At 43.4% G+C, this 65,063-nt stretch overlaps 1 protein-coding gene, 1 long non-coding RNA gene and 1 pseudogene across 3 annotated transcripts; 1 reads left to right on the top strand and 2 right to left on the bottom strand.

Moving 5' to 3' along the window:
* Nucleotides 1-7,662: 7,662 nt before the first annotated feature.
* Nucleotides 7,663-16,792, bottom strand: LOC115130447 (mitogen-activated protein kinase kinase kinase 8-like). 2 transcript variants are annotated; one of them, XM_029661611.2, is made up of 8 exons: nt 15,786-16,792; nt 15,018-15,463; nt 14,619-14,792; nt 13,786-14,047; nt 13,051-13,157; nt 9,914-10,066; nt 8,429-8,675; nt 7,663-8,200 (listed from the first exon to the last, which is right to left on the bottom strand). In XM_029661611.2, exons 2-8 carry the CDS (start codon nt 15,369-15,371, stop codon nt 8,070-8,072), a joined length of 1,428 nt encoding a protein of 475 aa, XP_029517471.1. In that variant the 5' UTR covers nt 15,372-15,463; nt 15,786-16,792; the 3' UTR covers nt 7,663-8,069. The 2 variants fall into 2 exon arrangements, with proteins under 2 accessions (XP_029517471.1, XP_029517470.1); XM_029661610.2 differs by having other exon boundaries at nt 7,664-8,200; nt 15,018-15,401.
* Nucleotides 16,793-16,797: 5 nt separating this feature from the next.
* Nucleotides 16,798-33,718, top strand: LOC115130448 (poly(A) RNA polymerase, mitochondrial-like; annotated as a pseudogene).
* Nucleotides 33,719-49,590: 15,872 nt separating this feature from the next.
* On the bottom strand, nt 49,591-64,242 carry LOC115131122 (uncharacterized). The gene is made up of 3 exons (XR_003863892.2): nt 63,994-64,242; nt 49,935-50,158; nt 49,591-49,782 (listed from the first exon to the last, which is right to left on the bottom strand). It is a non-coding gene; the product is annotated as an uncharacterized LOC115131122 (long non-coding RNA).
* Nucleotides 64,243-65,063: the final 821 nt, after the last annotated feature.

The following is a 65,063-nucleotide window of genomic DNA, read 5'->3' as shown; positions in this document are numbered from 1 at the left end:
TTCCAGGACTCTGGGGAGGTCAGTGATGCAACAGATGGTGAGATACAGACCGATTCCGAGCTCCGACCAGTGTGAGGAAGAATACAGATCTCCAGGCCTAGGAGATGGCTCCGTTTCTTTTAACCAGCTGAGACTATCTTCAATGTTTAGACAGACGGTTCCTTTCATGAAGATTATGATGAAAATCCTAACAGGAAGAGTTATAATTGGACATAGGCCTAGAACAGTCATTGATGAGTATCGAATGTAAATACAGGTATTGGTTTGGTTTATTCTTGTATAACATTTATGTTTCCATATAGTGTTTGATATATCAGTGTGTATTATTTAGTCATTAACGGTGGATGATAAAATAATCTATATGTTTAAAGAATGATTAAATAATTCTACCCTGAAACCTAACTATTAGGGATTATAGTTTATGTAGCATGTATAAGGAATAATTAAAGTATTAAACGTAAGTCCAACTAGGCTCAGAAGAGACCTGTGAGGGAGAGAAATGTGTGTGTGCCTAAGAAAATACTGGGAACAATTAAACTGTTTGACCCGACCTGGCTAGAACTCTGAGAAACTTATGATAGGACAGGGAGTACTTCTCAAGGTTTCCCTAATCTCGGGGGAATGGAACTGTCGGCTGGGTAGTGATACACAGTGGTGAGAACTCGGGAGAAGGATACAAATCACCTACTGTTTGTGTGTATGTGCGTAGGATACCTACTGTTTGTGTGGAAGTAAGTAAGGAGCAAGATATAAAATGGATGTCTTTGTATAATGGACTTCAGAGTACTCGTGAATAAACATTTTGACTATTTTAAACTGGGACTCTTGTCTGTTTCATTCAACCAGAATCTTACAAACTCTGGGTTGCAGACTGAGTAGACTGATTGAAGTTTATGAACATTGATAACGAATCTCTCATAACATCTCCCCACAGCACAAGAGCAAAAAGGTGTGCGGGTGATGGGAATTATGGAACTCCCAGCTTGACTCACAATAGTACTGGTATCCACTAGAGACAAGGGTTTCCTAATAGAGCAGGTAGCTATAAAATGTCCTGCCCCGCCACAGTACAGACAACAGTTACTATTCATGCTTCGTGAGCATTCCCCAACTGATAACCTATCTCTTCCCAACTGCATAGGCTCAGGAGTATCCAACTCACCCGTCGTAGATTCGAGAGGGCTTGGGTGGCTTCAAATCCTCTCGGAAGAGCTGCCTTCGGAAACTTCCGGATTCCCTTGGAGGTGAACGCTCCATAGCGGGTGGACGAGTGTGCATGAGACCAGACCTCTCACTCTTGCGTTCCCTTAAGCATCTATCAATTTTAATGGTGCCAAGGGAGTCGAGATCTATCGTCAATTCCCGAGCAGCTACAGTACCTCATCCTTTACCTCCTCAGATAATCCGTGCAGAAAAGAGACTCCGGATTCCAGGCACTCTCGGCAGCCAGTTTACTACTGGCCCTTTTTCACGGAAACCGAAGACTCAAATACCTTTCTCACTTCTGCCATGAATTCCTCCAGATGACCACATATGGCAGATTGTTGCTCCCAAACTGCCGTAGCCCAGGAGAGCGCCCTTCCCGATATTAGCATAATAATATACACTATCTTCGATCTGTCTGAAGGAAACGCTGTTGCGCAAAAATAAGCAATCACTGAGAAAGAAAACCCCGGCAGGTACCAGGATTCCCCGAACATCGCTCCAGAGGTGGTAAGCGGGGATCTCGGGGAGCCAGGATAAGCTATACAAACTCACCACAGATAGGGGGAAAATTACTGGGTGATTGGGGTTTTTCTGAGGTGGCAGGTAGATAACTCCCGGATTGGCTCCATAATAGCCATTATCTCATGGTCGTGGCATTCCGTCAAGGACCTGAGCCCTTCCAAAAAGGCCCTGTACCAAGTCATCATGTCTCATAATGGTGGCTCCCTGCAGGGAGACAGCGTGGCGGAGTTGGTCCAAGTCTGCTGGGTCTGTCATGGCCAGTTTGTACTATCAAGTCACAAGGTGAGACCCGGATGCAGACACAGGAGGCAGAGTCTTACAATGTTTAATAATCCAAAGGGGTAGGCAAGAGAATGGAGACAATCACAGGAACAGGTGAAAGAGGTCAGGGCGTGACACATAGATGACAAATTGCAAGAACAGATCACTCTTTAGTCAGATGTGTAATTTATCCTATTATTAATCACAAAAATAATGTTTCACCAAATATTGTGTCACAAAATGTTTGGCAGAAGTTTGTAAATGTTTGCCACTCTTGGTGAATCTGGGACAAACAATAACATTTAGAAGCCGTTTCTGGTGAACACATGAATTCCAAAACCGGTAACCGCTGATGACCAATCAGGGGAATTAGAAATCTGTTGGAAAATAGAAACCAACCTATCTAGCTTGCTACAGTATCTACCAAAGTTGTCCGGTGAGTGTCTAACATATTCATTAAACTTCCTAATAAACTTTAACATTTTATTAGCTAAATGATGCCTATTAGCATTGTCACGTTTTATGCGATAGAGTGAAACTGACTGACTGGCTAGGGCTTGGCTAGCTAACATTAGCTAATATATGTTTTGCACAATTCATGTGTTAGGTAGCTTGGCTTGGCACCTAAAACACTCACAAACCTTTACAGATGCACAATTGAGAGCATCCTGTCGGGCTGTATCACCGTCTGGTACTGCAACTGCACCGCCCGCAACCGCAGGGCTCTCCAGAGGGTGGTGCGTTCTGACCAACACATACACGGGGGCAAGCTACCTGCCCTCCAGGACACCGACAGCACCCGATGTCACAGGAAGGCCAAAAAGATCATCAAGGATAACAACCCCCCCCCAAGCCACTGATTGTTCACCCCGCTATCATCCAGAAGGCGAGGTCAGTACAGGTTGTGATAGAACAATTACATACGTATCTGATTTGTTTGATATTAATAGTAAACGATTATTTACTTAACAAACAGAAAGATATTTATGTCCAGCTCATGCTGTGTTTTATGGTCTCCACTTTAGTTCCCTGCAGTTAATCTGGGCATGTGGTCACTAGAGATTGCTTGAGCTGACAAATGAGTTTGACTGCATTACACAGACAAGATGTGGTGGGTGTAACCGAGATAGAGATAGCCAGGAGGAGTTTAGAACAATTCCTCATTGTCTCTAATTCATCCTTGCATCTGGGAAACGACTTTAGATTGTGTGTATTATTAGATATTACTCGTTAGATATTATTGCACTGTTGGAGCTAGAAACATAAGCATTTTGCTACACCAGCAATAACATCTGCTAAACACTTGTGTGTGACAAATAAAATGTGATTTGATTTTAGCTAACTAAGGTTTTGCCGAAACACATTTTTAGGTGAATACGTTACTGGACAATTCTGCTGAAAATGGTGATGCATGATTCATCAGTCCAGAAAATGTGTTTCCACTGCTCCAGAGTCCAATGGCGGTGAGCTTTACACCACTCCAGCCGATGCTTGGCATTGCACATGGTGATCTTAGGCTTGTGTGCAGCTGCTCGGCCATGACAAACCCATTTCTTGAAGTTCCCGACAAACAGTTCTTGTGCTGACATTGCTTCCAGAGGCAGTTTGAAACTCGGTAGTAAGTGTTGCAACCGAGGACAGACGATTTTTGCACGCTTTGCGCTTCAGCACTCGGCAGTCCCGTTCTGTGAGCTTGTGTGGCCTAGCAATTTGGGTCTGAGCCGTTGTTGCTCCTAGATGTTTCCATTTCACAATAACAAATACAACACAGTTGACCGGGACAGCTCAAGCTGGACAGAAATGTGATGAACTGACATGTTGGAAAGGTTGCATCCTATGACGGTGCCACATTGAAAGTCTCTGAGCTCTTCGGTATGGGCCATTCCACTGCCAATGTTTGTCTATAGAGACTGCATGGCGGTGTGCTCAATTTTATACCCATCAGTAATGGTGTGGCTGAAATAGCCGAATCCACTAATTTGAAGGGGTCCACATACTTTTGTATATATAGTGTATCACTCTCTCTAGAACATTAATTCCACCTCAAGTGAAACCCTATGTGGGCTTGGTGTGAGCTATTTGTTATTTTATCTGATCCAGGCATGCACTTCCCTTTCACACTCACAATGTGGCTTCATCCCAAATGGCAACCTATTCTTTAGTGCACTACTTTTGACCAGGGCCTATAATGCTATGGTTAAAAGTAGTGCACTATATAGGGAAGAGCGTGCCATTTGGAATGTTACCTATATGTGGGAGAGGGTGAAATTCAAAGGGACTTGCCTGAGATCTATTAGTAAATAAACTGATGATGCTACAGCAGGTATGCAGCTAAGTGTTATCTGCATCTATTCTTACAGACATATTTGGTCATCAAATGTCATAGTGTTAGTCATAGCTGAGGTCAGGGAATATCTGGTTCTGAATACCCTCGGTCCTGAAATCTATTTGTAAATAAATTAATGAGCCTACCCCTCTCCTCTCTCTCTTCTCCTCTCCTCCTCTTCTGATGATTCTGCTGCAGGCCCTATGTATATTCTGGATCTCAGCCATACATGGTTATCAGTGTTAGTAATAACTGAGATCTGGGAATACCTGGTTGTCAACCACCCCCAACCTATCCCCAGTCCTGCCCACCCACTGTTACTATGATACCAATGAGACTACGCTATGGAAGCAACATGCTTCCTGATCATAAGCAAATGGAGCTCTGATGCTATCTAAGAAGTGTTCATACACAAAACTACCTATGATGACAGAGACAGATACTGTCGTTATGTAACAGAAGCATTTGAACATGCTGAATGGATGCCCCCCTATGTAGTGGTTGAAGGCAGAGTTGTAATTGAAATATTATGCAAACTTTATCATAGCAATTTGCAATTGTTTAACGTTTTCAAGAGTACGAACTGGTACAGTATCTACATGAGTTCGTGTGTATGAGCTGACTGACTGCTCTGTGATGATTTTTGGACAGATTATTATTCATCCAAAACATGATCACAGAGAAAAAGAGGTACAAATGAAAACTTCCCCCCTCCTCCCACTCCCCCTATACTCACTCATAGAAAGAGATACACCAACTGTTTTATCTAGCTCTTCATATGGTCAAGAATACATTATGTCATAAAGTCATATGAACGTGATTAAAACACGTGTTGGCTTTTCATTTAATTCAGGTTAATGATATATTTTATTCAACTAACATGACAGAAATAAGTAGTGTATGAGACAAAGTCTGAAGAAAATTAACAAAATGCTATATTGAAATGAATGTGTGTACAAAACAGCACTGGTCATCTCATTGGATATACTTACACTGGACAAAAATTTGAACGCAGCATGTATAAGGTATTGGTTTCATGAGCTGAAATGAAAGATTCCGTAATTTTTCGTTGGCACAATAACTTTATTTCTCTCAAATTTTGTGCACAAATTTGTTTACATTACTGTTAGCGAGCATTTCTCCTTTGCCAAGATAATCTATCCAATCGGACAGGTGTGTCATATCAAGAAGCTAATTAATCAGCATGATCATTACACAGGTGCACCTTGTGCTGGGGACAATAAAAGGCCACTCTAAAATGTGCAGTTTTGTGACACAACACAATTCCACAGATGTCTCAAGTTTTGAGGGAGCACGCAGTTGGCATGCTGACTGCAGGAATGTCCACCAGAGCTGTTGCCCAATAATTTTTCTATTATAAGCCGCCTCCAACATTAATTTAGAGAATTTGGCAGTACGTCCAACCGGCCTCACAACTGCAGACCACGTGTACGGCGTTGTGTGGACGAATTGTTGGCAACTTGAATGCAGAGATACCGTGACGAGATCCTGAGTCTCATTGTCGTGCCATTCATCTGCAGCAATCACCTCATGTTTCAGCATGATAACGCACGGCCCCATGTCGCAAGGATCTGTACACAATTCTGCTGAAAATGTCCAACTCCTTCCATGGCCTGCATATTCACCAGATATGTCACCCATTCAGCATGTTTGGGATGCTTTGGATCGACGTGTCCAACAGCGTATTCCAGTTCCCACCAACATCCAGCAACTTCGCACAGCCATTGAAGGGGTAGGACAACATTCCAAGGGCCACAATCGACAGTCTGATCAACTCTATGCGAAGGAGATGTGTCGCGCTTTATGAGGAAAATGATGGTTCACACCAGATACGGCTTGGTTTTCTGATCCACGCCCCCCTACCTTTTTTAAGGTATCTGTGACCAACAGATGCATATCTGTATTCCCAGTCATGTGAAATCATAGATTAGGGTCGAATGAATTTATTTCAATTGACTTATTTCCTTATTGTAAACTCAGTCAAATCTTTGAAATTGTTGCAAGTGGCAAAGAAAACTGCATACCCAACAGGTAAAGAACAATGATCACACAAATAAAGTAACAAGTCATGTACATGGTGTAACTTGCATAGCAATTCTCAAAATCACTTCTCATATTCCTTAGGAACAAACACAAATAGGTTCATTTTTAGAACTTCACCTTTAAAACAATATAATTGTACAATTTGTACAAACCACACATACACAGTCAGAAATCATAGTTTTCATATTGACACAAAATAATAGAATGACGTCTCAATCATAAGACCCATTCAGATGCATTCCTTTAAGAAACAAACTTGTATAAGATGCTTATACAGTATATCATGTATCTACAGAACATCCCACAAAATGTCACTGATTCCACTGTTAGCCAGTGAAACACAGTGTTACTGAGTAACACATCTCTTACATCCAATGAACCGCTGCATTGCTGAGAGATGGCAAATTAAGGCAGCTACAGAAACCACTCTTCAGACATTGGTCAATTTCATTACACGAGTCCAGCGCCATTGAAGTGCAGGCTATTTACTGTCTCTATCCAATTTTCTGTTTTTCAATTTTTTCAATTTTCTCCTTTCCCCCTTCTGATGACCAGGTGGCGAATCGCATCTCTGCATGTCTGGCAGACATATCAGTGTGGATGACGGATCACCACCTCAAGCTGAACCTCGGCAAGACGGAGCTGCTCTTCCTCCCGGGGAAGGACTGCCCATTCCATGATCTCGCCATCACGGTTGACAACTCCATTGTGTCCTCCTCCCAGAGCGCTAAGAACCTTGGCGTGATCCTGGACAACACCCTGTCGTTCTCAACTAACATCAAGGCGGTGGCCCGTTCTTGTAGGTTCATGCTCTACAACATCCGCAGAGTACGACCCTGCCTCACACAGGAAGCAGCGCAGGTCCTAATCCAGGCACTTGTCATCTCCCGTCTGGATTACTGCAACTCGCTGTTGGCTGGGCTCCCTGCCTGTGCCATTATACCCCTACAACTCATCCAGAACGCCGCAGCCCGTCTGGTGTTCAACCTTCCCAAGTTCTCTCACGTCACCCCGCTCCTCCGCTCTCTCCACTGGCTTCCAGTTGAAGCTCGCATCCGCTACAAGACCATGGTGCTTGCCTACGGAGCTGTGAGGGGAACGGCACCTCAGTACCTCCAGGCTCTGATCAGGCCCTACACCCAAACAAGGGCACTGCGTTCATCCACCTCTGGCCTGCTCGCCTCCCTACCACTGAGGAAGTACAGTTCCTGCGCAGCCCAGTCAAAACTGTTCGCTGCTCTGGCCCCCAATGGTGGAACAAACTCCTCACGACGCCAGGACAGCGGAGTCAATCACCACCTTCCGGAGACACCTGAAACCCCACCTCTTTCAGGAATACCTAGGATAGGATAAAGTAATCCTTCTCACCCCCCTTAAAATATTTAGATGCACTATTGTAAAGTGGCTGTTCCACTGGATGTCTTAAGGTGAACGCACCAATTTGTAAGTCGCTCTGGATAAGAGCGTCTGCTAAATGACTTAAATGTAAATGTTCTGTCCTTTTGGTATCTCTTTCCAAAAGCATCAGTCACACCTTCACCATTGAGTCTTCATGAGTCCCGAACTCAACTTCTTGAGAGTCTCTGACCTAACAGTTCACCAGTACCAGGCTAGGTGAAAGGTAACAGTTATCTCTGATATCTTTACCTCTGAAGGAAATACAAATTTCCTTCAGAGGTTAGGCTCAGGGTTAGCCATACTCTGTGGCAGGGGGACCTCTCACTAGATTATAGTATCCAGCCATTGCCCCCAAGTCGATGTACAGGGATCCCTTTCTCCTCAGGTGGGCAGAGTCCTCAGGCTCAGAGTACAATGAGGATTCTGTGAAGATAAAGAGAATAGTTGTTGTATTAATAGGTGCCCTCATATGCAAATTTGTGAGTGTGTACTGTCATTTGAATATCAGAGAAACATGCACTTTAAAACATATCAGATGTACAGTTTATTAGCATATCCCTAAAAGTCCCTACCCTGTGAGGAACAGTATATAAAACAGTTTATTTTAGGGAACAACAATGATAGAGAACAGTAAAATATAGAAGTCCCTACCCTGTGTGGTGTCAGGCTGCTGGCTATGCTGCCTCAGTAGAGGGTGGGAGGCCTCCACCAGGGCTGAGTCCAGGCTCCAGCAGCGTGGCTGTTCCTCTCTGGGAGGGTTGATGGCCTCGTCCCTCAGGAGCTTGGCTGCAGAGCTGCGCTTGGCAGGGTTCCTCTCCAGGGCGGTCTCTAGGAAGGACCGCATGACACCACTGCAGTCCTCCGCTATGTCCTCCAGGGGAGGGGCCTGCTTGTGGATCTGAGGGGAGAGAGGATATGGTCAGAGGTCTGAAGTAATACCTCCAGGTAAGGTGAGTTTAGATGGATGGGCGTTTGCACTTTTGGGACTATTCCATTGCACCAGGCAAGTTCAATCAAGCACAGCTAAAGTATTTGAAGAAAAAACAACTGATCGAATCTACTCCTTGATGCTTTCTTCCAATCTTGTTAAATACATTTTCTGGTAGGGTGAAACTAAAAGTTATCCTGCATTGAATCTGCACCTCTATGCTATCTGACGGCTCCATCTATTGAGTGTAATATCTTGTAAAATAAGTTTGGTGTACAAGAAAGGGCATCCCTATGACAGTGGAGAATGAGGAAGTAAGTCCTTCCTTAAAGCAGAGATGAATAACGCTTCAGAAAGAGAAACAGGACATATTCAAATCAGGAACATGATCATGGAAAAACACTGTTAAAAGTAAAAACGGAACTACTGTACTGAGACCGAGGGAGTAAACTACTAACGTGTCATAGACCGAGGCAACTTATTCCCAACATAGTGCACTACTTTGACCAGGGCCCATAAGGCTTTGGTCAAAGGTAGTGCACTATAATAGGGAATAGGGTGCCATTTAGGATGAAGACAAAGTCACGTTAAGGGACCTGCCTCTCGTGACATTTGAGAAAAAAAATAATGTTGCAAGAATCTAGGTCTATGCCGTGGAAATCTGTACAGTGTCATGGAAAAATGTGACTTTTGGGTGGGTGCAGCAAAACAGGTGTTAATGAAATTCTACTAGGTATAGTCCACTTTGCCTCTGACCTACCTCTATCATAAACAGTTTGTTTGATCTTCAGTGAATGTTAAGTCAAACTGCATTTGTCTGTTTCAAGGAATAACTGGACACAAACAGGCGAGGGGTTTACCCTCCTTCGGCCCTGTCAGTGAAGCAAGAGGAAGGCCTGTAAGTTCACCATTCACTCGTCTATACACTTCATCCATCCACTTTTCGTTAATACTTGGTGGAGTTGTCACTGATTATGTCCCATGCAAAAACAGCTTCAGCTACACAGCTCCATATGTGTTCTGTCAATTTTTTTATGCATCTATTGGAAGTGTATTGGAAGTGTACAGAAGTCATTTGTGAACTGTCAGGATATGCTTACTATGTAGAGGTAGGATGGGTAGGGAGGGAGGGAGATAGGTAGGGTGGTACTTACTATGTAGAGGTAGGATGGGTAGGGAGGGAGGGAGATGGGTAGGGTGGTACTTACTATGTAGAGGTAGGATGGGTAGGCGGTGCGTGGGTATCTCCTGACCCAGGGTGGGTTGCCAGTCTGCATATGGATGATGGTGGCGCCCAGGCTGTAGATATCTGTCTTGGTGTTGTGTCCTCGACAAAGAACCACCTCCGGGCTCATATACATCTGGGGAAGAAAACACAAGACAACTGTTACTCACAGGGTCAACGGCATAATCCCAATTGTAGAAGAAGAAAATAAGTGTTTGGAAAGTACACAATATTTTTCTTTATCAAATGTCATTTTTTGTTATGTCGTCATGAAGCCAGTGATAATAATAACAATCACAACATGAAAAAAGCAAAGAGAAGAGTTTTCTCTGATAATGCACAGTGTCTATGACTATGTAATAATACAGGAACCCTAAGAGCAGCTGGGCTTATGTTAGGCTCTGTACTGTATAGCTAATATGGTACTTGTGGTATGGTCTGTCAACTGGAATTTCCAGCAGCCTCAGCAGCTCCACTCCTTTGGCTAGCTGTCTGTTTGGTAGCCCTTTCCCTCCCTGTTATTAATGCTGTGCTGGGTGTCTAGCTCTCTGCTCTGGGACTTTCCCACTCTGTCACCAAGGGTATAGGTTACCACAGAGGGTAGTGGAGTGAATTGGGAAAATATAGATGAGGCAATCACTATGATCTTTCTTAAGACCCTCCCTCTCCTGATCCTCCTGTTCCTAACTACATTTGAATCTGAAAATGCTACTGTTCAAAGGCATTCAACCTTAAACACTGTACATTTTGTAGCCTATGCAGCCTTTTGTAGCCTATGTAAAACTCTGTAGCCTATACATTACACACAAAAACCAATAGTCCACCGTACAAGATCTCTGTCACGTCCTGACCTTAGTTCCTTTTTTTATGTCTCTATTTTAGGTTGGTCAGGGCGTGAGTTGGGGTGGGCATTCTATGTTTGTATTTCTATGTTTTTGGCCTGGTATGGTTCCCAATCAGAGGCAGCTGTCAACCGTTGTCTCTGATTGAGAACCATACTTAGGTAGCCTGTTTTTCCACTATGATTTGTGGGTAGTTCGTTTCTGTGTTTCACCATACAGAGCTGTTTCGGTTTTCATTTATTTTCTCTTGCTTTCTGTGTTTAATTATATTTCAGTAAAATATATTATGGACACTTACCACGCTGCACATTGGTCCGATCTCTCATACTCATCAGAGGAAGAAGAAAACCGTTTCAGAACTACCCACCAAAAAAGGACCAAGCAGCGTGGTAACCAGGAGCAGAGGGTTCTGGACTCCTGGACTTGGGAGGAGATACTGGACGGCAAGGGACCCTGGGCACAGGCTGGGGAATGTCGCCGCCCCAAGGAAGGACTGGAGGCAGCGAAAGCTGAGCGGTATGAGGTAAGGCAGCGCAACAGGCACGAGAGGCAGCCCCAAACATTTTTTGAGGGGGGAGGCACACGGGGAGTGTGGCAGAGTCAGGTAGGAGACCTGAGCCAACTCCCCGTGCTTACCTTACCGGAAGAAGCGCAGTACTGGTCAGGCACTGTGTTATGCGGTCAAGCGCTCGGTGTCGCCAGTACGTGCTCATAGCCCGGTGCGCTATAGGCCAGCCCCCCGCAAGTGCCATGCGAGAGTGGGCATTCGGCCAGGGAGTATTGTGCCGGCCCAGCGTGTTTGGTCTCCGGTACGCCGTTTCGGCCCAGGGTATCCTGCGCCAGCGCTGTGCGCTGTGTCTCCGGGGCCCGCTGGGTGAATGTGGCCATTGAGCCTAAGGGTGAGGTGCGAGTGGTATGCACCAGATCTCCAGTGCTCACCCACAGCCCGGATCAACTTGTACCTGCACTCTGGAGGGTCCGGGCTAAAGTGGTCATCCAGCCTGGAGGAGTGGTGCCAAGGCTGCGCACAAGAGCTCCAGTGCTCCCCCACAGCCCGGTCCATCCGGTGCCTCCTCCACGCACCAGGCCTCCTGTAGGTCTCCCCAGCATGGTGGGTCCTGTGGCAGCCCCACGCACCAGGCTGTCTCTCCGTCTCCTCCCTCCAGGTTCCCCCGCCTGTCCGGAGCTGCCGGGGTCGCCCTTCACTCCGGCGCTGCCACTTCACTTCGGCGCTGCCAGTGTCTCCCGTCTATTCGGGGCCCGCTGAAAGGGTCCCCAGTCCGGGGTCGGCGGCGAGGGTCACCGCTCCAAAGGCACCACCTAAGTGGGCCCAGACTAGGGTGGAGTGGGGTCCACGTCCCACGCCAGAGCCGCCACGGCAGACAGATGCCCACCCAGACCCTCCCCTATGGGTTTAAGTTTTGCGGCCGGAGTCCGCACCTTTCGGGGGGAGGGGGGGGGGGTACTGTCACGTCCTGACCTTAGTTCCTTTTTTTATGTCTCTATTTTAGGTTGGTCAGGGCGGGAGTTGGGGTGGACATTCTATGTTTTGTTCTATGTTTGTATTTCTATGTTTTTGGCCTGGTATGGTTCCCAATCAGAGGCAGCTGTCAATCGTTGTCTCTGATTGAGAACCATACTTAGGCAGCCTGTTTTTCCACTATGATTTGTGGGTAGTTAGTTTCTGTGTTTCACCATACAGAGCTGTTTCGATTTTCATTTATTTACTCTTGCTTTCTGTGTTCAGTTATATTTCATTAAAATATATTATGGACACTTACCACACTGCGCATTGGTCCGATCTCTCATACTCCTCGTCAGAGGAAGAAGAAAACCGTTACAATCTCTTCATGTTTGAGGTGATTTCATTGCACCTTTTTTTGACTGAGACACTGTGAGAGGAGCACTGACTTGTCTTCTGAATACATCATTATCAGACTGTGCTGAGGCATTGCGTGATCTCAATCCCAAAACTAGAAACAGCATTTTTTTCTTCTAGTTAAACACACTTATTTAACTTCTCATGGATTAACTGGAGTAGGATGGTTCTTCCAATTCATTGCTCTTGTTGTTTGTCATGTCATAGGTCATCATGGTTGGGGTCAATTCCATTTAAATTCCGAAACCTGAAATTCCAATTTAAAAAATGTTGATTGACTGAATTGAAAACGAATTGACCCCAAACCACTAGGTCATGGCATAGACCCGAGGGTGTATTTTGTTGTCATGTCATAGGCCTGAGGGTGTTGAAGAGAAAAAAAACAGCAGAATCACTCACCTCTGTGCCTCGTAGATCCCTAGGGGTGTATACTTTCTCTGTCATCTGTACCGTCAGGCCAAAATCTACCAGAACCGCTTTGTCTGACATCAGGACGATGTTGCTGGCTGAAGAGCGAGGGGGAGGGAGGGAGAGTGAGATTCACCATAAAAGCTGCTTAGTTCAGCCATGTCATACATAGCTAAAGAACCTTGTTGCAAGATACAGTATAGTCTCAGAACCCAGAACCAAATATAGTGTGGACTAACTAGCTACAGTGCTATGTTATTAGTCAATCTACTTTCAAAGGTCAATACTTATTCTATAATATTCTATGTGATGAGAACTGTACATACATTCAAAGGAAATGAGAAGTACATTATAGAGGGAGCTCCGTGGTTTCTTAAGGTGTCAGCGGCTGAGTTTCCTATGAAGCCGTTTCTTTAAGCTGCAGTCTACTCTAAAGCCCTTTCCTGGATACATTTGTAAAGTAGATGATGTAAAGTGTAATCATGTAAAGTGGCTGATGACAGTCACAGGCCCCAAACACACTAGCGTGCGTGCATGTGTAGACATACCTGGGTTCCATTTCTGCTGTATTTGGGGCTAGAATTTGAGAAACCCTAGGTTTTTAAACCCTGGTAAAAGTAGAGGCTGTATGCCTATTACTCTTCTTCTCCCTCTTACGCGTACTCTTACGCTAGTCTCTGTCTACTACTGTGTGTTTTTCAACATTTGTTTTGGGCTCTTACTCACGTTTGATGTCGTGGTGGATGACATTGTGAGAGTGTAGGTACTCCAAGCCCCGGAGTACTTGCTTGGTGACCCAGATTATCTCAAACTCCCTCATGGGGCCACAGCTGTCCAGTTTCTCCAAAACCGACCCTCCCTCGCCGGCTTCCATGAACAGGTGGATGTTTTGGTCCCAGAGGAGAGCACCATAGAGCTCTGCAATGTTCTCATGACGGAACCGTGCCTGGATCTCCACATCGGCTGGTTTGAAGTGTTCCATGGGGATCTAGGAGCATGGATATAACAATTAAGGCACCAAGTCTTTAGTATGTGAACTTTCCAATGACTATTGAATAACCAGACCAGGAAGCCACTCTCATCATGTGTAACTATTTGTGGGCTGACATAATATCAATGCTATCCTCACCCCAGGTGAATACCAGCAGGCCTAATCATTAAGCTCAAAATGAAAACATAGATATCAAATGAGAACTTTAGCGGGGAAAACATGTGGTGATATTCTATAATGCCGTTTGATTCTTTCCCACTGCATTTGTTATTGTCTGAAAACAGAGCTGTTACTGTGGGGGGTTTCTGTTGAGTTTCCTGTGGGGTAGGCAGCCAAATACTTTCAGTTTCCATCCATATGCAATGCTGGCTATTTTTGTCACAGTGAAAACAATGATCTTCTTGCATAGTGTTGTTGCAAGTTTCAAAGTGTCTGTGGGCAAAGGCCTGACTGACTTGACATGCGACATGATGCTTTGACATGGGTTTTTGTCCTAACGAACTGGTTGCTTTGAGAAATGTATTCTGCAAACATGCCAGACATTCCAGCACGGGGCTCATTGACTCACCAGTTTGCATGCCATTCTCTTCCTGGTTATGGCATCCTGGGCCAAGTGGACTTTCCCAAAAGAGCCCTTTGGAACATGGCCGCCGAAGCCAGGAGTCTTATAGGTCCACTTCCATGGAAACAGTAACACATCTGAATCGATGCGATAGTGACCCTTCTTCAGCCCCATGTGTTTCTGCACAGAAGTAGTGAAATACAGTGTGAAAGGTGCTTCTGACCCATTAAAGGCAGTTAAAACCCTGTACAAAGAAGTATACTCTTCTTAACTCTACCCATGAACAGACAAACACAGACAGAGACACACACATGCAGTGTCATTTCTAACACTAGGAGTCCATTTGTGAGCAGAATCCATCAACATAGTCTGCTCAAAAGACTAACCAATGTCCTGGAGTCTCACCTTGTTCAGTAACACACCCATCTCCTCCGGCAGGTGCTGCAATACTTCTGGCTGCATGTTAGAGATCTGGTTGACGAAAGAGAGCAAGTCCGACACCGTCCCGTACCTTACCCTGCCACCACTGTTCCCCTGCTGTGTCGCCTGGGACCCTCCTGTCACTTCGCCCCACGAATCATCCACTGTCTCCTCGTTCTTGTCCATCTCCTCCTGAGAGAGACCCTCCGCAAACGACGCCCCGGCCTCTTTTTCCTCTTCCTTGGTGTGGTAGAGATGTTCCACCACGTCGATGATGTCCTCTATGTTCATGTGAGCCAGCAGGAGTTCTATTCCAGCATTGTCATATTTGTAATCCATTTTGTTTGATTCACTGCTCCAAAATGGTTTCTGAAATGGAAAGTTGAGATTCCATGATGGAAAGGTCCTTTGATATTCTGATCCTGGTACTGCTTGTTGGGGAAACAGAGCAAAGGGGGGCGTCTAATTTATAGATGAACCCGCTTTCCTTGCAGATAAAGGTAATTTCACAATTAGCTGGGAAGCCTCTGGTGAAATTGCACCCTCATGTTAGGGACTTCAGAAGCCTTAATAAAGTGATGAAAACATAACAGGCTAAATTTCCACTTCTCCTAAATCACATGATGTGTTCTCATTGTAACCAAGTGAAGAAGTGCAACTAGATTAATTGACACGTTTTGGAAAACTAAGGTTGCAAGCAAATAAGGCGAATCAGGATTAGTTTATAAAAGCGTAATATCATAATATGATTACCTGAGTCTTTGTAATAACTTAGGGTCAGGTCTGACTGTGCTCACTCCATTCTTGCGTCTGTATGCAGTCAACTCTATTGCTCATTGAATCCTACGGACCCTCACCAGTGAGGAAGTTGTCAACAGAGGAAGTCCATATCAGTCTCCGTGTGCAGGTGTAGTGCTGTATTAATGAAAAACTATGCGAATGATGTGTTACAGTCATAGGGTTCCTTTGTAGTTCCGTTTTTCTTTTTCATTTCCCTTCATTTCCCCGTAATATTTGTTTTCCATAGGCGAACGTGTTCAGGTGAAGGAAGCTCAGAGAAAGACTTGCCGTTCCGTTCATCAGATTCAATAGAATAGTTCGGTATATTCCAATAGTGTAAAACTTGCAGCCAGCAATTCGGGGCGTTCCTGCTGCATGTGGGCAGTCTTTCATCATACTCCAGCTGGTTAAGATAGCACCCAGTGTCCTTCGCTCCCGACTACTAAAAAAGCTTCCTTTACCGTCGTTAACAGAACTGGGGGAAACCAGTGCCCAACAAGCGGGACGAAGGACACTGTCTAACGTACTGGTGTATGGCTAGCTATCTACCGTTTGCTCCCCGGCGGGGTTAATCCGTTGCTGGCATCCAACATGATTGTGCATTAATTCCCACATACAGGAACGCAATTGAACCCTTCTCCGATTTTCAACCCTTGCGCTCTATGTGCGTCAATAACAATACTGTGTTTCGCAATGTCTCGTGTTGTTGAAGTTCAATAACAGTTATATGAGAAATGACTTAAGTGATAGAAATGTAATGAAACTAAACCCAGGTGGTTGCATTACAGAGAGCAAACAAAGTCATTTCAATACAAACAATTAAATTGATCAGTTTGGTATTGCACATGAGTAAAAACCCAATATTAATATTACAGCTGACTAAGCCTTCTTTGTTCTGTTTGAGCCGTCTCTGAACAGGGGGAACACGCATATGCGCTTTAATGCCACTCTCAGGGCATCAATGGCGTCCTCCTTTGGCGTGTAGGTTATGTATGAGAGGAAGCGGTAGCCTCTCAAAACGCTTCCAATAACTAGATTCATGCTTTCAAATAAAGATCGGAACTAGTACTGCTGCTAGGAAGACCAATGTACTCAAAAAGAAACATGAAATCAGTAGGTTTTTCATCCAACGATTAGACGCATCATGTAAGTAACACGAGCTAGCCATTCATTGTAGGTAACGTTAGCTAGCTAGCTGGCAGTTGCCCCAAGGACTACTGCAGTTCAAGCTCCCTGCCACTTGTTAATATATGTAGTTTAGCTGATCATGCTCAACATTAAAGGCAATAGGGGCCACAAAGTTGTGGCAAGTAGCTCGCGAAAACACCATACTAGCATGGCATCTGTGTAGTTAGCTAGATGGATTAGGCCTACATTTCCATGTCAAAGACGGAAGTGTCGGTCTGTTTTCTTGATTTTAGAACCAAAGGAGGGAGACACATTTTTTACACATTACAAGATAAGAGGATAGAGCAGGCAGAGAGATCTGTCCTAATCAGCTGCCCTGCTAAAACCAACAACAAAAAGTTACTGAAGTATTTATCCAGACATGGAAATGTCAACAAATTTTATATAAGCTATGGAAGTATTTCAGTTGTGCTAAGATATGAATCTACAAATCAACACGAATGTATGGAAACAAAAGCAATGCTGTTTGTATGATGGTATCTACGGTATGATGGGAAATAGCATATCCAAAAATAACTGAACATAATTAAATTAATTGAAAATATTGTATTGTTAAGGGAGTAATTTATAAGGAGGTCTATCTTTTCTCCTACACAATGTGGGAATTACCACCCCCTCAATACTAAACTGTGACCTAATGATATTGTCTAAAGTCTTAACAAAAAAGACTAGAATGCTTTATAAGCAACCCGGTTCACCCTGATCAGGTTGGCTTTTTCCAACACCGGTACGGCGCTGATAGCAAACAAATAAAAGTATATAAAATGGGCTATGAGGACAGAAAATCTGAACTCATCATGAGGGGCCACAGTCAGAGCCAGCCCTAGTCTTTTGGGGGCCGTAAGTGAAGCAAAACATTTTAGTGGCCCCCCTCTTGACAGTGGAGAGAGTTTTTAAGTTAATCTCCTACAATTCTTGGTCACTGATAAGCGCCTAAATTGGAACTTACTGGCTATACTGTAACATACTGTATATATAACGTCCCTTTATAGCGCTGTATGGGATTCAACTGACAGCCGTTCGAAACGTGTGTTCCATGCACAACAAAAATATGCTACTTTTGGAAATATTTTGTTGTCTGAGTGAGGATGAGACATGAAGGATGAGACGTTGAAGATTATAATAAATACCGCTTTGATGTTGTAAAAGCAAACCACACGCCCATCAGTCCAAATGCATTTGAAAACTGTCATTTAACAATATCAACAATTATGATCGCTATGTTTGATGTACAGTTACAAGGATGACACGCATCTGTGTGAAGAGCCTTGTGAAAGCCTAACACTGTAAAATTGTTTTTTATAACGTAGCTGGTAATACAACAAGCTTTCAAATGATGCTCATCTGATCCAGATTTCCATTTTATAATGGAGAGTTTTTGGATTGCATAAACAACAACAGTAATTTTGTGATGGTGTGGCAGGGATGTGTTCCAAACAAAAAACGACAAGTGTGCTTGCTTCAGTTCCTCACATGCAAAGCACCTTATTGTTGAAGGCTCTTTCCTTGAGTCATAAACGTGTATGGAAATGACTTAGGAACTGTGCAAGGTTTGGAGAGGCGTGTGGCCACTTGGAGACACCAGTTAGACCTCTCATTCAAACCCTTGTAATATTTTTTTCTTATGTTACACCTACCCCAAAATTACCATGAATATTCTTATTATATTACTGAATAAATCCAGAGTATTTTCAGATTTCGTTATTGACAAATGCTGCGAAAAGTACAGTAAATGTAAAATGCACATAACATAACAGTGTAATGTTTGGAATACACATAACAGTGTAATGTTTGGATTCAGTCTTGTCAGGTGAACTGTTGTCACCTTTTGTCTGATAATTTCCTAAGTGTTCTCTTTCAATTGCTACCATGGTCATGCATATGTTTTTATAGTTCTCCTGTTAGAATCATTTCAATTTGTCCCAACCCATATTTGACAATTTCCACAAGTGTGAAGGGTTAAGAGAATCATTTTAGGGGTGTTTCCCAAGAGCTTTATAGCACTGATCATATGGACAATATATGCCAAGTACTACAAAGCTTTCAGGAAACTCACTCCAAGGGTCTCTTCCTTTAATTACCAATTTTGACCTAGGATTGTTTTCATATCATAAAACAGCTGTTGAGAGATTGGTCTCGTGTTTCTGCTGCGTACACTCTCCTTTTAATTACATGTCCTTTTGTTTACATCTTTACAAGAACTCATGTACGAGAGGAGATCAAGCAACTTGTTAAACCAGACCCCTACTGTCACTCTGTTGTTGTGCTGTAGAACATTTGTTCAGAGGAGGGGGGGGGGACACTCCCTATAGAAAATGTGTTTACCTTGAAGTAGTGTGGGAAAAGCCTTGTAGGAAGCCCACTGAGCCTGAGGTCCTTATCAGTCTCTCTCTCTCTCTCTCTCTCTCTCTCTCGCTCTCTGGGTAAACAACAGGCTGATAAAAAAAGAGGTGAGAGATGCACGCAGTCCTACAAATCACCACTTCCTCTTCTGTAGACAAGGCTGTTCAGTAGAAATGTAAGACCCTCATGTATGAAGAGCGCTTGCAGAGCTTGTCAAAGTTGTATCTTTTCTATGTGAATGTTGAGTGTCACTCTGACTTCCAAAAATGTACTCAAAGGCCTAGGAGATTGAAAGATGCAGGGTTATGCACTTTCGTGTATTTTCGTGTATACGCCGTCGACATATCTTTTCTTGGCCCACCATCTTCACTCGCATACTCACTGTGATCCTATGCATTTAGAGCCTCTGTTTCTGTAATTAAAAATGCTGTTCAATAAATGGTCTCGTCCCATCTGCCCGGCCAAAAGCAGGTACCAGACAAAGAGGTCTGCGTCTGAGCGGGCGGTGACCCAGAGTATCCTGTCTGTGATTGGGGAATGTGTAGACCAGTTTGGGACCCGGCTGTGTCGGGGTGCAGAAGATCCTCAACGCTCGCTGTCCCCTGGTCCGCTTCACCCACCAACCATTAGGGTTCCAGTGTGACCTCACAGCCAACAATAGGTAAGACAAAGACACACATATGGACTTGTTTCCACAGATACACACATGCTGACACGCACGCATGCATGGTAGCACGCAGACACACACACACACACATACATTGAAGAGTCACTGAGCAAACTCCTTTATTGGTGTAATCCGTCTCAAATACATCATCAGTATGATTAAATCAGAAAGCCTTCTATAAAGCTTGACCTGTTCCTGTTAAACAATTGTGAATTTATTAAAGCAGATCATTAAAGCCTACAAACATACTTCTGCCTGCCTACTTCTATATAAACGGACCAATTTGTTAGGATTTTGAATTGTTGAAGTTGTTTAAAGTTCACCTGTCCACATAACTAATAGTCACCTTTTAAATGTCAGTTGCTGTTTGTCATTTTGCTCTAATGCGTCATAGAAACTATGTTGCCTTTCAAAACCTACTGGTGTTGCACAAAGCAAACTGAAACTCGAGGTCCGTAGAAGGAGAGAGAGCAGGAGAGAGAGGGAGAGAGCGCAGAAGATCGATGGGTCATGTGTTTCACTTCTTCTTTCCTTGGCCCTAAGGGTTTCTGTGGTCTCTAAAGTTAGCCTGAGAGTGAAGCAGCCAGATACACACCTGCTAATGATTAGAAACAAACACATCCACGCCTCAGTTTGTAATGAAATTGAGTAGGGTAGAGTGGAGACACCCTGACTGTGTGTTTATGTTAAAAACATTGAAGAGTATGGTTATACACCGTTTGTCATCCTTGCAAAACAGGGATATTTTGGAAGTGAGAATTACGATGTCCAGCTAAATGTTTCCCCCTGGTGGATAGTGTGTGCCACTGACTTTTCATTTTCTCTGCTCCTAGCATGTTATAAATGTTGTTCAATTCCAAAGTCCCAGACAGTATCAAGTCTCTCAGATAATGAGGGTATTCTGCTTTAATATCCTATATGTTGTCTTGACTGCCATTCTTTGTGTATCATCATCATATTAAATGCTTAGGAATGGTGATAGAAATGAATGTGTCAGAAAGATCCATTCAAAAATCCCAGATAGTATCAAGTGTTTCAGCTACAGTGAATGCGTACTGCACTGTGTCTTGACTGTCATTCTGTATGTGTCCGCGGGGTGGCGATGAAGAGCTCTGAGTTTCTGTACCTGTATGGGCGTCTGGATCGGCGGGTGCGTTGCTTGGTGTTCAGTGTTCAGTGTTGGGCCTGCCTGGGCCCACAGTATCACCAGCTCTATGCCTGGATCACCAATTTCTCTCTCACTGTCATGGTCCTGTTCTTCCTGCAAAGGAGGGCTGTTCCTGTACTTCTCACCCTGGACCACCTCAAGGAACTAGCAGGTAGACACAGACGCACACACCCACACCCACAAGCAAGCCCATACTGCCCACCATGGACTGCCTCAAAGCAGGTAGCGAAAAATGGAGCACTGAGCAGCAACTTCTTTTAACAAAAATCTATACTATCAGTATCATCTCAAAGAGCTGGCAGGTAGTATTCTTGCATTGCTACACTTCCTAGTTTTATTCAGAAATGTGGAAATTGATGTTCAGCCGGTAGCAATGGACCACTGAGCGAGTGGCAATTGGGTTATTAAATTATTATTTATTGAATAGATCTGATTGCTGATCCTAATTGGCAACAAAATTATCTGTGTTGGTGTAGTCCCAGTCATGCTTCTCTTCCCACCACTCGTACTCCTGCTTCCCTTGTCACCTTGGCTCTCAAATAATTGCATTCCAAAAGCAATCTATCCCCCTCCCTCCATCTTAGCCCAGACAGAGACACTATCCCAGGCATCATAAGGGCCTTCATCACAATAAAGGCCCTATCACTCTGGCAGAGGGCTTTGACCCTCCCAGCACTATTTAACCTTGTGCACACACACACACACATAACCAATCTCTTCTACTACCCTCGGCTGACATGGTCAAGGATTCTGATCAGGACTCTCACTTTTTCTCTCTCTTGCTCTCTTTTTCCCATGATGAACTGTATTGGCTCCCTCTATTAGAGCTGGGACGATAAGATGAAAATGATCCAGAGCGATCACTTATCGCAAGAATTTTGCTGATATTGTTCATTTTTGATAAGTAGTCTATACTACAGAAATGTGTTTGAAATGCCTGCGATAAGTTTGAAATGAAATAAGTTTGTTAATATGGGCGAATCGTAATGGCACAATTAATGGCTGCAACCATCAAACTAAACTCAGCAAAAAAAGAAACGTCCCTTTTTCAGGACCCTGTCTTTCAAAGATATTTCATAAAAATCCAAATAACATCACAGATCTTCATTGTAAAGGCTTTAAACACTGTTTCCCATGCTTGTTCAATGAACCATAAACAATGAATGAACATGCACCTGTGGAACGGTCATTAAGACACTAACAGCTCACGGTCACAGTTATGAAAACTTAGGACACTAAAAGAGGCCTTTCTACTGACTCTGAAAAACACCAAAGGAAAGATGCCCAGGGTCCCTGCTCATCTGCGTGAAGGAAGCATGGACTGCAGATTCGGCCAGGGCAATAAATTGCAATGTCCGTACTGTGAGACGCCTAAGACAGCGCTACAGGGAGACAGGATGGACAGCTGATCATCCTCGCAGTGGCAGACCACGTATAACAACACCTGCACAGGATCGGTATATCTGAACATCACACCTTCGGCACAGGTACAGGATGGCAACAACAACTGCCCGAGTTATACCAGGAATGCACAATCCCTCCATCAGTGCTCAGACTGTCCGCAATAGGCTGACAGAGGCTGTAATGGTGTCACGACTTCTGCCGAAGTCGTTGCCTCTCCTTGTTCGGACGGTGCTCGACGTCACCGGTCTTCTAGCCATCATTGATCATTTTTCATTTTCCATTGGTTTTGTCTTGTCTTCCCACACACCTGTTTTCAATCCCATTCATTACCTGTTGTGTATTTAACCCTCTGTTTCCCCTCATGTCTTTGTTAGAGATTGTTTTATTGTCCGTGTTGTTATTTTGTTGTGTTGGTGTGCGATGGATCCTCCTCGTACCCATGTTTTTTCATGTCTGTACTTTTAGTGTTATGGAGCATGTTCTGTTGACATTTATAAAAAGACTCAATTTACACTCCATTTTGACTCTCCTGCGCCTGACTTCCCTGCCACCTATACACACGACGCTGACAAATGGGGGCTTGTAGGCCTGTTGTAAGGCAGGTCCTCACCAGACATCACCGGCAACAATGTCGCCTATGGTCACAAACCCACCGTCGCTGGACCAGACAGGACTGGCAAAAAGTGCTCTTCACTGACGAGTCTCGGTTTTTCTCACCAGGGGTGATGGGCGGATTCGCATTTATCGTCGAAGGAATGAGCGTTACACTGAGTCCTGTACTCTGGAGCGGGATCGATTTGGAGGTGGTGGGTCTGTCATGGTCTGGGGCGGTATGTCACAGCATCATCGGACTGAGCTTGTTGTCATTGCAGGCAATCATCCTCCTCCCTCATGTGGTACCCTTCCTGCAGGCTCATCCTGACATGGCCCTCCAGCATGACATTGCCACCAGCCATACTGCTCGTTCTGTGTGTGATTTCCTGCAAGACAGGAATACGTCAGTGTTCTGCCATGGCCAGCGAAGAGCCCGGATCTCAATCCCAGTACGTCTGGGATTTGTTGGATCGGAATGGGGACGGCTAGGGCCATTCCCCCCAGAAATGTCCGGGAACTTGCAGGTGCCTTGGTGGAAGAGTTGGGTAACATCTCACAACAAAAACTGGCAAATCTGGTGCAGTCCATGAGGAGGAGCTGCACTGCCGTACTTAATGCAGCTGGTGGCCACACCAAATACTGACTGTTACTTTTGATTTTGACCCCCACCTTTGTTCAGGGACATATTATTCTATTTCTGTTAGTCACATGTCTGTGGAACTTGTTCAGTTTATGTCTCAGTTGTTGAATCTTGTTATGTTCATACAAATATTTACACATGTTAAGTTTACTGAAAATAAACGCAGTTGACAGCGAGAGGACATTTCCTTTTTTGCTGAGTTTAGTAGTAGCAGTTTAAAGGATACTTTTTTTAGAATGTCGTGCACATTAATGTTATAAACGTATCGTTCTATTTATTGTTATCGCATCAATTCAGGCAATATATTGCAATATGGATTTTGTCCATATCGCCCAGCTCTACTCTGTTTACTGTCTCTTCCTCCTTTATGTTCCCTCCCTCTACCTCTCGCTCACCTTTTCCAGTTTGTCATCGCCCTCACTCTCTTATTTGACCTCTTCCTCTTTTTTTGCTCTTTCCATCCCAGTTTTGTTTGAAATCTCTCTATCTTCTCCCTCTCTCTCTTTGCTTGTCTGTTTTTTGTGACACCATCCATCTTTGTTTTGTTTATGGACATCATCACTGTGTACATAAACATATGTTGTATGTAATCTACCTTGTGCTCCCCTCTTTCCCCTACAAGGCCCTAGCTACAGTGCATTTGGAAAGTATTCAGGCCCCTTGACTTTTACCACGTTATGTTACGTTATATAAGCTTGTAGCGTCATACCCAAGAAGACTCGGCTGTGATCACTGCCAAAGGTGCTTCAACAAAGTACTGAGTAAAGGGTCTGAATACTTATGAAAGTGTGATATTTACGTTCTGTTTTTTTACATTTGCAAAAATGTCTCAAAACCTGTTTTCACTTTATCATTATGGGGTATTGTGTGTAGATTGATGAGGATTTTTTATTTATTTTTTATCCATTTTAGAATAAGGCTGTAACGTACCAAAATGTGGAAAAAGGGAAGGGGTCTGAATACTTTCCAAATGTCATTTACCTTGTGTGTAGTGTATGTGTGTCCCATGTCATTAACATTATGTTCCCCCTCTGGATAAGAGTGTCATCGAGGGAACCTAAAACACAAGTGCAGGACAACACAGAGACATTAGGTGGGCCCATAGCTAGGGCCACGTTTTGGTCGTTTTTTTTGTGGGTTTTGTCTTTGTCTGGTATTTCCAGCATTATCCACTGGGTTTGCTGCAGGCAGAAAATCTTAGGAAATGCTCTTTAATTTACACAAGCGGTCTCTAATCTTTCAATGTCTGGTTGTGCATGAGTGTTTTGTGGGAGGGGGGGTCGCCTAAACGAGAGGAGGTGTAGCATATGAATCTTTATTGCACAAAGCCTATTATTTGGCAGGGAATAGTATTTGTAGATCAGTGATTCTTCACTTTTCTCAATCCCTGATCATCAGAGGTTATAAAAATGGGTCAAATACACAATATTGAAATTATGCTTGAAAAAACAGTGTGCCAATACCCCACTGGGACGCTCTTTGCAGACAACAATATATTCTGCAATTTAGCATTACATTATAAACGGAAAGACAGGATAGAGAGCCATCTGAAAAATAATATACCAGCCAGAACAACTTTAATGTCTTCACCCAGCTCCTACAATATGTTCAGAACAGATTGGTCTTGTGTGTCAGCATATTCGTCCGTTATTATGCATATTTTATTTTTTTAATTACCAGACTGCTCCTCTGTTCTTTACATGTGTTAATGAATGCATGCATTTTGGGATTGTCAACTTTTTCGAGAGATGTTGGAGCTTGCAAAACCCATATCCTCAGAATTGACTTTGTTACATGTTTTGCTGTAGCGAATGAAAATTGCTACTTTGTTCGCAAATAGGCTACGTTTTCTTATTATTCCCATATAATGTTGATAAAAGACAATAAGTTAAATATTTGTTGATAATGTCCTTAAGATAGGCAAATACATTTGGTGCATTAGGATAAAGTGTAGGCTGCTGATGAGAATAATTGTTGGTCTCCACATGGTTGGGAATCTATTTTGGACTAATTTAATAATTACTTTAGATCAGGTATTCCCAAACTGGTCTACGCGCAATGCCGTCGGTGGTACGCCAAATAAAAATGTGATTTCCATTCAAAAAAAATCATAATAATATATATTTTTAAATCTTCACATTTATATTTTCCATACATTTGGGTGACTTTTTTTCTTCTCTCGCCTGAGTAGCTTCGTTTCACTGCCAAAAATAAAATGAAACCATCTAGTGTTCAGCGAAGTAACATCACAATGTCACATACAGGTAGCCTTGTCAAATAATGAACATCCAATCACATTAACCATTACTGTCTTGCGGGAAACCTTCACTCTTGTGCAGACATTTAGAAACTAAACATGACAATTTGAAAAATAAGCCAGGAGAGTTTGTGCGAGAATAAAGACGACATTCGAGTAGTAAAACGTATAAAAGCAACAGATACCATTAATAAGAAGAGGCTAGAAGTGTCTTATATGGTAAGGTGTCCTAGTGGCTAGGACAGACAAGCCCCAAACTATTGTGGAGGACTTTATTCTTCCTGCTGCCGTGGATATGGCTGGGACAATGCTTGGAGAAAATGCCACCAAAACTATACAGACAATGCCTTCATCAAACAACACTGTTTCACAACGCATCAGTGACATGGCAGGAGATGTTTTGAAACAATTACTGCTTCGCATACAAGCCAGCGAGTAATATGCGTGACAGCTGGATGAGTCAACAGACGTGGCGGACCTGGCACAGCTCCTGGCATATGTCCGTTACATTTATGCGGTGTCAATTAAGGAAGACATTCTCTTTTGGAAACCAGGACAACTTGAGGGGATATTTTTTAAATACTATACAGCTTTGTGACATCAAATGGACTTTGGTGGTCAAGATGTGTTGGTATCTGTACTGATGGTGCAAAAGCCATGACAGGGAGATATAGTGGAGTGGTAACGCGCGTGCAAGTAGTTGCTCCCGACGCCACTTGGGTAGACTGCAGCATCCACCGAGAGGCTCTTGCTGCCAAGGAAATGCCAGACATCTTTAAAGATGTTTTGGACACTACAGTGAAAATGGTTAACTTAGTTGGTGCCTGAACTCTCGTGTATTTTCTGCATTATGCAATGATATGGGCAGCAACCATGTAACACTTTGACAACATACAGAAGTGCGCTGGTTATCAAGGGGCAAAGTATTGGCAAGTTTTTTAAAAAATGAGACAAGCTTAAAGTCGTCTTTACTGACCATAATTGTTACTTGTCTGACCGCTTGCATGATGACGAGTTTCTCACACAACTGGCCTATCTGGGTGATGTTTTTTCTCACCTGAATGATCTGAATCTAGGATTACAGGGACTCTCCCCAACTATATTCAATGTGCAGGACAAAATTGAGGCTATGATTAAGAAGTTGGAGCTCTTTTCTGTCTGCATTAACAAGGACAACACACAGGTCTTTCCTGTCTGCATTAACAAGGACAACACACAGGTCTTTCCTGTCTGCATTAACAAGGACAACACACAGGTCTTTCCTGTCTGCATTAACAAGGACAACACACAGGTCTTTCCATCATTGTATGATTGTTTTGTGTGCAAATGAACTCCAGCTTACGAACAATGTCAAATGTGATATAGCGATGCATCTGAGTGAGCTACATTCTCGAAACGGACGACACAAACAACTAGATTCGTTATCCCTTTCATGCCCTGCCTCCTATCCACTTACCAATATCTGAACAAGAGAACCTCATCGAAATTGCTACAAGCAGTTCTGTGAAAATGTAATTTAATCAGAAGCCACTGTCAGATTTCTGAATAGGGCTGCACTCAGAGTTTCTTGCCTTGGCAAATCGCACTGTTAAGACACTGATGCCCTTTGCAACCATGTACCTATGTGAGAGTGGATTCTCTGTCCTCACTAAAATGAAATACAGGCACAGACTGTGTGTAGAGAATTATTTAAAACTGAGACTCTCCAATACAATCCAACATTGTAGAGTTATGTGTATCATTTCAAGTACACCTTTCTCATTAACCTGTGGTGAGTTATTCACAATTTTTGATGAACAAATAAGGTTTTATATGTAAGATGGTTAAATAAAGAGCAAAATTATTGATTATGATTATATTATTATTTGTTCCCTGGTCCTATAAAAGCTCTTTGTCACTTCCCACGAGCCGGGTCGTGACCACAACTCACACTCATTCTTATGTTTAATAAATATATTGTATGTGTGTGTGTGGCAGGCTTACAATGATGGCAAAAAACAACATTTGAGAGTGCGCTGACCCTGGTGCTAGAGGGGGTACCAGCTGGAGGTTGAATATTTGAAGGGGTATGGGCCTATAAAAAGGTTGGGAACCACTGCCATAGATGACCATGGTATGCAGACATTACAATTAATTCACACATGGAGCAAGAAGGTGCTATATCGGCCTCTTGAGGTCTGATGATTGAAATGCGGGAGGGGGAAAGAAAACTACCAAAGCCCCTGTCCCTTAACCAGAGCATACATACTAATATTTTGTATACGTTTTATTTCCACATTAAAACGGGTTTATTGATCATTATAAATGTGGTATTTGTTTTCATACTCTTTGGGATTCCTTTCAGAGCAACTGCTGCAGGAGTTCTTTGAGTTCTACGGAACCTTCACATTCGGCCGCATGTCCATGCACAACAGAAAGGTAACAGGCACACACAGCCCATTCTGATTTAATTAGTGCCAAGTCATTCTATGTTGATTGGACACAAGATGAGGGTGCTGCGCTGAGAGCTTTAAACAGAAATAGCCTTCTCTGGAACCCTTTTAGCTGTAAACTGCCAATCCTTTCAGAAGGGATTCCAGCAGCACTTTCACCCCTGTGCATAATTGACATTGTTTCATGGTCGTAGTTTATAATTGGCGGGGATAAAAGGACTGCAGATACTATCAGAACCAGATTGGAGAGTTAGCTAACGGCGTTTGTGATCTTTCATTGGCTAGCTCTCCCTAGTCGCAGGGCTGAGAGCCAAGAGGGGAAGCTGTTGGTAATAAAGTGGGGTTTTGGTGGATCAAACACACACACACCAGCATCGCACAAATGTCTCTCCGTGCCAGCTAAGACTACAGCTGTCAGAGGACTGTGTGATTGATAGTTGCTCCTCCCCTCTACCCATCTCCAATGAACACAATCAGCAGTTCATCACACTCGATAAGGAAACATAATCAACATGTTTATTCAATCTTAGACACGTACGTGTTCATTTAGTTACAGTTCACCCAGTTTGTTTTTCATTTAATTCCTTTGCAGGCCAAGGTTGTCCCAAATGGCACCCTATTCTCTGTATAGTAGGGATGTGCATCTTTCCCTTTCAAGACGATTCAATATGTATCTAGATAGATGGGCTCCGATATGATACAGGAACGATACATTTTAGTTTGAAATGATTCTGTGCGATTCTCTTTGATTAGAGAACGAATCGATACGATATGATTCGATGCACTAACATTTGTTGCATAAACACACTCATTTTCCATTCTAAATATAAGTCTGATGCTGATGGAGCTCATGAGCTAAGCCTCTGAGCTGGATCGGTCTGAGCTGTGTGTAAATTATGTTTGTCTATGGTGTATACTATGTATGTACTTGATCTGACCCATAGGGGGAGACAAGGCATCTTACCACCCCACTATCAGATTAAGGGGGACTATGTAGCCTTTGGATCTGAAATCACCATCACCCACTAATTAACTTGTACATTTAGCAGATAGTGTTTGAGCTAGCAATGTATCAATATTCATAATTTACAAATGAACTATGACATAACCAATTAATATATAGCACAATTTTGGATTTCACTCCATCTCAAAATCGAAGGATTTTGACCGTTTTGGAAGATTTTGGTGAACTTTTTTTTCTCCACATTTTAGCCGTGCGGTGTTAGTAACAGATGCCTTAAAAAATATAAATATTGTAAGGGCGGGGATCAGAAACCAGTCAGTATCTGGTGTGACCACCATTTGCCTCATGCAGTGCGACAAATCTCCCTCGCATAGAGTTAATCAGGCTGTTGATTGTGGTCCTTGGAATGTTGTCCCATTCCTCTTCAAGGGCTGTCTGAAGTTACTGGATATTGGTGGGAACTGGAACACGATGTCGTACACGTCGATCCAGAGCATCCCAAACATGCTCAATGGGTGACATGTCTGGTGAGTATGCAGGCCATGGAAGAGCTGGGATATTTTCAGTGTCCAGGAATTGTGTACAGATCCTTGCAACATGGAGCTGTGAATTATACTGAAACATGAGGTTATGGCGGCAGATGAATGGCACAACAATGGGCCTCAGGATCTCATGGCATCTCTGTGCATTAAAATTGCCATCGATAAAATGCAATTGTGTTCGTTGTCCGTATTTTATGCCTGCCCACACCATAATCCCACCACCATGGGTTCACAACGTTAACATCAGCAAACCGCTCGCCCACACGACGCCATACACTCTGTCTGCCATCTGCCTGGTCCAGATGAAACGAGATTCATCCATAAAGAGCACACTTCGATGGCCACTGGCACGCTGGAGAAGGTGAGCATTTGTCCACTAAAGTCGGTTATGACGATGAACTGCAGTCAGGTCAAGACCCTGGTGAGGATGACAAGCACAAAGATGAGCTTTCCCAAGACGGTTCCTGACAGTTTGTGCAGAAATTATTTGTTTGTGCAAACCCACAGTTTTGTCAGCTGTCCGGGCTTCTGGTCCCAGATGATCCCGCCGGTGAAGAGGCCAGGTGTGGAGGTCCTGGGCTGGCGTGGTTACACGTGGTCTGCAGTTGTGAGGCACTGCCAAATTCTCTTAAACGATTCTCAATTCTCTTGCAACAGCTCTAGTGGACATTCCTGCAGTCAGCATGCCAATTGCACTTGAGACATCTGTGGCATTGTGTGACAAAACTGCACATTTTAGAGTGGACTTCTATTGTCCCCAGCACAAGGAGCACCTATGTAATGATCACGCTGTTTAATCAGCTTCTTGATATGCCACACCTGTCAAATAGATGGATTATTTTGGCAAAAGGAGAAATGCTCACTAACAGGGATGGAAACATTTTAGAGAAATAATATTTTTGTTCGTATAAAACATTTCTGGGATTTTTTATTTCAGCTGATGAAATATGGGACCAACACTTTACATGTTGCGTTTATATTTATGTTCAGTATAAATCAATGACTGTCAACACAGTTGCATGCTTTTAGTTTGACACTGAAGGATAAGACGCATCAGTTATCACAAAGGATTAGGTATTTTCTCAAGGTCGAAAGAAAGTAATATGAGCAAAACATGTTCCTTTCTCGGCGATTCATGTTTGAAAAATAATCTGGGGTCTGTGGACCAATGCAGTCTTATCTTAAACATTTGAATCGCAGGCTGATGTGTAATCGTTACATCCCTACTGTATAGTGAGCTACTTTTGACCAGGGCCCATAGGGAATCGGGTGCCATTTTAGGATGCAGGCCTCTGTTTTTCCTCATCTCCTCATGGCCCCTGAGAGTAAAAATATTGTAAGGACGTTAACCCAGGGTGAGGTGTGTGTGTGTGTGTGTGTGTGTGTGAGAGAACCCAGGGTCAGGACTGAAGTATTAAAGGAAGGCCTGTAGGAAGACTTGTGGTCATGGCCTCTGCATATAATCTTTCACCAGTAGAGAAACCACCATTAATCATCTTTACTGTGTACTGTGTCTCTCCCGTCTCCCTCTTCTCCCACACTCTCCTATTCCCTGTCTTCTGTGTCCTACCATTTTACATTGTAGTCATTTAGCAGGTTGCTCTTATCCAGAACGTCTTAGTTATTAGTGCATTCATCTTAAGATAGCTAGGTGGGACAACCACATGTCATAGTAAGTAAATTTGTCCTCTCCTGCCCTTTCTCCCTCCCTCTCCCTGGCCCTCTCTCCTCTCTCTACCCCTTTCCCTCTCTCGCTCCTGGCACTCTCCCTCTGCTTTATGGTCCATGGTCATCTCTCCATCCCATGGAGCTGGAGGCTCCATCTCTGTTTCTCCATTCATTCAGCCTTTTTACAACCCCCGGCTTAGGGGATAGGGTATTTAGGTATTGCATGCCATGCATGCCCTTGGTTCAAATAGTGTTTGATTTATTTCACATACTTTGAGGGGTACAATTGAGCTTGCCTGGGGTGTTGGATTTGAGGCGTTTACACCTTTGGGACTATTCCATTGTTTCCATTGCGTCAGGCAAGGTCAATCAGGCGCAGCTAAAGCGTTTAAAATAAAGCAAATGCTATTTGAACCCAGGTGCATCTGTTGTTTGCATGGAACCTTGGAGGCTCTGGAGATAGATCTTTTACCGAGGTTTTTATTGTCTGTGTGACAGTTACAGAATAGTACAGAGTCACAAATGGAACCCAATTCCATATAGTGCACTACTTTTCCAAAGCAGCAATGGTCTAGCCTAGGACACTGGAATCGCCAAAGAGTTAACAAGATGGCAGAAACAGATCTTGGACCAGGCTAGTGATGTTGTGGTATGATTAATGATTGAACCTGTGTCTACCCTGCTGGTGCTGCCCCCAGGCCCGTTCATCACAGCTAGGCTGACACTATTTGCGTCCCAAATGGCACCCTATTCCCTACACACTGCACTACTTTTGACCAGAGCCCTATGCAGCCTGATTTAAAAGTAGTAGGGAATAGGGTGCCATTTGGGACAGAGCCTGCTAGCGAATCAAGAGATGAGATGTAACAGCCAGACCCTTTTTTTAACTGGGTCCAGGTGGCCTACATAACACAAACAACGCCTAAGATAGATGGACCATTTATAAAGCCAGTGTGTTTTTATGTTTTGTCACCCCTCTCTTTCTCACTCCCACCCTCTTTTAATCTCTTACGTTCTCACTCACTCTTCTCTTTGCTCGCTCTCACACAGGGCAGAGAGCAGAACAAACCTGAGGTCTCTCCCTTCACATCCAGAACCCCTTCAAGCCAGCGCTGAACGTCAGTAAGCACGTTAACAGAACACTGCCGGAGCACTTCGTGGCGTTGAGTCGGGAGAGCGCCTGGATGATGCAGCAGCGGGAGTTCAAAGTACCGCACAGCAGCGGCCGTAACGGGACCAGTACCGGGAACAATGATCCCTGGGGCTTGGCTGTGCTCCTCATGCACTCCGTCTCCCAGGTGGCCGAGGTTAAGGATCGTAGAAGAGGAAGAGAGAACCGGCCAGCAAGAGGCTTCGAGAGCCTGCTGGAGTCTCTAAAGAACAGGGAGGAGAAGAAGACGGGCAACAGTATCAACACCACGAGGAAGAAGAGCTAGAGGAGAAGATTCATTGTGTTTGTGGGGATCAGTCTGAGCCCAGGCGAGATGCAGAATCACTTATCTCGATCAGTAGTCATTTGGGATGCAAAATGATTTGTAGATCACTCATACTGTGCACTCTGCACACGGTTTTGCAGACCATCACCACTAGATGGCACTGGTGAGGTATAAGTCCAAGGGCAACACGCACTTAAAGTCCTACCCTTAAAGACATCACATTAGTGGACTTATGAGCCGAGCCGAGCCAAGCTGTACTGAGCTGGCCTGTTTAGACATCCGCTATGGTAGCTGGAACTGTCCTGACGAAAATATAGAAGCTGGTGCAGTATGGTTTGGATTGGCATGATTGTGTGAAATGGGGTATAAATGTTTCCGTGACCAGATGCTCTTGATAAGAAAGGACTTATTTTACTCTCCATGCCAACCTTTGCAAATAATGTACTTAAAGAAGATATTAACTTCTAGCATCTGACTATACATCTTTTAGTTTGTTTACGTTACATCAAATGTTTTCAGATGTTTTTTATTAAATCAGTGTCACAAAATTGACTTTTAATACAAAATGAAAACAGTATTTTGAAATGTGTGGTGGATAATGAACAGTCTGACATTTGTTATTTCAAGATTCAACTTTTACCGTCAACTGTCCAAAAACAACGATGCATCCTTGCTAGTCAGTCCATATTTAAACAGTCCATACCGTTGCTCATCAAGTCAGTTGTCTGGAGGAGAGAGGAGCCAGCGGCGTGGTTAGTCTGTAAAATGGATGGACCTCTTCCCAGCTACTCGTTGAGCTAACATGTCAAATATTTGGATAGAGAGTAGGCACATTCCATTTTAAACACAAGTCTTTAGTTTTCTCGGTGGAGACTGAAAGAAAGAGACAGGGCCTTAACTTTGTTTCCAGATCTGCTCATAATCCTTTATTGCCAATTTGGAAGTAGGCATTTCCAACCCAAACCTTAATGATAAGTTCAGTGAACTGAGTACACAAGGCCAAGATAATGTAAGTTATTTTTTTAATCAAAACTTCTTGCCACCTAAGCACTCTCTGTGAATGAACCCTACCACTGAATAGTTTGCCGTTAGGGAGAAGGAATGAGTGCCTTTTCCACTTACGGTAAGTTTCTGCCTCCTTTGCAGTTCTTCAAACCATAAAGGTACTACTGTAGGTCTTTCCATTTGTGCTTGTATGTTTGAGGGAGCAAAAGTTTGGGTATATTTGAGAGAGTGAGCGAGTGTTTGTGTTTGAGAGAGTGACAGAATATGAGTGTGTGAGTGGCTTTAGCAGCGAGCGTCCCAGGAGAAGGTGGTTCAGGAGCAGGAGTGTGTGGTGGCCCCACAGCTGTTATTCCACTCTGTGCAGCTTGCGGTCAGGGGGTGAAGGGATCCAGTTTGAAAAGTTCCTCCTCTGCCATGGGGGCACAGCGACGGGAAGGAGAGGAGCGCCCGCTGCCGCCTCAAAAACATACATTACATTATAGGATGGCTTTGAATTTTTCTCCTCTACCCCTTCCCTCTGAGTAACTAGGTTAAGAGAGCGCTTGTGTGTCAGAGGTTGGTTCAGGAGGGTGCAACTGTACCAAACACTCTAAAATAAATGAATTATGTAGAACAGAACTGATCTGATTCTGTCCTGTACCTAAATATGGCTATTGTTTACTATTAGGCATTTATTCATATAAGGGAACAATGATTTAACATGACAAACTCTACTCTTGTATTTATCACTAGGTAGGTACTGTAGGTATTCATGTGTAATTACAATCCTAGGTTCTGACCGTTTGTGGATATGAACCAAGACTTCCTGTACAGAGAGGTGGCAAGGTCAGGGTCAAAGTAATGTTATACCTTCTCTAAATGTCTACCTATGTTATGTAACTGACTAGATGAGTATCTAGCCCACCCGAGTGTCTCTGTCTCAAATGGCACCCTATTCCCTTTACAGTGCACTGCTTTTGACCAGTGCCCTATGGGCCATTTGGGACACACCCTCGCTCTCTGCTGAGGGGTGCTCCTTCTGAAGTTGGTCTAGCACCTCTCCAGGGGTGTGTTTGGCTAACCTGCTTGCGTTGACCCCCATCCTCAGTGTCTCCGGGCAGCAAACCATAGGTTCTGATTTATGAGCCAACACTCAGAGGAATTCTGGCGGTTTTAGAGACAAAGGCGCTGTGGACCTTGTCAGACCTGGATTCAAATAAAGTTGAACTCTTTCAAGTGCTTTCAGCATTTGCTTTAGCATGCCTGAAGTGACAGCTAGGAGGGGGTTTCAGTTTTGCGACTATTATTTTGGTTCTATTGCGCCAGGCAAGCTCAATCAAGCCCAGCTAGCGTATTTGGATTGATTTCATATAGTTGAACCAAGGTCTGATCATTGTTTATGTTGCTGGGGCTTTTCCTTGGCTCCAAGCCTCTCCCCCTTCAGAGCCTTGAAAGAATTTACAAAGGCGGCTTGAGGGGTTTATAAAATGGGAGGGATTGCATAAAGAAACTAAGGATAAAGAAGATATAAAAATGGTCTTGGTCTTGGATTTGGAATTCTACTTTTACACCTCTGCACTTTAGCGTTTTAAAACCTGCCGTGAAATAGTGGACCGAGGAAGGCCATTTTTATTGTAATTCTATTTTGCTAGAAGAAAACATTCCAGCGTTCCAAGTCGTGTCCGCCAAATGTAATCCTATCCCCAATATAGTGCACCAGCACTACCTTTCAAAAGCAGTGCACTATATTTAATTTTTTAAATTTTACCTTTATTTAACTAGGCAAGTCAGTTAAGAACAAATTCTTATTTTCAATGACGGCCTAGGAACAGTGGGTTAACTGCCTGTTCAGGGGCAGAACGACAGATTTGTACCTTGTCAGCTCGGGGTTTGAACTTGCAACCTTTCGGTTACTAGTCAAACGCTCTAACCACTAGGCTACCCTGCCGCAAAATAACAATAACGAGGCTATATACAGGGGGTGCCGGTACCGAGTCAATGTTAGTCAAGGTCATTTGTACATGTAGGTAGGGGTAAAGTGACTACGCATAGTTAATAAACAGCAGGTAGCAGGGGGGGGGGGAATGTAAATCGTTCGGGGGCCACTTGTTTAATTGTTCAGCAGTCTTATGGCTTGGGGGAAGAAGTTGTTAAGGAGGCTTTTGAACCTAGACTTGGCGCTCCGGTACCACTTGCCGTACGGTAGCAGAGAGAACAGTCTATGACTTGGGTGGCTGGAGTCATTGACAATTTTTGACACCGCCTAGTATATAGGTCCTGGATGGCAGGAAGCTTGGCCCCAGTGATGTACTGGGCCGTAGGCACTACCCTCTGTAGCGCCTTACGGTCGGTCGGATGCCGAGCAGTTACTATACCAGGCGGTGATGCAACTGGTCAGGATGCTCTCAATGGTGCAGCTGTAGAATCTTTTGAGGATCTGGGGACCCCTGCCAAATATTTCCTCCTGAGGGGGAAAAGGTGTTGTCCTGCCCTCTTCATGACTGTCTTGGTGTGTTTGGACCATGATAGTTTGTTGAACAGTGAACATGGAGTACAGGAGGGGACTAAGCACGCACCCCTGAGGGGCCCCAGTTTTGAGGATCAGCGTGGCAGATGTGTTGTTGCCTACCGTTACCACCTGGGGGCAGCCCATCAGGAAGCCCAGGATCCAGTTGCAGAGGGAGGTGTTTAGTTCCAGTGTCCTTAGCTTAGCGATGAGCTTTGTGGGCACTATGGTGTTGAACGCTGAGCTGTAGTCAATGTACAGCATTCTCACATAGGTGTTCCTTTTGTCCAGGTGGGAAAGGGCAGTGTGGAGTGCGATTGAGATTACGTCATCTGTGGTGACTGAGGTGGTATACTCCTCAATGCCATTGAATGAATCGCGGAACACATTCCAGTCTATGCTAGCAAAACCAGTTCTGTTGCGTAGCATCCGCGTTCATCTGACCATTTCCGTATTGAACGAGTCACTGGTACTTCCTGCTTTAGTTTTTACTTGTAAGCAGGAATGAGGGGGATAGAATTATGGTCAGATTTGACAATGGGAGGTGAGGGAGAGCTTTGCATGTGCCTCGGTGTGTGGAGTAAAGATGGTCTATCTAGAGTTGTTTTTCCTCTGGTTGCACATGTGACATGCTGATAGAAATGAGGTAAAACGGATTTAAGTTTTTCTGCAGTTAAGTCCCCGGCCACTAGGAGCGCCGCTTCTGGATGAGCAATTTCTTGTTTGCTTATGGCCTTATACAGCTCGTTGAGTGCGGTCTTTCCAGGGGGCCTTATCTCTCAGACCACTTTTACATGCTCTTTTAGCAAACCATCTGATCCATGCTACTAGCACGTACCTCCCCAGGCTCCACACACATGGTATGTTCCAAATGACACCCTATCCCCAATATAGTGCACTACTTTTGACCAGGGCCCATAGGTCTCTGGTTAAAAGTAGGAATAGGGCGCCATTTAGGACCAGTGCATAAGTGGGGAAAGTAATCTCCAATCACTTCCCCTCCCAGTTCCATGAATTGTCCTGACAACATTGTGAGAGGTTATAACACCATGCAGCTTCCTGCAGTTTAGGGACAACTATCCCAGGCAGTGTATCAGTGTAGTTCCCCCAATCTCACTACAACCCTTTACCTGTCAACATAAGCAGAGTTGACCCACTCCCAACACCCTCTCTTTCTCTCCCTCTCCCTTTTCCCCTCTTTCTATATGTGCCTCTCTCTCTCCCCTCTATCTCTCTCGCTCTTTCACGTGGGAGTAGTGTAGTTGGAGCAGGAATGATCCTGACACACGCTCAGGTCCCTTGAGATTATCAGTGTGTGTATCTCTCTCCTCTAGAGTTATCCTACATTCACTGTAGTTACAGTGGCACGTCAGGCTTCCACTTTCAGTCACTGAAATCTGCCAGGTCTGACAAAAACAAGCTATCACAGTTTACATATCGGAAACCCCCAAAGAAAGCAGAATGGGGAAGCAACTGGCCCAATAACGTAAGCAGTGTGTGGAGTAAGGGGAAGCCTCAGTGTCACTGTACTGTACCAGAATATCCATTGTTTCAGGTCAGGGTTCAGGGTGCTCTGCTGCCTAATTGGTGCCTGGCACAGGGTTGGTGATTCAACTGAATGTTGGCACTATGGTGGTTTGCACATCCTTTATATCCGTTATAGCACACCTAGGATGGATGAGTGAGAATGCCCCCATTTCAGTAGGCTATGGGCCATGGATGCAAGCCTCTATTGATATAATATCTGTATGGCTTTAATTAATAAAACAACTGGATTGCAGTCCTACGCTATGCACAGACATACCCAGTTCCATTGTACCATATACCCTCCAACCCCACCGGAATGAAGGACAAGGGGTGAGTCCTTCCCATGGTAACACACCTTTCAGAAAACTTGGTTTGCTTCACAAATGGCACCCTATTACCTATATAGTCCACTTCTTTTTGCAAGGATCTTGATCAAATGTAATGCACTATAAAGGGGATAGGGTGCCATTTGCGACGCATCCTCAATGTCCATTCCTCCCTCCAGTCGTCTCTTTTCCATGGCTGGGAGGCTGGCCTGGGGATGGGCTTCTTATACTGTAGGGGTCTGCTGCTCACTTGAAAAGGATGAGATGGCAACGTTTGTACAACGTTACTGTACATCCTGTCTGGTTAAATCCAGCACTGTTTGGGATGAGGACTGGGACTGGTAGGCTACTGCACTGTCCATGTGGATGCCCTATTAAGGCCAACTGTTTGGTCCCCCCTGGATGGTCTCAAAGCAAAGCTCTGTGTGTCCAGTGTGGGCCTTTGTGGTTGGCGCTGGACACTGTCAGGATCCATGATGCATCCAGGGGGGCTGGAGCAGTCTGTCCCTGGGCTGAGGGAAGGTAGATGGAGACCGATGGAGTATGGCTCTATGCCAAAGAGATGATCAGCACCACCCAAAATCCTCCCTCTCTTCCGTTAGCAGCCAGAACTAGCCATATCACCTGTGAGAGAGCCTAACTCCTGAATCCCCTACACACATACCCCATTTCCACCTCCCATTGCCCTACCATGCTTTAAGACCATCTGACTGCCACAATCGGGGGGACATAATTACCACCACACCAAATATAGCCTTTCTGGGAACTATTCATCCTGTTAATCTAATTTCTGTTATACCATATCACTTCAATTAGCCAAACACAGCCTTTTTCTCAACTCCTCTTTAGACCAGCAGAATGAGGGTAGAGAGTTATAGTACTTTGAATAACAAGGGGCTGTTAGCTAGCTGCTCTGCAATGCCATGTGGTAGAGTGCATTGGCGGCACATGAGTTTCTAGTTTAAGGAAGCTAAACTCTCTCCATAAAAATTCACCATTATAATAAGGCATTCCATGCATCATTGCATTTGCCTACAGTGCCTTGCAAAACCTACAGTGCCTTGCAAAAGTATTTTCCTATTTTGTTGCATTACAACCTGTAATTTAAATGCATTTTTATTTGAATTTCATGTAATGTACATACACAAAATAGTCCAAATTGGTGATGTGAAATGGAAAAAAAATAATGTTTTGAAAAATTCAAAAAAAAAAAAAATAGAAAAGTGGTACGTGCATATGTATTCACCTCCTTTGCTATGAAGCACCTAAATAAGATCTGGTGCAACCAATTACCTTCGAAAGTCACATAATTAGTTAAATAGATTGCACACAGGTGGACTTTAAGTGTCACATGATCTGTCACATGATCTCAGTATATATATACCTGTTCTGAAAGGCCCTAGAGTCTGCAACACCACTAAGCAAGGGGAACCACCAAACAAGCGGCACCATGAAGACCAAGGAGCTCTCCAAACAGGTCAGGGACAAAGTTGTGGAGACGTATAAATCAGGGTTGGGTTATAAAAAATATCAGAAACTTTGAACATCCCACAGAGCACCATTAAATCCATTATTAATATGGCACCACAACAAACCTGCCCACCAAAACTCACGGACCAGACAAGGAGGGCATTAATCAGAGAGGCAACAAAGAGACCAAAGATAACCCTGAAGGAGCTGCAAAACTCCACTGTGGAAATTGGAGTATCTGTCCATAGGACAACTTTAAGCTGTACACTTCACAGAGCTGAGCTTTTACGGAAGGGTGGCCAGAAAAAAAGCCATTGCTTAAATGGTGTTCGCCAAAAGGCATGTGGGAGAATCCCCAAACATATGGAAGAAGGTACTCTGGTCAGATGAGACTTAAATTGAGCTTTTTGGCCATCAAGGAAAACACTATGTCTGGTGCAAACCCAACACCTCTCATCACCCCGAGAATACCATCCCCACAGTGAAGAATGGGTGGCAGCATCATGCTGTGGGGATGTTTTTTGTCGGCAGGGACTGGGAAACTGGTCAGAATTGAAGGAATGATGGATGGTGATAAATACAGGGAAATTCTTGAGGACTGGGACGGAGGTTCACCTTTCAGCAAGACAATGACCCTAAGCATACTGCTAAAGCAACACAGTGGTTTAAGGGGAAACATTTAAATGTCTTGGAATGGCCTAGTCAAAGCCCAGACCTCAATCCAATTGAGAATCTGCGGTATGGCTTAAAGATTGCTGTACACCAGCAGAACCCATCCAACTTGAAGGAGCTGGACCAGTTTTGCCTTGAAGAATGGGCAAAAATCCCAGTGGCTAGATGTGCCAAGCTTATAGAGACATACCCTAAGAGACTTGCAGATGTAATTTCTGCAAAAGGTGGCTCTACAAAGTATTGACTTTTGGGGGTCGAATAGTTATGCACACTCAAGTTTTCTGTTTTTTTGTATTATTTCTTGTTTGTTTCGCAATAAAAAATATTTTGCATCTTCGAAGTAGTAGACGTGTTGTGTAAATCAAATGATTCAACCCCCCAAAACAAATCCATGTTAATTCCAGGTTGTAAGGCAATAAAATAGGAAAAATGCCAAGGTGGGTGAATACTACTTTCATAATGTGATAAGTAGCATGGATATTCATAATTTAGGCTAGTAATATAACTCAATTACTTTTCGCAAAAAAAGTCTGTTCAATGCATGGCTGAGCGTGTATAGCATAGAGTAGGCCTAGGATATAGGCCAGGATTCACTAACATAATTTCAAACCTTGCTTATATCATGTGTCTCTCTACTAAGTGTGGGAAAACTTGGGAACACATTTCTTAAATTAAAATCACTTGGAGCTGATTTCCTGGTGTTTTTACAGTCTTTTATGTGCAACAATGAAAAATATATATTTTTGTAATTTGTTTTGCTCAGAAAACTTTGTGGGTCAAATAAAATCACCCCCAGGCCAAATTCGCCCCGCAAGGTGAATTTATTTGACCCACAAAGTTTTCTGAGCAAAACAAATTACAAAAATATATATTTTTTGCATTTTCATTGTTGCACATAAAAGACTGTAAAAACTCCAGGAAATCAGCTCCAAGTGATTTTAATTTAAGAAATGTGTTCCCAAGTTTTCCCACACTTAGTAGAGAGACACATGATATAAGCAAGGTTTGAAATGATGTTTTAGTCAAACATGTCTGTTTGAGCTTCTATCGGTCAATTTGCAGTCTACAAATGATTTGGAATTTTGTTCCGGCCCCCCGACCATCCGCTCAAGACAAAATTGTCCCACGTCTAGTTCTTCTGGCTGTGTGCATTAAGAGCTGTGAGTGTGTGTGTGTCTGTCTGTGTGTGCATCAACAAGTTTGTGCCTGTGTATGCGTACGTACATCTGTGTGTGTGTGGGTACGTCTGTGTGTGTAGACATGCACTTCTTATCTTGGTCAGTTTAGCTCAGACAGAACAGAGCAGTAAGGGTGGGTGTGGTACGAAAGAGGCCCCGTCTGAAGCTGTTTTCACAGCCTTTGTCAGTAGTAGGGTGGCTTTTCTGTCTGGGAGACATAACTATTGTCAGCTGTGCATTGTCTCAGTGAGCAATCAGTGGTGTAGATACAGTAATTGATCATTGGTCACTCCCCCACAGTGTAATGTGTTTTGTGTCCACTCTACAAGACCTGATTGGCTGACAGAACCGAGAGTAAGAAAATACGAAGTAAATGACTGTTAAATGATGTTCACAAGTCATTCTCCTCTTTCCCCAGATACATCCTTGTTCTTCTTCTTCACCTACACGTCTAATATCCTCTAGATCAGCGACATACTGATACTTTTGTCTTGCCCATTTACACTCTGAATGGCCCACATACAAAATCTATGTCTCAAGGCTTAAACATCCTTCTTTGACCTATCCCCTCCCCATTCATCTACACGGATTGAAGTGGATTTAACAAGTGACATCAATAAGGGATCATAGCCTTCACCTGGATTCACCTGGTCAGTCTATGTCATGGAAAGAGCAGGTGTTCTTAATGTTATAGTATACTCAGTGTAATCTTATTTATTATGATCTGAAAGGTGAAACTGATTGTAGATCAGCACTCCTTAAAGATGTTAGTGGCTCATTAAATGGGCATCTGTGGCAGCAGCCCAGTCCCAGTGACAAGACTGATTGGGCTTCAAGCGTGACAGCCTGTGCTGGAGAATCAGGTCTGTGATCCTGTGATGTCCCAGGTGGAGCTAGCTACTGTGGTAGCCCACAGTTACTGCTTTGAAAAGTTGTGCTAAGACTTTATGTGGCCAGACAGAAGATTTTGGAGACCCATACCAACAGTCCATCCTATCCCAACCATCAGCTGCAGGGCTTCAGCTGCTCACAATGCAGCTCCTGTTACCAAGTATTTGGATTCTGGAATTCGCAACGTGGCCCAGGGCTGAGCCAGGAAAACAACATCAACATCATGCTGATTCTTTGCATAGCCTACTCTCCTCTTCCTCTACTACTATACGCAGACAGAGCTATCGTGTTACCTTAATGAACCCTATTAGGAAGAGTAATCTCTGTTGGTCCTCCCGGTGGAGCTGCTCTGTGCTCTCCATCCTTCCCCCATCCCCTCCCTCCATCCCTCCATCTGAGCTGTCCCATGCTCCCATAGCTCCATTGGCTGGCTGGGTTGCTGGGTCACATTACTGTCCGTCTGTCTGTCTGACAGCCTAATGAACTCCACCCCAGAGGAGTGAAAACACAGACGCAGACCGTCTTTCTCTAGAGCGCCAGACAATGATGGCCTGTTTTAAGTGGCCCTCAAGATGGGAAGAAGGACAGTGACGCGGGACGGTCTGCTTCGGGCTGGGGGGGTGATAGACAGGCTAATTTAAATGGCATTAGTGATGTGGTCCATAATAAACAACAGGCTGTGTGTGTAACCATGGGTTACTGCATGCCACGCGACCTTGAGGATGCTGACCCCATGACCTGGCCGACCTTGTGACTCTGGGGAAGGTTGGCCATTATACCATGTTTATTCAATTAACCTTGTCAGGAGACATCCTTATTCTTATACCTGACAACACAACAACATAGCTTTCAACAACATAACTTAGTAGGGCTTTCTTTGCACAACTTTCCAAAGAGGTAGCCTTAGTGTTGTACTACTACAGAGTAATGGGCCTGTCCTTACACCTAACAATTTAAGCTCTTGAAGTTCTTACTCTGCCTAAATCTGACGCAACTTATCAGAATTTGTTGTTTCAAACATGTAACTTGATAAAACAGTATAACCTTTTATTTTTTAGTTAATTTCCTTCCAGGTGATATGTGTATCTATGGTAAGCCATTCATCCCCAGTGCTGGGTCTGGGTGTGTCTCTTCCTTCCTCAGTGTGTTTAGGTAACAGGAGCGGGGGCCTGAAGACACAGACCAGGCCAGAAGCATGACTCCATGGCTGCATTCCAAATGGCACCCTATTCCCTATTTAGTACACTACTTTTATGTAGTCCATTATATAGGTTATAGGGTGCCGTTTCAGAAGCACCCTGAGTCTCCATACCTAAACCTCAGACAGCAGGTTATAATTCTGCGGCTCAGCCAATATGGGCAGGTTGATTTACCCAATATTTGAATGTGGCCAGGTTTATTTTCTTTTGATTAAATAGGCATTTGGGGCATTTGGTGCAGTCAGGCTTTAGACAAACTCTTTAATGCCTTTATTCAGCTCCTAGACCCTAACAGGGGAGCAGGGAGCTGGGGGGATTATTTTTATTTTTTTATTTAACCAGGCAAGTCAGTTAAGAACAAATTCTTATTTTCAATGACGGCCTAGGAACAGTGAGTTAACTGCCTGTTCAGGGGCAAAACGACAGATTTGTACCTTGTCAGCTTGGGGGTTTGAACTCGCAAACTTCTGGTTACTAGTCACACGCTCTAACCACTAGGCTACCCTGCCGCCCAGGGTGAGGAGAGGGCGAGGATGAGGGGTGAGGAGGAGGAGGATGGTGGAGAAGGGGGAGGAGGTTGAGAAGGAAGTGGAGCGGGGGATGAGGTGGGTTGAGAAGGAGGTGGGGGAGGAGGAGCACATGTGTTTTGTATCGTGGTAGTGTAACAGCACCCCACTTCTCTTCCCTCTCCCTGTTCTCTTTACTCTTTCTGCTCCTCTTCCTCTCTACCTGTCAGAGCTCTGGCACAACATTCCACACGCCTTTCATTTGGAGAGAAAGGAGCCCTAGAGTGAAGTTATCTTACTGCTTTGGAATGTTCCACCCCTCGCCTACCTCCACTGTTAACTCAGATGCAATTAGAGTGAAGGGGGGTAGATTGGGTGGGGATATTGGAAGAGGGGTGCCTATCTAACGATTGTGTGTGAAATAAATGGACCTCTTTCAAAAATCTGTCCCATTCGTTTGTCTGTCACTCTGTCTATTTGTTCTAGCCTGTCCGAATTGAATGGTGTGAGAGTGAACGGATGGGCAGATAACATGGAAAGGTTATTATAACAAGACAGTTTTACGTTTTTGTTTGTTATGGTGTTCGGCAGGTTTTTTTTCTGGCTGTTTGCACGCACACGTTTGTTTCTTGAGGCAACTCGAAGTTCGGTAGCTGAAATTTACGCCCATTCATTGGTCATTGATCAACAGTACTACCACAGATAGAACAATGAGCCAGATATTTCACCGAATGTATAAATGTTCAGCATCCCGTTGGCATATCCACTCACAACCAAATTTGTGGCCGGCAGTGGCCGGCAGTGGGAGAAGATGGACCAGAATTGATTTTGGCCTACACTTTGATAATTTTGTCAACTATGAAACAATTGACCTCAATACAGTTTTCTGTTTCCAAAACGAGAATCTTTTACGAACAGAGTGGACTAAGTTTGGTAGACTTTACCCTTTGCCAAAGTGTTAAGACATTGCGCTCTTTAGAATGAGTGCAAGGGCGAATTTAGTTATTGCGCACGTGCACTACACAGACTAACGGACATATGCAAATACATGCTAGAACGCACCAATAGGATCTTGCTAGCTCGTGCTTGGCCTGCCCACCTCCTTGCTTGTTCTGCGCACTATGATTAATTTGCTTCCATTGGAAACGTCTATCATGAGTAAGTTATACAAATCTTTGGTACTACTCCTAGTAGGAGTGGGAACAATGGACAAGATTCTTCAATTAAGTGTTTGTTGTCATTCAATGAGTTTTCATGCAAATTTTTTCACTTGAGAAATACTGCACAGAACAGCACAGTATTTCTGAATAAATGGATATTTCGGGGACAAAAAGAAGGACATTATCGAACAAAATTACCATTAGTGATGTTTCTGGACATTTTGGAGTGCCAACAGAAGATCTTCAAAGGTAAGGCATTAATTATATAGCTATTTCTGTCTTTTGTCGCAAACCTGCCTGGTTGAAATCTGATTTTCATGTGCTGTCCTCAGGTAATCGCATGGTCTGCTTTCGCCAAAAAGCCTTTTTGAAATCTGACACAGCGGCTGGATTAACAGGAAGTTAAGATTTATTTTGATGTATAACACTTGTATGTTTTATGAATTTTTTTAATGAGTATTTCTGTTTTTGAATTTGGTGCACTGCAATTTCACTGGATGTTGTCAAATCAATCCCATTAATGGGATTCGAACGGGAGTGGGGTATAAGGGATCCCTAAGAGGTTTAAAGAAAAAAATAAGCAAACACGTTTGCAAACCCAAAACCTCCCATCACCCCGAGAACACCATCCTCACAGTGAAGCATGGTGGTGGCAGCATCATGCTGTGGGGATGTTTTTCATCGGCAGGGACTGGGAAACTGGTCAGAATTGAAGGAATGATGGAGGGTGCTAAATACAGGAAAATTCTTGAGGGGAAACCTGTTTCAGTCTTCCAGAGATTTGAGACTGGGTCGGAGGTTCGCCTTCCAGTAAGACAATGACCCTAAGCATACTACTAAAGCAACACTCGAGTGGTTTAAGGGGAAACATTTAAATGTCTTGGAATGGCCTAGTCAAAGACCAGACCTCAATCCAATTGAGAATCTGTGGTATGGCTTAAAGATAGATTGCTGTACACCAGCGGAACCCATCCAACTTGAAGGAGCTGGAACAGTTTTGCCTTGAAGAATGGGCAGAAATCCCAGTGGCTAGATGTGCCAAGCTTATAGCGACATACCCCAAGAGACTTACAGCTATAATTGTTGCAAAAGGTGGCTCTACAAATTATTGACTTGGGGAGGGGGTGAATAGTTATGCATGCTCAAGTTATGTTTTTTTGTTTTATCTCATTTGTTTCACAATTAAAAATATTTAGCATCTTCAAAGTGGTAAACGTGTTGTGTAAATCAAATTATACAAATCCCCCAAAAAACATTTTAATTCCAGGTTGTAAGGCAACAAAATAGGAAAAATGCCAAGGTCGGTGAGTACTTTCGCAAGCCACTATATGTTGTTTCTACGGCGTCTAAAGAGGGACAAACATATGATCTTCAAGTGAAGGTCTTTTAAGGGATTATGCGAGGCACAGACGTTTGCTTCGCCTAGCCGAGTTCTGTGAGAAGCAAATTGGACCTACTATGTGGGCACCTTTACTGTATCCAGAATTCCAGATCCTCCCCATCTGTACAGTGCATAACTCAGCAGACACACAAGACAGACACAGAGCACTGCAGAAGAGTAAGAGGAGGAAATCAGTACTACAGTTTGGATCTTTCTTTTTTTTTTGCCAGGATCGTCCACTCAGTAACAATTGCCACTGTTTTCCAGGGAGTCCTTGGTTAGTTCTGATGAAGAATGTTTGCTGGAGTTGATTGACTTTCTTCTCCTTGCCTCGTTAGATGTTTCTCCTTCGGCTATGACTGGGGTAGGATACTCTCTCTCTCTCTCTCTCTCTATTTCTTCCCACTGTGCTTTGAACGGAATCCACAATGAGTCCTGGGTAATAGACCCTGCTCAAATGAATTCTGATGGTGATGTTTCAGTCAGTGAATAAGTCTGACATGATTTCCTCCTATTCTATTCTTCAATCCCACAATGTCGTTATTTTACCCATCATCCATCTCTATCTTCTTTTGTTTGTTTGTGAACCTGATTACGGCATCATATGTCACATTATCACCTGTGAGTCCCAAATGACCTCCTATTTCCTACATAGTGCACTACTTTTGACCAGAGGGAAAATGCATCTTCTGTGATGCGTCTGACAGATCTGTTAGATCAGTTAGCTCAGTGTTCCACCACATCAGTGGTATAAAGTACTTAAGTAAAAAATACATGACGGTACTAATTAAGTAGTTTTTGGGGGTATCTGTACTTTACTATTTATATTATTGAGAACTTTTACTTCACTACATTCCTAAAGAAAAGTATGTACTTTTTACTCCATAATTTTTTTCCTGACACCCAAAAGTACTCGTTACATTTTGAATGCTTAGCAGGACAGGAAAATAGTGTAATTCACACATTTATCAAGAGAACATCCCTGGTCATTGTGTCTGATCTGGCGGACTCACTAAACCCATGCTTCTTTTATAAATAATGTCTGAGTGTTGGAGTGTGCCCCTGGATATCCGTAAATTAAAAAAATGTAAATAATAATTGTGCCATCTGGTTTGCTTAATATAAGGAATTTGAAATCCGTTTTTTCGAGTTGCCTCACGAAACAAATATTTACATTTTTGATACTTAAGTATATTTTAGCAATTACATTTAGTTTTGATACTTAAGTATATTTAAAACCAAATACTTTTAAACCTTTAATCAGGTAAGATTTTACTGGGTGACTTTTCCTTTTAGTTGACCCATTTTAAGTATGACAATTCGGTACTTTTTCCACCACTGCACCACACAATCTGCTACTCTTGCACGCTGGCCTCGTCTATAATGGTACCCTATTCACTCTATAGTGCACTACTTTTGACCAGGGCCCATATAGAGAATATGGTGCCATTTTGGATGCATACTCTGTCTTCTTGTCCTTGGTTTGATTTCTTTCTGCTCCCCTTTAGTTTAATGGAGAAGAAAAGCTGGGTTAAATAATATTACCGACTTTGAAGTTCTAGAGAATAACTTGTGTGGAGGAGAGGAGGAGATTGGGGAAATGGTTGAGTCCCTTGAAATACTTGAAATAGTAATTACAAAAACGCTTTGATATTTTGGATACTGGAGGCACACAGTCGGTAGGGTAAACCCTAGTATTCACACTGCGGTAATAGAAGTTGTGTCCCAAATGGCACCCTATTCCCTTTATAGTGCACTACTTTTGACCAAAGCACGTGGTCAAAAGTAGTGCACTATAAAGGGAATAGGTGTGCCGCCATTTGGAACGTAGACAGAGAATTTCCTGTTCCTCTCTAATAACCACACTGTTCTTTGAGATAGATTTCCATCTTTCCAATTAAAATTACCGTAACAGACAGAAAGTGGATGGATTTAAAGGAGGCTTTTCTTTTCATTTTGTTTGTGTTCAGAAACAGGGTGAGATTTGAAAGCGCTAACTAATATCTCTAATGACAGACCTTTTCATGACATACAGTAAAACACAGTACAGTAAAACAAAAAAACTCACCAGAAGCGGGCGGGCGGAGCAAGCAGAGCGATGCAGGTGGAAAGAACGGGACAGGCAGAGCACTGACTGTATGCAAGTAGGATAGTCCATATCGCCAATTTTATCTTTGCTGATAGCTATGTTGTGTTTCCATAAGTGGACGAAATGGTCTAATTTAGCATGCATGGTAAACCCCTTAACCCTACCTCTTCCAATTCAAATGCGAATAAAAAGTGAATAATGACAACAGTTGTATTGTTCTGTGTGACTACAGGGTCAGCAAAAATAGAGACACGTTCTAATTGAGCGAGGCATCAAAGTCGACAACCCGCCCGCCTGGCTTTGTTTGGGTCATTATCGTTTAAAACAATGCATTCTAAAATAAACACACAGACAGCTCCATAACTACAGATGAGATATTTATGATTTTATAATATAAGTAGCAATGTTCTGTACATTTATTTATACCATTAGTGTATTGATGGCATTACCAATACTGTGTTGATGGCATTACTATTACTGTATTGTAGTGGAGGCTTGTGACTTTAATAATTGAGGAGGATGGAATACCCATGGTATAGCTGCGGACCGAACAACAAAGAACATTACAAAAATCATCAAAGACAAATTATTTGAACCTAAAATGTTTAATAAAGACATTTAAGTCAAATTCAAAGGCTGTTCAAAGGCTTTACTTCAGTGCAGGACAGGGTTGAGGTGTTCAGAGGCTTCAGTGCAGAAAAAGGTTCATCATGGATGGATGGATGGATGGTGTTGGAGAAGAGCCCAAATCCTCCACTAAGGGCAGGACAGGATTTGACTGGGAAGACAAAAAAACAATAACACACAGACAAAAGCGCTAAGAATGAGTTAGTCCAAGCAAGGAGTAAAATCACATTGATGTGTAATAATGTGATTGTGTATGTGATTGACTCTACATTATAATGAAAGAAAATGTATAGGGTTACTCACAGTTCTTGGACAGGAAACATTCAATGTACCAGTGGATGAAAGAGCATATGGGAAATGGGGATTAATCAGGGGATTCAGTTCTTCAGAGGGGCACAGACTTCACAGTTCTTCAGATGGGCACAGACTGTTCAGTTCTTCAAAGGGGTTAATGGCTTTTCCGATCTCCAGAGGGCACAGGTCTGTTTAGTTCTTCAGAGGGCCATGGGTGGAGCATGGGGGAATTACTGTTGAAAACAAAATTGAAATGAATATCAATTCAAAATTGGTAACATAATTTAATTAACAATTAAACTAATGTAAATGTCATAATGGGGGAAAACATGTGAAAGCCTTTACTTTAAAGATTAAGTCCTTCTCATAGTCTGGTTGACAAACTGTTCGATGGCCTTCTCGTACTAGTGAGGATTTTTATACAGTGATTTAAGAATTCTCTATGGATAGTAGAGGTGAAACTGTATGCGTATTCATATTGAACTGTTCGGTACAGGGTCCACGGTGCACGGTTGGGTACGCACTGCGAACCGAACAATACATTAATCATATATTATAGCTAGAAAATATCTGTATATTTAATTGTAAATCAAAATATTATTGCATAAACCAACGGCGTATAAATTAACGTGGGAAAAAAATCCACATAGTAATAAAGTTGTCTTTAAAAAAGAGAAGTTGTTTAGTCATTAGTTATTTCACTCCAGCGAGAATAGAGCTGAGAGACCGTCGTAGCAGCAATTAGCTTATGAAGGAATTAGCAGTTAGCTAAATGCAAAGGAGCAACATGGCAAGCATTGGTGAGAACTAGAACTAGAACTAGAAAGACGCCCCAGTATCATTCAGGTCTGTTGTCTGGGAACATTTCGGTTTCCCTGTAAACTATAACAGGGGTTGCCAACGAGTGTTGGATAAAACTTTTACAACATGTAGGCTCTGTTCATTGCAGATAGCCTATTCGAGTGACATGACTACTCATTTGCGCCGACATCACCCCAAAGGGCCAATCGGTATGACTAGGCGAAAAAAATGAAACGACAACCACTTCTCCCCACAGCCTTCAACGCAGCGATAGCAAAATAATTCATAGCGGCAGATATGAGACCCTCCTCTGTGGTAGAGAATTCAGGATTGTGGTAGAGGTTCAGAAACATGTTTAAAGTGGTCGGGCCGCGCTTCACTATTCCTTCCCATAAATATTTTGCCCAGACATTAATACCTGCCTTACTAAAAAAAACGAAAGAACACCTTGAGAGCGAGTTGTCAGAAACGCTGTCTGTTGCTCTAACAACGGACAGTTGGACGTCTAGAGCTACCGAGAGCTACCTTACTGTAACGGTTCATTTAATTACGGCAGAGTGGGAGATAAAAAGCCATGTTTTTCAAACACGTCCCATTGAGAGTCGTCACACCAGTGTAAAGTTGGGGGAAGAGCTAAGGGAAGTAGTTGCAGTGTGGAAGTTGGAGAGGGATAATGTAATGATTCCTGTGACCACTGACAATGCTAGAAATATTTTAAATGCAGTTGCACTACCTGGATTGGGGCCACAGATAGGATGCTTTGCTCACGTTATTAATCTTGTATCTCAAAAAGCAATGTCAGTGAATCCAATCTCTCGCCTCCTAGCAAAGATCAGGAAGGTGGTATCCTTTCACAAAAGCACAACTGCTGCACATGTTTTCAAGACAAAACAGGAGTTGCTGGAACTGCCAAACCCCAAACTAATCCAACATGTTCCTACTAGATGGAATTAAAGCCATGACATGGTTGAGAGATACCTTGATGAGAAAGTTGCGGTGTTTTCTACACTGACTGATCAAGCTGTGTGGAGGAATGTCAAAGATATTGTGACTTTGTCTGAAAATGACATAAGACTAGCAGAGGAAGTTATCAAAGTGTGCAAACCTCCCAAAACAGTCACAACACTGATATGCACTGAGAGCATTCCATCAGTTTCCATGGTCCTGCCTATGAAAACCATGGTCCTGAAATCAATGGTGACATCTGATGAAGATGAACCTGCAATAAGGGCTGTCAAGACAGCTATCAGAGTTAACCTGGGGCCTAGATATGCTGCTCTGGATCCCCGGTTCAAGTCCCTACTGCACCTGGATGCTGCTGCTCGTCTGAGAGTCTACGATGAACTCACAGCAGAGATTGTGACCAATATACAATATACATTTTGTTAATGAGACATTTATTATTTTATTAATTAGTGATTTAACAATTAATTATAAAGTAATAATTGTAATAATAGTGTTTGATATATATTTCTAACAACAAATCATATTTTTAAAGCCACTTCCGAGATAATTTTAATCTAATTGAATTCTGCCGGGTCAAGCCACAGATACCACAGGAGCCAACCCCTCTCCAGAGACGGCAGACGACAGGGGTTCTCCTCCAGAAAAGAAGCCTGCCATGGCTGAGCTTTTTGGGGAGTTGTTCACGACCCAGGAGCAGGGAACCAAGTCAAATGTCAAGGTCATTGAGGAGGAGGTGAAGTGGACTGTTTTCCCCTGGATGTTGATCCACTTACATGGTGGAAGACCAAAGAGTTAATATACCCTCATGTTGCCATGTTAGCAAGGCGCTACCTGGCTGTGCCTGGGACCTCTGTCCCTAGCGAGAGGGTATTTCTCCACAGTGGCTGATATTGTCACAGCAAGCCGATCTATGCTCACTGCAGATAATGTGGATAGACTAATCTTCTTAAAGACGAATCAAGTAACCAGTCTCAAGTGGTCCTGTTGTCACGCCTTGGTCTTAGTATTTTGTGTTTTCTTTATTATTTGTTCAGGCCAGGGTGTGACATGGGTTTATTGTGTTGTGGTGTGTTTTAGTATTGGGGTTTAGTAGGTATTGGGATTGCGGCTGAGTAGGGGTGTCTAGAGTAGGCTTGGCTGCCTGAGGCGGTTCTCAATCAGAGTCAGGTGATTCTCGTTGTCTCTGATTGGGAACCATATTTAGGTAGCCTGGGTTTCACTGTGTATTTTGTGGGTGATTGTTCCTGTCTTAGTGTTTGCACCAGATAGGGCTGTTTCGGTTTTCGTTACGTTTATTGTTTTTGTAGTGTTTGTGTTATTTCGTGTTTACGTTTGTTTGAATAAACATGGATCGCAATCTACACGCTGCGTTTTGGTCCGATCCTTGTTCTACCTCTTCGTCAGAGGAGGAGATAGAAGAGAGCCGTTACACCTGTTTTGTTTAAGACACTGCTATGTGACTTAATTTTCATATATGCTGCGGGACTATGAACTCTTGCTGAAGTTATGTTTTAAATGACTATTTTATTTCATGTTGTAAGGCAGGCACTGCTGTTTTTTGTTGTCACCTTTGTTTCCATATGCTCCTGGGAATTCAAGCTGCCTACGTTTACTATTATAATAAATGGAAAATCTAAATACAAATTACATATTTCTCAGGCATTTATTTTGTCGATGTATCGAACCCGTACCGAACCGTGACACCACTGTACCATATCGTACCGAACCGTGAGTTTTGCGAACCGTTTCACCCGTAATGGATAGGATTGCAAGGTTCCTCAGTCTCTCTTGTCCCATAGTGTTCCGAGAGTAGCTCTTCAGCCTCTTGAGGCAGGAGAAGCTATGCTCCACCCCAGCTGATGTTGCGCCCATAGTAGCAACAAGGCACATGAGCCTGTACAGGTCAGGCATCGCTTCATCAAGTCCACTGCTCCTATAGTGCAGGATTGTGTCTCTCATTTTTGCAATGTTCCCTTGAGTCTCCTCGTCGCAGTAAAACACTTGCAGCTCTGTTTTTCAGTATTTCCTGATCAAAGAAATTGCCATAGGTCTGCAATAGGCTTGTCAGAGCATCATCTGGGAATTTTCTCTTGAATTAACCAAATTTACTACCATCTAACAACTCCAGGAATCACATGCTGTCCAGGCTTTTGTACCTCTGTGCTCTCTGAGACTTGCAGTTATCATGAATTGAGTCATACAGTGCCTTTACATCCTGAGTGCCCTGCCGGCACTTCCTCCTGTGCATGATCTCTGGATCCTCTGTCATGCTTGCTGCCTTCTCATATATGGCACTGAATGCTACATCAGACTTGTGCTCCTCCATTCTGCTTATCAGATTCTCTATTCTTCTCTTATTAAATTAGGCCTCACACATGGCTTTCTGCTGCACTATGTCAAACAACATCTGTGTGAGCAAATATCTACTAAAAAGTTAGTTAAATCAAAATTGAACCCATCTGCACATGACACAGTATCATCATCCATGGTAGGGTGCTCTATGATATGTGTGAAGGTGTCCTTCAGTGATTTTCCAACGTGTTGGTGCGTTTTTTGGCAAGCCTGCACATCTATCCTGTTCAAGCACCATCACCCTCTTGGTCGAAATGCAAAAAAAAGTGGTGAAGCCGCCCAGTGTCACAAAGAAAACCTTAACTTTGGGAATGAACTTGGTGCTCTGGCTCAAAACTAAATTGAGCCGGTGTGCATAGCAATGCACAAAAGTGGCACTCTAAGCTACTTCTCTTACTTTTGCCTGCAGGCCATTTTAAGGCAGAAGCCATTACAGCAGCACCATCATAGGTTTGGGCAACACGTTTCTCTATGAAGTTCAACTCAGACATCTCAGAATTCACAAAGTCAAACACAGACTACGCATCTCGCCCACTTCACACATCAAAGTAGCCCAAGACACGCTCCTGAAAAAAGCCCTGGTCATCCACACAACTGGCGATAACTGACAACTGCGAGCAACAGCTGATGTCTGTGGTTTCATCCATTTGCCACGCGAAAAACGGCGCCGCATCCAGCTCTCTTTTAATCTCACTTTTAATGGATGATGCGAGTGGAAGCGATCAAATCATTCTGAATTGATTTTGAAATACCAGAAAAGACAATAGAAAGTTCCATATGTTCAGCAAGTAACACATCATAACGTGCTATTACCTCTGCAAGCTCCTTGTAGTTGCGGAACTTTCCCTCTGGTCGTGTCCTCTAAAAACTAATAGAGAGATACTCTCAATGATCGGCTATGAAAAGCCAACTGACATTTACTCCTGAGGTGTTGACTTGTTGCACCCTCGACAACTACTGTTATTATTATTATTTGACCATGCTGGTCATTTCTGAACATTTGAACATCTTGGCCATGTTGTGTTATCATCTCCACCCGGCACAGCCAGAAGAGGACTGGCCACCCCTCATAGCCGGGGTGCCTCTCTAGGTTTCTTCCTAGGTTTTGGCCTTTCTAGGGAGTTTTTCCTAGCCACCGTGCTTCTACACCTGCATTGCTTGCTGTTTGTGGTTTTAGGATGGGTTTCTGTACAGCACTTTGATATATCAGCTGATGTAAGAAGGGCTTTATAAATCAATTTGATTTGAATTCTTGCATTCCCAAAAATGCAGTGGTGTAGATAATCCGCTTGAGTACATCCCTGTTTTTTTCTTACTTTCTCGTTGTGCAATTTGAATACGCAGCCCTTCGTCCATTACATGATCGATGTGGCTTTTTCCCAGAAGCTTTGGGATTCGATCCAACAACCTTTCATTTACTGGCCCAACACACTAACCACTAGGCTACCTGCTGCCCCCCTTTCCCTCAAGGCTCAGCCTTTCCAAAGAGCAAGCAAGGCCAGCAATACAGATGGCTTGATGAAAGGCTCCCTGTTGACCAGCTATAGTTTTGATACCAATTGGTATTGAACGCCCTCACCTTTTCATCCTTCTTCATGAAACTAATCTCAGGCAGAGGTTGACCCTCGGTTTTAATTCGCACCTTTTCCGTGTACCCCATAGAATGAACAAAATGTCCACAACATTATCAGTACCGTTAGTCATTCTGGCGGAGAAAACTGCCCCCTCAAGCTGCTAGCTAATGCTACTTCAATAAATTGCACTAACTGGACACAAAAATAAAGTTCTAAAACCAAGAAAGCAATTTATAATATACTTCCTCAGTCACCTGTATTTGAAAAAATGAATTTGAATTTAATATCTAAAAAATGCTCAACTATCAATCTTCACTCTTAATCTCTATCCAACAATGTCACCAAGCTTCTCAACACATAGGACCCCCATAATGCTCTGTGGCACAATCCCAATACAACACACTAGGTTAATTCTTTGATCCTAATTCTATGATTGGATGGACAACATGTCAGTTCATACTACACAAGCTTTGATTGGTTGGAGGACGTCCTCCGGAAGGGGTCATAATTACCATGTATGTCTATGGAAGGGGGTGAGGCCTACGAGCCTCATAGGTTTTGTATTGAAGTCAATGTACCCAGAGGAGGACGGAAGCTAGCTGTCCTTCGGGTACACCATGGTGCTACCCCAGACAGAGCTGTTGAAGTTACTGTAGACCTTCATTGTAAAACAGTGTATTTTAATACATTATTTGGTGACATATGAATATATTTAGTATAGCTTTATCTAAAAAGGATCACTTTAATGTTTCACTATTTCTATTTTTATGACATTTCACTGAGGAGGATGGTCCTCCCCTTCCTCTGAGGAGTTTACACTGCTGTATTACTGGTGGCAGTCTAAATGTCCTTCTGATGTTAAAGTATGACTGTGTTGCAGTGAGCTATAAGCCAGATGTGAATGGGAATAACTTGCACAAGTTTCGGTTACATGTAAATCATCTCTCTCTGCAGCCTGTCCCATTCACACACTCTCCAGCTTCCATTCCACTGGCCAGCAAATTAAAACATGGGTGTGTGCTGAAGAAAGGAAGGAAGAAATAGAGGGAGTTTTTTTCTTCTTATCTGGCTGCTGAGGATTTCCAGAGCACCAAAAACCTCCCAGTCCTCTGTTCCTGCCCTACAAATCTGGTTTTATTACAGAGAGGGGGGCGGGGGGTGATAGAGAGTGAGAGGGGTAGAGTGAGAAGATAGAGTGAGGGAGAGGAGAGCAAGAGAAGGGGATGGGGAAAAGAGAAAGAGGGGGAGGAAGAGAAGGGGAGAGAGAGGAGTGAAGATAAAGTGAAAGAAAGTGTCTAGTTCCTCAGAGACCCCTACACTTTGAGAGATAAGAGTTGAGAAGTAAGTGAGCAGTATAATACAGTGGGTTGATTTGAGGAGTGAGCAGCTGGTTCATTATCTATGTCCTCTCACTGAACTCAGACTATAGTTTCATCCCAAATGGCACCCTATTCCCTATATAATGCACTACCTTCGACCAGAACCCTATGGGCCCTGGTCAAAAGCATTGCACTATTTATAGAAATAGAGTGCCATTTGGGACACAACCTGTGGTGAGGTGACTGTTTACTATCATTTCTCCATACTATATTTTATTTCATATATTCATACTCATTCATACTCATATTCATATACTCATATTCATACTATATTTTATTACATCAGACATTACTGGATACAGAAGAGATACAGTGCGTCGTAGTGCGTGCGTACATGTAGACAGTATACAGTGCATTTGGAAAGTTCAGACCCCTTGACTTTTTTCACATTTTGTTACGTTACAGCCTCTTTCTAAAAGTGATTCAATTGTTTTTCCCCCTCCTCAATCTACACACAATACCCCTACAATAACAAAGCAAAAACAGGTTTTTAGAAATGTTAAAAAATGTATTCAAAATAACAACAACTTAAATATCACATTTACACAAGTATTCAGACCATTTAATCAGTACTTTGTTGAAACGCCTTTGGCAGTGATTACAGCCTCAGGTCTTCTTGGGTTTGACACTACAAGTTTGGCACACCTGTATTTGGGGAGTTTGTCCCATTCTTTTCTGCAGATTCTCTCCGGTTGGATGGGGAGCATTGCTGCACAGCTTTCTCCAGACAGGTTCGATTGGGGTCAAGTCCGGGCTCTGGCTGGGCCACTCAAGGACATTCAGAGACTTGTCTCGAAGCCACTCCTGCGTTGTCTTGGCTGTGTGCATAGGGTTGTTGTTGCATTGGAATGTGAACCTTTGTCCCAGTCTGAGGTCCTGAGTGCTCTACAGCAGTTCAATATTACTTTCATCAGACCAGAGAATCTTGTTTCTCATGGTTTAAGAGTCTTTAGGTACCTTTTGGCAAACTCCAAGCGGCTGTTATGTGCCTTTTACTGAGGAGTGGCTTCCATCTGGCCAGAACCCGGTCTCACTATAAAGTCCTGATTGGTGGAGTGCTGCAGAGATGGTTTTCCTTCTGGAAGGTTCTCCCATCTCCACAGAGGAACTCTGGAGTTCTGTCAAAGTGACCATTGGGTTCTTGGCCACGTCCCTGACCAAGTCTTTTCTCCCCCGATTGCACAGTTTTTACCAGGTGGCCAGCTCTAGGAAGAGTCTTGGTGGTTCCAAACTTCTTCCAATTAAGAATGATGGAGGCCACTGTGCTCTTGGGGACCTTCAATGCTGCAGGAATGTTTTGGTACCCTTCCCCCGATCTGTGCCCTCGTCACAATCCTGTCTCGGAGCTCTACGTACAATTTCTTCGACCTCATGGCTTGGTTTTTGCACTGACATGCACTGTCAACTGTGGGACCTTATATAGACAGGTGTGCCTTTCCAAATCCTGTCCAATCAATTGAATTTACCATAGGTGGACTCTAAACAAGTTGTAGAAACATCAATGGAACAGGATACACCAGAGTTCAATTTCGAGTCTCAAAGCAAGCTCTGTCATTATGGGGTATTGTGTGTAGATTGATGAGGGAAAAAAAAAACTTAATCCATTTTAGAATAAGGGTGCCATTTGGGATGAATGGTATGTGTACATTCACACAAACACATACAGACTCACAAACATAACAAAATGTGGAAAAATGGAACGGGTCTGAATACTTTCCGATAGCACTGTATGCCTGCGTTTGTGAGTCTGTATGTGTTTGTGTGAATGTACGCATACCATTACCTGCCTAGTCACATATTTGAATCGCACACTTTAATGCTGGTGCTCTGCATATAGCAGCATACATATATAATCATGTGCATACAATCGTGGTCTTTTAAATCTATGATGTGTGGTTTGGGTTTGAGGTCCAGCCTTCTGCCAATGAGCTTGATTTGAGATCTGAGCTGCAGCTCTCTGTTTATTTTCCTTATCGGCTGCAGACTAAATAAGACTAAAATCTCTTTTAATTACTACTTCAAACACGATTTATGCAAAGACACCCACCACATTTTCTCATTAAAAAGTACCTGTTTGTTTGTTTTGTTGGTTCGTAAAGCTCAGATTAGTGTAATGTGTGTCATTGCTCAAGCACACAAACAAGTGACCCTGTTCGCCCCAGAGTTAGTATTGTGAGGCCTGGGGATTCTCTGAGCAATGACCCATGAGAGTGACCACCCTGCCCCCGAGATTATACCCTGACCCCTTGGGAGGGGGGGGGGTGACATAAATATATAGAGAAAGTGCATGTGTGTGTGCGGGCGTGTGTGACACTACAGACTCTTTGATTGTCTATTTTTGTCACTAGCTGACTATAGGCTTCATACGGGCCCTGAAATGCTTCTGAAATTGTTTTCAGACTAAGCATTCTTCCCAAATGGCACCCTGTTCCCTATGTAGTGCACTACTTTTGACCAGGACTGATAGCCCTATATAAGGGAATAGGATGCCATTTGGGATGTAGCCTAACAGTGAGTGAATGAACACATGAGCTGAAGTGTCAGACATGAATCAGGGCTGTTTGTCCCTTAGCAATGCATTACTCCTGCAGTACATGCTCTACCTCTGGGACAACTTCACTCATTTCCAACTTATCAGAGGCCCATATCACAACCTTGATCTGATTTTCCACCCAAATAAGGAGCACAACATTGTTTGTTATGGATGGCTGGATGGCTTGTTTTTGGATGAGATAGAGGGTTAAGGGGTCGGGGTGATGGGGAGGCTGGTGGAGAGTGGAACAGAACAGTGATTAGGGTAACTTGCCTTTGACTGTGTCCCAAATGGCACCCTATTCCCTATATAGTGCACTACTTTTGGCCAGCGGCCCTATAGGCCCTGCAGTAGTGCACTAAATAGGCAATAGGATGCCATTTGGGATGCACTTTTTGTCATCATCACAAGGTTCAATGTCCGGCTGAGATGGTGTTTTCAACTGAGGGCTCAGAAGCACTTTGCATGAACTCTCCTAGTCATCAGTCATATTTAAATGAGTAATGTTGTGGAGGAGGTGTGCTCTTCTAAGAACAGTAATTACTGTATCAGACTGTCCTACAACCCAGCATTACTCCTACAGTCTCTCAAACCTCATAGGAGTGAGTTGAACCAAATAGAATGTCTGTGCTGTCGCAAGTTAAGTGAAAGAGGAAGTTTGAGAATGACCTACGCTCCTCAAAGAGGAAAATGGCTTAAGTCAGTAAGTCAAAGTCACAAGTCAACTAGGTTTAAAAAGTGAATTACATATAGCATTCAATTATCGTCAGGAAAAATGTGATTGACAGCCTGGTTTGCAGAACAACAGAGGATGCTTGTGTCTGTCTGTCTGTCTGTCTGTCTGTCTTGAGCTCTAGCATTTATAGTATTTTGTTATCACTACTCTGTTTGTAGTGGTGGTATCACAAGGCTCAGATAGGACTCTCTCTTTTCCCCATTACTTTATCTTTGGGAATGTGGCTTGGGATCGCTGCTGGCTCCGCTCCCACAGGGAGGGAATGGGTGTATCTGGTCGTAGATTGTGTGTATGTGTGGTCGTAGATTCTGTCCAGTGTGAGGGAGGTGGGGATACACAGTTAAAAGTCACAGTTTAACTGTAATGAAGAGCAGTTGTTGACAACAACCTGTGGAGACCCTAATTAATAGAGAGAGAGAAGACGCAAGAGGGGGGAGAATGAGAAAGAGAGTGAGAGAGAGAGCTCTTGCTTTGTTAAGCTAATTTGGATACTTCAATGGCATCTTTGTCTTTGGCCATTTATTTGTCTTTTTATTGACCTGCAACATTGTGCTTGGCGCATCACCCACATAACATCACATAACAGAGACAAGATGAAGTTCTCAATGAAATGTCCTTTTACCATATTTGACCTTACAATCAAAACATTGATTTGGTGTAAGTTTCAACGTTTTCAAAGGTCTTTTACACTGTTTGCCGCAGACGTAAGAAGCCCAGTAAACTACCGGACAGAAAACCCTGTAGTTCTCAGTAAATGGGGGAGTATAAACCACTAAACTGGACTACAAAGGAAGGCTAAGCACTATGTTGGTGGTCCTGCTTGGCTCAGATTTGATGATACAGTCTAGTCAGAGTTTTCCAAAGGCAGATTGAAGTGGTACAGGGCTGTTATGCCCCACTGGCATCTGGGTGGGAAAACCCCAACTGTGTGGGTGTGTGTTCACATACCCATGGCTGCAGTGGATGGATGGGAGCTGGACTTAGCTAAGCAAAAGTTAAATGAGATGTAGCTGTGTGTTTGTGACCTTTCATTGAGTTATGTCGTCAGCTTTATTTCATATGCTGTTGGAGAGATACCTTTCGTCATGTACTGTTTGTCGACACCTGCTCATTGAACAGCTCATTCCAAAATCATGTGCATTAATATGGTGTTGGTCCCCTTTTTGCTGCTATAACAACCTCCACTCTTCTGGGAAGGCTTTCCACTAGATGTTAGAACAATACATTTCTGCAGGGACTGCAGCCAAAAGAGCATTAGTGAGGTCGAACGCTGATGTTGGGCGATTAGGCCTGGCTCGCAGTCTGCGTTCCAATTCATCTCAAAGGTGTTCAATGGGGTTGAGGTCAGGGTTCTGAGCAGGCCAGTCAAGTTTTTCCACACCGATCTCGACAAACAATTTCTGTATGGACCTCGCTTTGTGCACGGTGGCATTGTCATGCTGAAACAGGAAAGGGCCTTCCCCAAACTGTTGCCACAAAGTTGCAAGCACAGAATTGTCTAGAATGTCATTGTATGCTGTAGCATTAAGATTTCCCATGTATGAACCATGAAAAATAGCCCCAGACCCCTATTCCTACTTCACCAAATTTTACAGTTGGCACTATGCATTGGGGCAGGTATTGTTCTCCTGGCACCCACCAAACCCAGATTCGTCCTTCAGACTGCCAGATGGTGAAGCGCGATTCATCACTCCAGAGAACGCGTTTCCACTGCTCAAGAGTCCAATGGCAGCAACCTTTACAACACTCCAGCCAGCGCTTGGCATTATGAATGGTGATCTTAGGCTTGTGTGCAGCTGCTCGGCAATAGAAACCCATTTCATGAATCTCCCTACGAGCAGTTGTTGTGCTGACGTTGCTTCCAGAGGCAGTTTGGAACTCTGTAGTGAGTGTTGCAACCGAGGACAGACGATTTTTACACGCTACGCGCTTCAGCACTCGGCGGGTCCGTTCTGTGAGCTTGGCCTACTACTTCATGGCTGAGCCGTTGTTGCTCCTAGATGTTTCCACTTCACCATAACAGCACTTACAGTTGACTGGGGCAGCTCTAGCAGGGCAGAATGTTACGAACTGATTTGTTGGAAAAGTGGCATCCTATGAGGGTGCCACGTTGAAAGTCACTGAGATCTTCAGTAAGGCCATTCTACTGTCAATGTATGTCTATGGAGATTGCATGGCGGTGTGCTCAATTTTATACACATGTCAGCAACAGGTGAGGCTGAAATAGCCAAATACACTTATTTGAAGGGGTGTCCACATACTTTTGTGTATATATAGTGTATGTGGTTGAATATGCATGTAGGCATGTAGGTATCCACATGGGTCAAACATTTAATGATACATAGAAAGTGAGATATAGGAGGGAAAGATGGGGCAACATAATAACATTAGGAGGGAGACAAAGGAGAGAAGAAGGAGAAAAGGGAGAGAAGAGGGAGCTAACTGGATGTTTAAAATGATGTTTGTGCTGTGAGTGATGTCACCCCTGTCCTAGTTGGTACTAGGCACAGCCCCCGATCCCCAGACCCTAACCAGGGTGGAGGGTGGTGAGCTGGTGAAGCCCAGCCTTTCAGACCCACAGTGTACTAAGGCACCACTGACATGTGATGAGAGAACTCGATACAGCACTGACTTGGGCAACACAACATAAGCGAGTCAATTCTATTGTGATGGTTGGTAACGCCCCCTCACTCCAACACCCAACAGGGTGGACAGATGAAGACCATTTAATGGTGAAGGCTCACTAACATAATAATTACAGAGATCACTACCATAACACTCAACAACAGTCAGACATAAATCAACTCACATGGACTTAAAGCAGCAATATGTAACGTTTTGGGCAACCCAACTAAATTCACATAGAAATATGTGTTATAGATCTGTCATTGTCAAAGCAAGTCTAAAAAGCGGTAGAATAGTTTTATGTGCACTATTTCTATGCCACCCATTCATACGTTACATTTTTGCGTATTTTACTACTGTTTCTATACCTGCATTGCTTGCTGTTTGGGGTTTTAGGCTGGGTTTCTGTACAGCACTTTGAGATATCAGCTGATGTACGAAGGGCTATATAAATAAATTTGATTTGATTTGATTTTTGTACACAAGCTTTAAACAGTTGAAAATACAATAGTTTGGTTATGGAAAAGATACTATCTTACAGTGGTTTAGATGGCCCATGACTCTCTACACTTGCTTGTTTTGTCACATAAACTGAAATTAGGCAAAAATATATATTTTAACGACCAGGAAATGGCGGACCGATTTCTGCATAGTGCATCTTTAATGGACAATATCCAATAATAGCCTGTACCATGCAGAGAGAAAAAAAATAGTATTTTTTATTTATTTTTATTTATTTAACCTTTATTTAACCAGGTAGGCCAGTTGAGAATAAGTTCTCATTTACAACTGCGACCTGGTCAAGATAAAGCAAAGCAGTGCGACACAAACAACAACACAGAGTTACACATGGAATAAACAAACGTACAGTCAATACAACAATAGGGGGAAAAAAGTATATATACAGTGTTTGCAAATGGCGTGAGGAGGTAAGGAAATAAATAGGCCATAGTAGCGAAGTAATGACAATTTAGCAAATTAACACTGGAGTGATAGATGGCAGATGGTGATGTGCAAGTAGAAATACTGGTGTGCAAAAGATTTTAAAAAGTTCATAAAAACAATATGGGGATGAGGTAGGTAGATTGGATGGGCTACTTACAGATGGGCTGTGTACAGCTTCAGCGAACGGTTAGCTGCTCAGATAGCTGATGTTTGAAGTTAGTGAAGGAAATATAAGTCTCCAACTTCAGCGATTTTTGCAATTCGTTCCAGTCATTGGCAGCAGAGAACTGGAAGGAAAGGCGGCAAAAGGAGGTGTAAGTGGTGCATATCGAAGCTGGGGTAAAAACCATTTGTTGATGTTGAAACCTTCCATCTTTCCTCTCTGTACCAGCCTACCAGGCATTCATTATTTACAACTGACCACTAATAATAGTAATGATCCCCTATAAATAGGGTGAGCACATTCAAAATACCCAAATGTGGGACAAAGGGATGATTTTGCGGGACATTCACGGGACAGTGTAGTCTCCATGAAAACTTTTTGTTCAGATCTCAACAATGATTGGAGAAGTGTTTAACATCACCAGTATCATATCCTTATATCATACCCTTTGTTGCGGGACAAAGGGCCAAATGCGGGACTGTCCTGCACAATCTGGGACATGTGGTCACCCAACATATATACTGTTGCTAGACAGAGGTGGTCGCCCCATAGACCCTTCCTCCCGTCACCCAAAATGGCACCCTATTCCCTTTACAGTGCACTACTTTTAACTAGGGCCCATAGCTCTGGTCAAAAGTAGTTAGGGGCATTGTTCACTCCCTATGGGCTGACAAAAAGTACACGTACAGTAGATTGACGACCCACATGGGTTAGAGCCAAGGTACAGTACACATGAGACATGGTTGGGATTCCTCCCTCTGTCCGTTTTCTCCCTATCTTTTACCATGTCTGTGTCCCAAATGGCACCCTCTTAGTGCACTACTTTTGACCAGAGCCATATTGCTAGTGGTTAGTAGTACACTATGTAGGGAATAGGGTGCCATTTGGGACACACCCCATGTTTTCCTTTGATAGAAGGAGGGAGACACTCTGTCCGCCTGGCCTCTTAGGAACTCTTAGGACTCTCCCAGGTCGCTATTTGCTTTTCCCAGTATCCTTGGGGTGACTAATTATAGTGTCAGCCTATCTGCACCCCCCCGGCCAGTCTAGACCAGTGAGTCCTT

This window comes from Oncorhynchus nerka, linkage group LG6 (assembly GCF_034236695.1).
Source record: "Oncorhynchus nerka isolate Pitt River linkage group LG6, Oner_Uvic_2.0, whole genome shotgun sequence".
Classification (NCBI taxonomy): Eukaryota; Metazoa; Chordata; class Actinopteri; order Salmoniformes; family Salmonidae; genus Oncorhynchus; species Oncorhynchus nerka.
The sequence above is the reverse complement of the archived record's forward strand: the minus strand, read 5'-3'. Positions and strand labels throughout refer to the sequence as shown.

Coding starts and splice junctions, on each gene's coding strand:
- LOC115130447 (XM_029661611.2), bottom strand. CDS start 15,371: ATGGATTACAAATATGACAATGCTGGAATAGAACTCCTGCTGGCTCAC. Junction 13,158..13,785: donor CATCCACCACGACATCAAAC/GTGAGTAAGAGC, acceptor CTCGCTCTTCAG/CCAGCAACATCGTCCTGATG. Junction 8,201..8,428: donor GCAGCCTGACACCACACAGG/GTAGGGACTTCT, acceptor TTATCTTCACAG/AATCCTCATTGTACTCTGAG.